This window comes from Spermophilus citellus, assembly GCF_964194105.1.
Source record: "Spermophilus citellus genome assembly, chromosome: 17".
In the NCBI taxonomy this organism is placed as follows: Eukaryota; Metazoa; Chordata; class Mammalia; order Rodentia; family Sciuridae; genus Spermophilus; species Spermophilus citellus.
In genome coordinates this window covers 6,461,021-6,533,109 of record NC_138199.1, presented here as the reverse complement: position 1 = coordinate 6,533,109, position 72,089 = coordinate 6,461,021, and the positions used below count along the sequence as shown (strand labels likewise).

The following is a 72,089-nucleotide window of genomic DNA, read 5'->3' as shown; positions in this document are numbered from 1 at the left end:
TTAACATGCAAAACAGACTAGAAGGCAAGGGTTGACTTTCAGTACTACTAGACCAGTGTTTCTTGAAGTTTGTTCTGTGACCTAGCATCAGAATTCCCCCTAAACTTCCTATCTGTGCTTGTTAGGTTTTTGGATTGCACTCCATATTCAAACAGTGACAGTTACTCTGAAGTGAAGTCCAGCAATCTACATTTTGAATAAGCTTTTAGAGTAATTTTTGAGAACCATTGATATGATGGTTCTATGAACTATGATACTAATTTTGTGTAGATTGAACTGGGAAATTCACTGAATTTTTCTAATTTCTAGATCAGAGAGGACCACCTTCCAGAATGTGATATGATTATAGCAATGCATTTAAGTCTGGTATAGCAACATTCCTGGGCATTTTCCATAATTCTGGGAAGTAATAGGTTGTTTGGGGGTGGGGGTCCTTTCAGTCTCAGTGTTAATAAGGGGCACATTTAGTGTGATGGAGGGATTTTTAGACTTGTAGTTTTATAAGTCTAAGTAGCATCTTGAGCCCCATCATGACTGCTTTCTTGCCCTTAGCCATGTCTTCCCAGGACTCCCCCCTCTGCCAAGAGAAGAACACAGATGAGGAAGAAGTGGCAGCTATGTGCCTCACAGCCAGATCACAGGTGAGTGTGAGTCTACTGGTGATAGAAGTCCCACCTTATTTCTCAGAGTACAGGTGTGCTCCCTTCTTTTTGATAAAAGTTTCTTTTTTTTTTTACTAGAGCCCATCCAGAGAACTGAGTTCTAATTCTGAGAGATTAATGAATTTGGTAGGAAGTATTTTGTACTTTTCCATAGTACCTCAATTCTCGACCTAGTTTTTATTGTCCCTCTACAGGCAGGTAAGCAACATTTCCCTTCTTTGGCCTACTTTGCTAATTTCTGTGCTTGGTAATGTAGGAAACTATTTTAAACATAATGTGATGAATGAATGCATGTGATTTGAGGAAAGAATGCATGTTACTATATGTAGGAGTTTAAGAAAACATCTTAAATTATGAAGTGATTAGAAGGCAATTAATACTCCATTAGTTCAAATGAGTGCTATAAAAGGGAAGCTTAGGAAGGGATAAAATTACCGTTAGAATCCAGCCCAGCCCTCCAAAGGGGCGAATGCTGGAGTATTATTTCTGCAACTTACTCTTATATCATTGCCACCCCTTCCCTGTGCAAGAGCAGCTATGGCAAATGTTAGAAATTTTTGAATTCATGTGGTGGTTGTACAGTGGATAATTATTATGTTTTTCTTTTAACTTTCATATGTTTTCAGACCTTTTTATTTAGAGACAGGGTCTCGCTAAGTTGCTCAGGGCCTTGCTAAGTTGCTGAGGCTGGCTTTGAACTTGCAATCCTCATGCCTCAGCCTTCCAAGTTGCTGAGATTGTAGGCTTGCACCATAGCGCCTGGCTTTTATTTCTTAGATCTCATATTATTACCATTTTGTAAACTTTAAACTTTGGAAAAACTGTAAACATAAGAAATGTTGCAAAGAATACTAGATATCTTGTCCAGATTCTCTAGAAGTTAACATTTTTACTTTGCATTATTTCTTTTTTCTAGAATTAGGACATTAACAATAGTATAATACCATACCCTGCTGACCTTCAAATTTTCCATCTGTCTCATTTTTCTGTTCTCAAAATTTCTACTTTTATCCTATAGTTCTTTTCATGTTCCTTAATTTGTTATTATTATTATTAACTTGCTTTGTATGCTTCTTTCATTTAATTACATAATTTTTAAATGAAATAAAAGTGTTTAAAGCTGTGAAATTTCCTCTAAGTACAGTTTTAGCCATTTGGCATTGGGTCTACATTATTTCATTATTATTTTTATATTCTGATGGTTTTTTATTATCATCTGTCATTTTTCTGTTCTGTTTGGGAATTTATTGAAATTAATTTTGTTAGTTTTTGCAAATGCTTCATGAATGTTTAAAAAGAAGGCATTTTCTGTACCATAACAGAAACTATAGAATATTATTTTTCAAGGCTTGTTTATATATGTTTGTTCCTGTAGCCTTGGACTGTTATTCCCATTCTCTATGACTTTACTTAAAGGGCATGTTCAATACTGGTATGTTTCTACCTCCTTATAATTTTGTATCTTTTTTCTTATAGAAACAAAATATGAATGGTATTTTACACATAAACCTCTGTGTGTTAAATCTTAATTAGTTTGTTGCAGTCACTTTCCAATTTAATACCTCATTTATTTTTTATTTAATTTAATACCTTTTACCTTGAATTAATTAAGTTTAATGGGGTTTGGTGCTCACTGCCAATGTTTTTGTTGCATATCTTCTGTTTGCAAATTCTACATTGCGATAAATCTTCTGAAAATTGATTCCTCAGATGTTTATTAAGGACTCACAGGGGAATTATGTAGACCTGTTTTCTTTTTTTCCTCTACCTATATTTTGTTTACTTTGCCAAACAAAATTGTTAACTCATTGGTAATATTTTACTCCCCAGAAAAAATGGAATCTCTCAAAGGAAAAACCATGATCTTATCTCATTTGATTCTTATGTTAAGATCTGCACAGTGTGCCTGGCACACATTTGATATTCAGTGACTTTACATAGAATATTCAGATTCTAAACACTGTTAGAATACTTGTCACTTCCCTTCTTGAATGTTATCTCAGGCCTTTGCTTCAGTTCCAGCTGAACATTGGTGTGTGTGTGTGTGTGTATGTGTGAGAGAGAGAAAAGCAGGATATCAAATGAAAGATGGTAAACACAAGTATGTTTTGTTTCTTAGGAGAAAGTGACATTCAAGGATGTGGCCATGGACTTCTCTCCAGAGGAGTGGGGGAAGCTGGATCCTAAACAAAGGGATATGATGCTGGAGAACTATAGGAACCTGGTCTCACTTTGTAAGAATCTTCATGACTCTGAAATCTGCTTATGTGGATATCATTATTTCATTGAAAATGAAATAGCTTCATTTTTGCCCTCATTTTCGAATTCAGAAGTCATAGAGTATCAGTTCTTTGGGGATTAGAGAAAAATCATGCATTCTACAACTGAACTATAACTCCAACTGAGAAAAATCTATTTCTGCTCCAGGATTTTGGTGAAATGTCTATGCCTGTTGTGTATCAGGACTCAAGTGACAGACAGCCTAATTCAAACCAGCTTTAAGTGGGAGAAATCTTGATTCAGAATCAAACATATCATCAGGAATTTTATTTATTTATTTATTTATTTTTAATCTGTTGACCTGACTTTTCCCTATATTAGCTTTATTCTTAGGATCTCTCTATATAGCAGAGATGGCCACTGGCAGTTAGAGAACTGAGCCAAAAAGAGAAAATGTACATGTTTGTGTGAGAGGTAGAAAGGACTAGTAGCCCTTCCCAAACCTCATAGAACAAATTCTCAGTGAAAGTATTTTCTAATAACTGAAAAAGGAGGAAAAGAAAAACATTAGTAGACAAAAACTCCAGTGACCACAGTCACAATTTTGTGGTGCCACTGAGGTCCTACTTTTTCCCCATCTTCTTTTCTAAGGTAAAAACTAATCTGCAAGATTGCTCTAAAATTTATTTATTTTTTTATTTGTTCTTTTTGGTTATACATGACAGTAAGTATTTTGGCAGATTATACATATATAGAGTAAAATTTCTTCATACAATAAGTAAATAAAGAGACAAACCCAGTTTCACTCTCTACCAGACCTAAACTCATACTGCATATATTTCTAACTCCATTTAGAGTCCCATCCTCCCTTATTCTGGATCGTCTTATAACATTTTGTCTTTGTAGATTATGGGGTTAGGATTATATTGCAGTATAAATTTTTATGCCTATCACAAATAGTTAAGTTCCATTTCTCCATTTATTTTTCCTTTTTTTTTCTTTCCTCTCTTTTAATTAATAGGGCTTCCAGTTTCCAAACCTGAGAATTACAATTTGGACAGTGGAAAAGAACCATTAAAGCTTGAGAGAAAAACTCCCAAATGCAGCTATTCAGGTGAGTCACATAGATGGGAATCTTCAGAAATATACAGCAAAATAGTAAATAAGTGGCACTTTTTAATGCTTAAGGAAGAATATTAGAAGTCTCTATTTGCCTTTTTTTAAGTATTTTATTTTAAATTCTAAAGCATCTTAAGTACACACAGAAGTCCAGAAAATAAAATAATATGTATTCATCACCAATATTAAATATACATGCTAATATTTTACTTCATTTACCTCTTTTTTTTTCTTTTTGGTAATATAAAATACATAAACTATCAATGCTATAAATGCTATGATTTTGACAAACCAAGATGCATTCATGTAACTACTGCCTATATCAAGAAAACAACATTACCAGTATCTCTAAAGCACCCCTGTGCCCTCTTTTAGTCACCTCCTTCCTCCCAGGGGTAACCTTATCCTAACTTAGGGTGTCATTGGTTAGTTTTGATGGTTCTTCTTATATCAGTGGACTCATATTGTACATATTCTTGTGTCTGACTTCCTTCACTGAACTGTTAACTTTGAGATAAATCCATGTTGTGGCCTATTGTAGTTCATTCATTCTCATTATCATTTAGTCTTTCATTATGTCGGTATCCAATTTATTTATTTGTTTATTATCTTAAAGATGGGCATTTTGATAGCTTCCAGTTTGGGGTTATGTGAATAGTGCTGTAATGTTCATTCTTTCACATGTCTTTTTATAAACAGATACAAGCATTTCTGTTGGATATATACATATAGGTAAAATTATTGAGTCATAGATTAGGTTCATGTTCATTTTTTATACATATTGCCAAAGTTTACAAAGTTAACATACCCATTATATTCCTACCAGAAGATGTGAGTTCTAGTTGCTCCACATACTTACCAACACATAATACTATTTGTCTTCATTTTAGCTATTCTTTTTTTTTTTTTTTTTTTTTTTGATACTAGGGATTGGACCAAGGGATGCTTAACCACTGAGCCACATCCCCAATCCATATTTAGAGACAGGATCTCACTGAGTTGCTAAGTGCCTCATTAAGTTGCTGAGGCTGGCTTTGAACTCAAGATCCTCCTATCTCAGCCTCCCAAGCTGCTGGGATTACAGACATGTGCCACCACACTTGACTCATTTTAGCCATTCTTGAATGTGTGTAATATCTTTTATTTTTTAAGAAGTAAAACATATTACAGATTCAGTTACAGTCCTTTCATTCTTTCTTTCTGTAGAATCAGTATATCTCAAAGTTGGTATGAATCATTCCAGAGTTTACATGTGTATATATATGTATACACTATATTTTATTGCTTACCCTATGTTAATGAATCATGTTTGTTTATTTTAACTAATATGGAGTATGTCCATAGTGTGAATAAAGTGAACAGTTCAATTTTACTTTTTTGCCATTAGTAACAGTTGCAGTCTTGTGTTTATTGATACATGTTCATCTTAAGGGTTGGGGTTAATGTAAATAACTGGAAAAATAATTACATGTTAGTTTTACTAGGAATTGTCTGATTCCACACCCACCCTAGCCTTCGGTTGATGTTATCAGACTTCATTTTTGACAGTCTGGTGGGGTCCAAAATGCTATTTTGTGTTTTTAAATTTTCATTTCTCTGAGTTGGAGCACTTTTTTTCTTATTGGGTATCCGGGTTTTTTCTTTTGTGAATTGCCTATTAATATCCTTTGTTTATTTTTTTAAAAATTGGACTGTTCAACATCTTTCTTTTTGAGTTATTTATTTTAGACTCTAATTCATGGCAGCAGGGGGAAAAATGGTTCTTCCAGTCTTGGATGTTTTATTTTATTAAGCATATTGAATTTTTAAATTTTAAGGACAGATTTATTGATTTTTTTTAATAGTTAAGTTTTTGGAAATTGCCTTCCTTAATCCAGTATTAGAAAGATAATCTGTTTTGTTCTAAAAAGTTCAAATTTTGTTTACAGATTTTTATTTTAGTATATGGTGTGAAATGGGGAGCTAATTTTATCTTTTTCCAAGCTTATAGTTCATAATCTAAGATAATTTATTGAATTATCTTTTATCAGAGATTTGAAATTATGTTATTCCCCTGTATACTTGCTTTTGTATCTGGATTTATTTCTAAGCTCTCTGGGTTACTCATCTATCTATGCTCCAACACTGTACCATTAAAAAATAATATAAAAATATTTTTAAAAAGATGATTTAGGAAGGATTTTTCCTAAAGAAAAAAAGTACATGTATACATATGTTATGCCTCATAAAGAAAATTCCCCAGAATACACATATAAACATATTGTATCTCATAAAATCCTTCCTGAATATTCTTTTTTAAAACTGTGTTCTTTTGAATAGTGGAGTTTTAAAAATCTTTCTCTGTGATTATGGATACATGTCTGTTTATCCTTGTAAGCCTTTCTATCTTTGTGACTTATCTACTTACCACTTCTTTTCTGGGGAGAAATATTGCTCTTAATGATCTTTGAGAATGCTTCATATATTCACCCTTTGATTAGTTGCACACATTTTTCCTTTCAGTTTTGCAATACTTTTTGATGAACAAATTTAATATTCTATATTTTTAATTTTCTGCCTTTTGAGTATTCCTTTTAAAGTCCTTTCTCATCCCATGACTACATAAATATTTGCCTGTGTTCTCTAGTATATTTGTTCTTTAAATCCTTAATTCACTTGGAATCATTTCTTGGCTTTTTTGGTGTGTCTTTGCCGCAGTCCGGCTGCAGCAAAATAACCAGGGGGTGACAAGGAACTTGTGTACATTGATACAGCAGGAGTGGGAGCCGTTTATTGTAGCACAGGAGGGGTATATATACATTCCACACAGCTTATCTTAATTAACATAAACTAGATACATCAGTCAACCAATGAGGAATCTCCACACTTAATGGCTCGCTGGCGTTACTTCACAAACCACTCCCTCTGCAAAATGCCAGGCGCCATCTTGACTTGTTTACAGACTCTAACATGTCTTCTTAGTTTTCTTTTTCTTTTTTTTTTTTTTTTTAACAATTTAATGTTTGGATTGCTCAAGATTTGATTTTAATCTCCCTTTCATTTTGTATTCCTGGAGCCATAAATTTGAGTGCTTAACATGGGCTAGGAGGTTATATAAGCAAAGGAAGCAAGGTCAGAATGGTAAATTAGAGGAACACATGCCTCAACAGAAAGAAGTGGCCATTACTCCATTAGCTCTAATTCAAGGACTGGCAAGCTTTTTATGTAAAAATTTAGGTCATAAATGATTAGGCCTTATGGGACAGACAGATGGTGTCTCTGTATCCACTCAGTTTGACATATGGTGCAAAAACAGCCTTATGTAAATGAATGGATATGACTAGGTTCCAATACAAATTTATTAAGAAAAATAAGCAGCAAACTATAGCTGTCAGCCCTTGTTTGAACTGGTTGTTGTCCTTCAGTATGCTTTCATTTTTTTTTCCCCCAGAGAAACCTAAAATTTGGTTCTATGTGACATACCCTTATTTTTTAGATGTTAGCAAATGATTTTTAAAAATTGTATAAACAGTGAAGGCCAAACACAATATGCCTGAGGTCAGATTTGGCTGACGGGTCATCAGTTTGCAGCTTCTACTTTCGCTTAGGGCGTCTGATCACTCTTTATCACCAATTGTCATCTATTCAGATAATTCCCACATTTGTATTTCTGTCTTCGATCTCTTTTCAGAACTTGTGTTCTGAACATCTGTGTGACTACTTCATGTCTCTGTTTACTTATGCCAAAGATTCCTCAATTCACAGTGTTCAAAACTGGATGTCTGAAATATGCCCAAATTCCTCTTTCCCAACAGGATCCTTTTCCAAGAATTGTCTTAATGATACTTATTGTCTACCAAATCATACATGCCAGAAATCTATGAAGTCTTTATATTTCCTTCTCCTTCCCTTATCCAGTTTACCATTATACTTACCTAATTATATGCTAAATATTTCTTCACTGTTAATATCCTTCCATTTTATTTTTGTTTGCCTAAATTACTATGACCATCTCCCTGATTCCACCTTTACTCCCATGTACTTCATTCTGTATCACAGTGAGAGAGTTTTCAAAATCAAATGGATCATGCCATCCCTTTGCTTAGAACATTTCAATAGCTTCTTGTTTGATATTTACTTGTAAAGATTATATTAAATTCTTTCTCCTTCTATCTGCATAAGGGCTAAGTGTATTTTTCCCCAGTGACTAGCACAGAGTCTAGCATGTAGTAGATACTCAGTAGTTATTTGTTGGATAAAATGGATAGACAGATGAGTAAATAAATGAATAAGTAGAATGTATTTGGGTATATGGAATAAGAAATCTAACTTAATTTTCTTCTAAGTTGTCATGGTACCTTTTGTTGAAAAAGAAATATTGTTTACTGACTGAAATATCACCTTTCTATTATCCTTAATTGTTCCATATACTGTAAGAATACAGTTTATTTCTGATCTTGCTCTTCTATTTCACTGATCTGTTTATTCTTTTGAATCACTGTTTAAATTATTCCATCATTTTAAAATGATTTACATTGGGTATAACAATTCCAATATATTTATTTTAGGTAAATATTTAGAAAGGTTCAGTACCTATATCTACCCTCTCTCCTCTGTTCTGATATTTCCCCTATAGATAACATTTTTATTAGTTTTTTATTTATCTTTCCTTGGTTTTGTTTTGTTTCTTCTGTCCATATTTTTTATTGGTGCATTATAGTTTACATAATGATGAGATTTGCTGTTACATATTCATATATGCACACAATGTAACATTATAATTTGGCCAGTGTTTCTCCCCAGCTTTGTAATTTTTATAAGCTGGTTAATACTAAATTTTCCTTACTATAAGTTACGGTGATATCTATTATCAGCCATTTCTTTTTCTTCTTTGTCGTCTTTTTTTCCCCCTGTTTTGAACATACAATTTATTTGTTTATTTTTAATATATGTATTTTAAAAAAATTTTAGGTGGACACAGTATCTTTATTTTACATTTATGTGGTGCTGAGGATTGAACCCAGTGCCTGTGCATGCCAGGTGAGCACTCTACCACTGAGCCACAATGCCGGCTGCTTGAGCATACAGTTTAATATTCTTAAATACTTCTGATGAGTGAATATCCTCAACTCACTTCTTACAGAAATTCTGACTTGGTTAAACAATGTATACCTAAATTGTGAGAAAAGTTTCTCCAGAATCAGATAATCCTTGAAATTCTGGGTCTGTCACTCATTAGATTTGTATTCCATCCAATCTTTCCTTGGTTTTTGAAAATACAACCAAATAATATACTTATATCTCATTCTCCTTTTCCTGACACAAAAACTGACAGCAAACTATACAACATTCTTTTACAACTTGCTTTTTTTAAAAAAATACTTAATATATGCTGGAGATCACATAGCAATATGATAAAAATCTTTCTCATTTTTTAAAAGTTGCATAGTACTCATTGTATCAGCTGTAGTTTATTCAGTCATTTCTCTGTATTAGGTATTGGAACTGTTAACAGTCTTTTACAGCCTTAATAAGTGTTGTAGTGAATAGCCTTGTTCATCTGTCACCTCATATCATTTATTTGGATTTTTTTGATGAGAAACTTTATAAAAGCATTGTTGGGAATATTAAAATGGTAATAGTACTGAATGTAAGTAGGATTAAAAGACCAGAAACCTAGAAATTGTAACTGTTTACTAAGATGATAACTACCAATATTTATTACAGCAATAGGAATTCTATATATTAAAAAAACTGGAAAGCACTTTTTACTGATCCTGTTCTGATCCAAGTGTAATCATTGCCTGATCATCCACTGATGTATTGCTTCATCTGCATCTCTCCTCCTACCTTTCTTGTCATCTTTCCTACCTTCTGATTCTCCTGGATAGGGTATACTTGTTTTCTCTGCATACACTGAGCATTTGTTTCCCTCTATTTGCTTCTCTTTTGTAAATCACCCCCCAAAATTCAAATCTATTCACTCCTTAAATGTGTGCTTTTCACCTTCATTAACTCTTAACCTATTACAGAATGGCTATTTTTTTGAGCACAGAAAATGAAGGAAATTTGCATTTCCAATGTCTTTCAGACGTGGAGACTTTACCTGAGAGCAAAGATTCATCTTCAGTTCAAGATTTTTCCAAAGATGAATCACACCCAATTGCAATAATAGATAGACTGGCAAGAAATAGTGTCTATGACTCCAACTTGGAAACAGCTCTTGAATGTGAAAACTGGTTAGAAAATCAGCAAGAAAACCAGGAGAAACACTTGAGAGAAATGTTTACCCACATGAATTCACTTCCTGAAGACGAAGATCGTGAGCGTGATATATATTGGAAAACCTTTGGTCAGAAGTCTGTTCTTATCACTCAAGACAGAGTTCCCAAAGGATCTTATGCCTTTCACTCACTTGGGAAAAGATTGAAACAGAAATCAAATTTAATGAAAAAACAGAGAACCTATAAAGAGAAAAAACCTCATAAATGTAATGACTGTGGTGAACTTTTCACTTACCATTCAGTGCTTATTCGACACCAGAGAGTCCATACTGGAGAGAAACCCTATACTTGTAATGATTGTGGGAAATCTTTTAGCCACAGAGCTAATTTAACTAAACACCAGAGAACTCATACTAGAATTCTCTTTGCATGTAGTGAATGCAAGAAAACCTTCACGGAAAGCTCATCCCTTGCAATACACCAGAGAATTCACATCGGAGAGAGACCTTATGAATGCAGTGAATGTGGGAAAGGTTTTAACCGAAGTACACATCTTGTGCAGCATCAGTTGATTCATACTGGAGTGAAACCTTATGAATGTAATGAATGTGATAAAGCTTTTATTCATTCATCAGCACTCATTAAACATCAAAGAACTCACACTGGAGAGAAGCCCTATAGATGCCTAGAATGTGGCAAAGCCTTTAGCCATTGTTCATCCCTTACTAAGCATCAGAGAGTTCATACAGGAGAGAAGCCATACGAGTGTAGTGAATGTGGGAAAACTTTTAGTCAGAGCACGCACCTTGTTCAGCATCAGAGAATTCATACTGGAGAAAAACCCTATGAGTGTCAAGAATGTGGGAAGACCTTTAGCCGGAGCTCAAATTTTGCTAAACATCAAAGAATTCATATTGGAAAGAAACCCTACAAATGTAGTGAATGTGGAAAAGCCTTCATTCATTCATCAGCTCTTATTCAACACCAAAGAACTCACACAGGAGAGAAACCCTTTAGATGTAATGAATGTGGGAAAAGCTTTAAGTGTAGTTCATCCCGCTTCAGACATCAAAGAACTCACATAGAAGAGAAACCCTGAAAAATTACTGAATGGGAAGAAATGTAAGTACATTTTATTGCTGCACTAATATCTGAGTGTTTAGGTGGACCCATAATGTGCAAAGGCCAATGCTATGTGCATCTAGTTTCACTTGCCTAATATATAATTTCACCCATAGATTCAGTTCCCCCTTTTCATGGTCATATGCCAGAGGCTTGTTGTACCCTCTCACTTTGAAAGAAAATTTTTATTTTGTAACTTAGGCTGAAATTTCATATCCTCGTCAGAAAGATGAGATTACTCTGAATCCAAAGAAGACTCCTACATATACATACATATTCTTTCTCCAGGGTACCATTTCTTTTATTTTAGCCATAGAAATTATGAAGGCCAAGAGTAGGAAGTTACTTAGGATTTACTTCCTCCCTCTTGAAGGCTGCTGTCTAATTTGCTGAACATAACTAAAATATATTTATAGCAAGTTCTAATTACATTTACATGGATTATGTTGTTCATAGATTTAAATACTTGTTTTCTTTCATTTGAGAGATTTTCCTGCATTTTCCAATTCCTTGAGAGTTACCCTGAAGCAGAGAGTGGGTCAGAATCTTAACTGTCATTGTTAATCAAGTCTATCTTTTTCTTAACCTTGTCATTGATTGAATCCTTGGTTTTCTGTAGTCAAAGTAGGGGAGGCTTCATTTCTGTATATTATTTAGCTTTCTGCAAATTGGGTTTTGTCACCTTTAGAAAAAGCCGTAGGATGTTGAGAATCTGAAAAGTTGATAAATTCAATGTGCTTTTTTTTTATTTAGGATTCCAGTCAAGAAGAGAACTGAAGCAACTGTGAGGCACCAGGGCATACTTTCCTGTTCGGTATGGAAAAAGCTTATGAAACAGCCCTCAAGTGAGTCATTTGAGGATTAACAGCTGCTCTTCATGAAGAAGCTACCACTTTTTTTTTTTCTGACCTGTACACTTACCCATATTCTTGGTATTGTTCTTATTCTCTGTATGTCAGTTGATCTTTGTCCCAGAGCTCTTACTTAAGAAAGTGGGCGAGGCATATTAGCATAAGTTACATGGGTGACCAAAGACCAGTGGCAAGATTGGAAACAAAAGCAGTAGTACAAATTAATATCTAGTAAAACACTATACATGTGTCAATTTTTGTTGTTACCCTATTTATATGTTATATGAAAACTATAGGGGGGAAAAAACATAATCACAGATTTCTTTCTTCTCTTCCAAATCTTTACCTTCCATTCCATACGTTTGCCCCCTCCACATTATTCCTCTCAGTAGGAATCATAAATTTTATGATTGAAGAAAATTAGGGGGTAGGGTGTAAAGAATTGATGATAATGGGGATCACTCTCATGAAGGCTGAATGGAGTATAAATCCAGCAGTGAGGGTGAAAGACCTCTTCAGGAAGAGATAATAGAAACATGGAAGGGAGCCAAAGTGGAAAGGCTTAAGAGTTCAGAGGTCAGGGTGGGAAAATAGCTTACTTAATAAAATATAGGAAAAGTATCTCAAGTCTTTCATCACCTTAATCAGTATGGTTTAGAGCAGGAAGTGGCAAGCTATGGTGTGGACTTTTGGACCAGGTCTGACCCATTGCTTTTTTCTGTGAATTTTGTTGGGACTCAGCCATACTCGTCAGTTATATGCTATCTTTGGCTGCTTTTCTATGCAACAGAGTTTGTGTCTTGGGGGCTGCTACAATCCAATTCCACATACTGGATAGCTTATAAACAGAAATTTCTCAATAATTTTGGAGACTGAGAATTCCAAGGCACCAGAGGATGCGGGTTTGGTGATGTGGTACTTCCTGGTTCACTGAGGGATCCTTCTCTGTGTCCTTAGCCCCTTAAAAGTGTACTGATTCCCTTCAAGAAGACTCCACTGTGATGACCTACTCACCTTCCAAAAGTCCTACTTTGTAATACCATGACATGGGTGATTAGATTTCAGTGTAAAAATTTGGGGGGGAGGCACATTCAGTCCTTAGCAGATTATATATTCCCCAAAGCCCTCCAAATTTACTATTAGGCTCATTATGGAAAATGTTAACTGGCCCCTGCACTAGAGAATCCATGTGAAGAGGTGGAATAGAGGGATTAAACCCAGAGAAATTAGGTAGAATGGAAAGTTATAATGATGGTGAACATATCCTTCCTTAGGGACTAGCCATTGTGGTTACCCTCCTAAGCTAGACTAGAAAGCAGAACAAGACAGATAAATACCCCCAGAGGGATGGCTCAGGAACTCTGTAGTCCTATCACTATTTTTAATGTTACAGAATATTGGGAGAGAGAAAAAATGGGGTGGGGGAAATATGAGAGATTGGAAATGATGCATGAAGACACTCCTAACCATTAGGTTGCAACTATACATTGTAGAGAGAGTTGCAGTTATTTAAGCTTTTTTAGTATGCCAAGAGCTTGAGTGAAAATAAATTCATTTTGGAGACCAAAATTTGACTAATGAAAGAAGACCAACATGGGCTTTTCAAAGTTGAGTATGATTTCTGCCACTCCCAGGTAGTAATTATGTGACCTTGAAAAAACTACTAAATCTGGGTTTCAGTTTCTTTATCTTTAAAGTGGGAATAAGTCATCCCTTCCTCACAAAATTGTCATGAAGTTTAAATGAAAATGCATATGGAGGATTTAGCACATCATCACTGTAGACAGCCCCCCATTCCTGCCCCCTCCCACCTGCCTGCTCATGAATACTCTGAGGTCGCATGCTGTCTTTCTCTCTATGTTTATATTTTTAAATTGTATTTTCATCAAGTGACTAAGCATCAATCAGTAGAAGTTACTTTAGTATCTACCCACTTTTTGTTTACCAATAAAGAACTGTGACTCTCCTGCTCTCTGACTTATCTTAAAGATGGAGCTTTCAATTTTTGCTTTTGCTTCCATTGGTGCTGTTCCTTGCAGTTTCTTTGAGACCTTGTGGAACCTGCCGCTTTTCCTGCTGAATATCACTTAAGCAGGAGCTATCTGATAGTTCCAGAGACTCAAGTTTACAACCTAATTGCACTTTAACTAGTGTTAAGGGATTTGCTCTTTTACTGGGAACTCTGGCCCTTTGTATTTTGTATTTGTCCTTTCTATACCTAATGTTCAACCTAATTACATGTTTATATTCCACATAAATCTTGGAAGTTTTAATGATCTGCATTTTAAATGTTTTGGTTACCTATAAATGATATTATCTGTTCTATTGTCAGTAAAGATGTTGTTTGTACATGTATTGTCAGAGACTTTGTAAATTGCTTTAAACTGTCCTAATTTAAGCACATTTTAAGATGAAAAGAAAAACCAACTGTAAAATATCTCCGTATCACTCAGGAAAACAATCACACTTCTGTTTATCTGGGCTTTATAACTTTTGGAGACATGTGATTGGGAATGAATGCCCTTGACAGCCCAAATGTCTCCAAGAAGATTACAGAGTAGAGGAAGAGAGTTTCTACCAAATAGTGCTGATTCCTTAGCCCAGGTGTAGCACCATTCACATAGCAGAGGTAAAGGGGGTAAAGGACAAGAAAGAGGTTTCATATCAAACGCACAGTTGGGCTGGGGGTTTGGCTCAGTGGTAGAGCACTTGTTAAGGCCTTTGTTTTAATCTCAGCACTTCCAAAAATAAAATAAAATAAAAAAGAACAGTTTAAACGAGGTAAAATATGATTAGAAATGTTTGGATACAAATATCAAACATCATTCCATCCATAGGTAATTAACTAATTATTTTAAGTCATAGTTTTCATTTTCTTGAGTGTAGTCTTACTTAAAAAAAAAAAAATCCTGGAACAGACCTGTTTTTTCTTTACCCTTATTTTCTTTATCCTTTCTTTACCCTAGTTCTTCTTTTAAGGCCACAACTAGGCTATCTTAGAGCCAAGAACCACATGAGCTGTCCCTCACCATAAGTTGGAATTGATGAGGAAGAATGATATCCCCCTCTGGTAATACATGTATGATGTTTATGGGTTTTTCTGAAGTTCAATTAATGCTTTGCAAAACTTAGATATTTTCACAGAAGTGTTCTTTATATTTTTAACCTCTGTTCATTAATAATCTTTCCTTAGGTTATGTTGACTATACATAAAATGTACATACCTTACTTCCCTCCCATCTTCACCAATTTGCCCATAAACACATTATCATGTCAGAAAAGTTCACAGGGCTGAAGAATCTAAAGGGTGAAACTAGAGATTCAGGCATTGCTAAGTCAAGAATTGTTTACCGCCATCTTTCCTAGGTTTCCTCTGCATTGGCTTTATTTTCAAATATGTCTACTGGCAATTCCAAGTTATTGTGCTTAATATTCACAATCCCAAAGAGAGTACCTTCTTTTCGTATAACTCCAGCAAAATTCCCAAGGGTACTTACCTCTGCTTGAACCACACTAATTTCTGAAACATCTGTGAAATGGGGTCTTCTTATTAACCTGGGTCCATGTAAAAAACTTGGAGCTAGGAAATGTATATTTATACTCTCACATACACAAAAATATGCTTACTTTGGCCATGTTATAAAGGTATAAAAGGCATATGTGGGGCTGTAAGTCATGAGTTTTTGTTAGCTCTGTTTATCTGCTAAATTGCTTATGTATACTAGAGAGATCTTTATTGTGTACATTCCAGTTAGTTACTTTGGTTAGCAAACTTGTGATGAATATGAGTGGTTGAAAGACCATGGGAAAAACAGTGGCAACCTACCTGTAGAAAAGATGTAACCTAGCAAGCCTGAGACAGCTGTTTAGAAAGGCCTGCTCATCAGGTTGACCATTGGCTGGCATCTGGGAACTTTGACTTTGGGATAGTTCCCATTATTCCCAGCACTGATAAGAATAACTGACGGTTCCAAAATTCTGTATTTAAACAATGTGACTTATGCCACATTTAAAAAGGTAAGGATGATATGTAGAGAGTAAGCCTTCTGTCTTACAGAGAGCTGTAATGGCGATGGTGTTTCCTGGCCCTCACTAGGGGAACATGAACCGTTTTAGAGAATTAAATTGAGTGGAAGTAGAACCCTCTGGCTTCCTCCTTTCTTCCTTCCAGCATGACAAAAGCAATATCTGAGATGGTGGCTGTTTCATCAGCTTGGGTTCTTGAGTGATTATAATGAGGAGAACATCCCTGCCATCACAATAAGCAGGTCACACAGGTAAGCATCAAGAATGGGTGTCCTAGTAAGAAGGCCAAAATGACTGGCAGTGGTTTCTAACTTCAGAGCTGGTTAAGTGGCAGGGTAAGTCTAGGAGATATTTCTCTGATCACACACTGGCTTTTGGGGGTGGGGGTATTATATCCTACTTCCCCTCTCTCTTGTATATTTCTTCTTAGTATTCCCACGTCAGGATATCAGGAAGTAGATATGGTCAAATAAACTTTTCCTCTTCCAATAGTGTTCTTGTCAGATTTTTTGGTCTCAGCGGCAAAAAAAGCTGACTATAACAGATACTCAACTTGTATTAAAAACAAAAGGACTGCATTCTTCAAAAATGTTACTGTCAAAGCTAGGCACAGCATGGTGGAAGGGTGCAGCAGAGCAAAGCTGCTCACCTCTTGGCAGCTGGGCAAAAGAGAAAGAACTGGGAGTAAGACACACCCTTCCAGGACATACCCAAGGGGACTTACTTCCTCCAACTATGCCCTACCTCCTCTAGTTTCCACCACCTCCCAGTAGTCTCCAGCTGTCAGTGGATTAATCCACTGATGAGGTCAAAATCTTTATGATCCAATCACTTTCCCAAAGGCCTCACTTCTGGTTTAGGGTCCAAACCTTTGAAACATGAGCCTTTGGGAGACCTTCCAGATTCAAGTTCTAACAATAATTGATTCATGTCATTTGAGTATAAAAAAGTAGTTATGTTTACAATTTTCTAACTCTAATCTTTTAGTCGAAAGTTGAGGTAGTTATACACACCCATCAATGAAATTGCTTTCACAGAAGAGTCCAATCAATGACCTAACTGAGAGGGACATCAGAGAGGTCATTTCTCCTTAATTGTATATAGAACATTAAATTTCTTAGAAATAAAACTGGAGTTTTTTTTCATTGTTTTCTGTGATCTTGTTATCAGAGAAGAATTTTTTTTCTGTTTCGGTATTTAATAGAGGACTATCATGGTATCAAGATAAGAAACACAGTTCTTAGGATCATAGCAATGTCCCTCCAAGGTGATGGGAAAACTAATAGATCTTCTGTGGAACTTGCAAGGGGTAAGAAAACTGTCTCTGTAAGTTCTCTATGTCTGATGCTTAAAGTTCATAGGCAGTCAACAAAGGAAGCCCATAGAACAGGCTAGAATTCCAAAAACATAAGCTGAAACTACATCAGAATGTACCGAAACCTGTGTTCATGGAGCCAAACATATTCTAGTAACCCAGGAATCAGAGAAGCAGAAGGAAAAATCTAGAGGAAGGCAGGGCAACTGCAGATCCAGCTGCTGCTTAGTGGTAATGAGCTGACTTAGAACATCAGCAACAATGTTTATGTGTGTGTATATGTATAGACTTGCTACAAAGTCCAATTTCTTCATTTTATTTTTAGTTTGAGATCTTTAATCTTCAGAAATCACCTAAGCTAACTATAGAGCAATATAATCACTGTTGATGTAAAAATTTATCAAAAGTATAGTTCAGGGCTGGGGATGTGGCTCAAGCGGTAGCGCGCTCGTCTGGCATGCGTGCGGCCCAGGTTCGATCCTCAGCACCACATACCAACAAAGATGTTGTGTCCGCCGAGAACTAAAAAATAAATATTAAAAATTCTCTCTCTCTCTCTCTCTCTCTCTCTCTCTCTCTCTCTCTCTCTCTCTCTCCCCTCTCTCACTCTCTCTTTAAAAAAAAAGTATAGTTCAAAACTTGGGGTGGGGTTCTATATATCTTAAGGTGATTGATTTCTGATGTAATAAATCATGCAGGAAACACAGTGTGCATAATTTCAAATTTAAAAAGTAATGGAAATGCTTTATATATTGATTGTATTGGTTACATATATGTTAAAACTGATCAAATTGCATAACTTCAAATATGCGCATTTTATTGTACTTCAATTTTACCTCAGTAAAGCTATGGAAAAAAGCATAACTCCAAACTTGTTTAATGCATATAAATGAGACTTTATATCCTATTTATTAATCTCCTCTATCTGTAGGAAAATATTGGAAACACACACATTGAGATACAGGCTTTTCTCCCAGACACAGATACACAGATAGCTTGCAGTTTCATATTATCAACCATAACAACAGGTGAATAAAAAGTAAACACACAAAAATTCACCTATTTTTTTTTTTTGGTGGAGGTGAAGCATGTTCTAGAAGCATGTTCTAGACTCATTCGAAATTATATTTAAACACACCCGCATTTCTGTCTTCCCCCATCCATCAGAGAATAAAATATATTCACCATCACCTACCCAACAGAGATTTGATATGAGCAACTGTCTAGAGCAGGGAAAAAACCTTAGGAAACAAGAATAGGAAGATGTAAAAATAATGTTATTGGAAGTCCATTATGGAAAAGTCTTAGAAATGTGAAGTCTTGTTAAAAAGGTAACAAGACAACAAGGGACATCATCTGATGAAGAGTTGAATTTCCTTCAAGAAACTTCAACTAAAAAGAGGCTTCAGATTGAAGTTTATCTTTATTGTACTACAGGCCCTGTAGGAAAGAGTCTGCATGTGAAACACACATGAAATCACATATCTGAAAAGTTACTTAAGATAGATTTAATTAATGTTAAAGAAACTTAAACCAGCACAAACACGCCATAAAGAACATTTATACTAGAGAGAAACTATGATGGCTAATTTTATGTGTCGAGTTGGCTGGGCCAAGAAGTGCCCAGATGTTTAATCAAACATCATCCTGGATATGTCTTCATATCTTATTTCTGGATAAGATTAATATTTAAATTGGTAGACCGAGTAAGGCAAATTGCCATCCCTAATGTGGATGGGTCCCATCCAATCAATTGAAGTCCTGAACTGAACAAGGCTAAATAAGAGATAACTCTTTCCTCATGATAGCTTGAGTCAGCACACCAGCCTTTTTCAGCCTCTGGACTCACTAAAACATAGCCCTTCTTGGGTCTACTCTGCCAGCTTTCAGACTATAACTCATACCATCATCTTTCCTGGTTCTTGGGCCTTCAGATTCAGATTGGAACTATATGATGACTCCCCTGGGTTACTGCCTACTGACTCAAGGTCTTAGGACTTGCCAGGTTCCACAACTGCATGTGCCAATTAAACACACACACACACACACACACACACACACACACACACTCTATTAGTTCTGGTTCTCTAGAGAGCCCTAATAATACAGAAACCCTATAGTTGACATATAAGTCTTACTATTTGTATAATAACAAAATATTTATAAAGGAAGAAAAAAGTCTTTGCAAATGTATAAATGTGAAAATTGTTCTGCTACTCTAGAACCCTACCCTGCAAGCATAAATGTTTGTAGGGAAAGCATCTCAGAATGCAGCACATTATTCACAATCTTATAGTAGGCACATCAATATGAAAGCAAGTTTCCTCTGACCCCAGAATATAAATAACACTTAGTGATACTATTGACTGGAATAAACATGCTACTGATGAAGCATGTCTGGCGGGGAAAGAGAAGGCAGTCATTTGGGACAAGTTCAATTTGAGATGTTTAGAGGTGCCTCAGGCCTGATACATAACCTTTTTGTATCATCTATAAAATGGAATAATAATAATATACATATACTAATGTGTATACACATATGTGTATGTATATGTAACATACATATATACACATATAGAGAGATGCATACACACATATACTTATATATATGTGTATATAATGTGTATATATATATATATATATACACACACACACACACACATATATGTTGTTGTGATAATTAAATGAATTATATATATATATATCAAAGGCTTAGAACTGTGCCTGGCCTGTATTAAATTGTATACGTGTTAATCATTATGGATACTTTTTTTTTTTTTTTGGTACCAGGGATTGAATCCAGGGGCACTTAACCACAGAGCTACATCCCCAGTCCTTTTTAATGTTTTAGTAGAGATAGGGTCTCGCTGAGTTGCTTAGGCTGTCACTAAGTTGCTGAGGCTGGCTTTGAACTCACAATCCTCCTGCCTCAGCCTCTGGAGTCATATTAATCATTATAGATCCAGGGCTCACGAATTTAATTTGAACTATACATAGCAATTTGGGAGTCATCACCATATAGGTTGCTATTAATGACATGGAAGTGAGTCAACAATCAAGGAACAGACTGAACAAAAGATACAGAATCCTTTACCATAAGAAGCTGACTCAGATGAAGATAGAAGAACATTTGGACCTTGGGCTGGTACAGAATTGGACTAATGAGAGGAAAACTTCCTAGGCTCAGGGAAGCATCTTCAAAATACCCAGAAGTTCTCAACCTCAAAGAGGTGGAAAATATTATACTGGACAGAACTGGGGCAAGGAGTAATAGTTGGCAGAAACATCAATGTAGGGAGTTCTATTGCACAGGTGCACAGGATGAGGGCAGGGTTTTTTTTCGTTCTACCATCTAAAGGAAACACAGTAAAAATCATGGCCACCTATATATCAGCACAGATTCTGGACTCACATGTTTCGATCAAGTTACAAAAGACCTGCTTGTCCTCCTGGTGAACTATTATTACCTTGTCCTTATCCATCACCTGCCCATATTTACAGACTTTTTACATTTGCTCTTGATGTGCTGTTTTCACTTCAGGACAAAGTCTGACTGTTTCCTCTTGTGTTCGCCATGCCCAATGGTATCTAATACAGCAGAGGAAGATAAAGCTTGAATCCCCTGGGGACTTTTCAATCCAGCAGCAAAGCCAAGTCAGGTTGCCTTATAAGCCTCGACCGCCAAGCAGGTGCAACTGACGTTGCTGCCCAGTTCAGCTGAAGCACTATACAGGGTCCAGGCGGTCTTCTTGTGCACCCTTTCTCCAGTGCTGGACATGGTTCCCCACTGCCCTTCCCCTCCTCTTTCTGCACCCAGATCCAGGTGGTGCCTGGTGTGTGGCCGTTGCTTGCTGTTGACACCCTTCTGCAATAGCAGTGGTGCTGAATGGCTGGTCTGGGAGTCCCTCTTAACTACCCCGAGGGGGGCTTGTGCCACCTCGCCAGAGTCCAAGGGAAGGAACCAGCTCTCTGGAGAGTCTGTGGGGATGGGGAGAGCAGTCCCCACATCCTGCATCCAGACCAGGGGCAGTAGAAGAGACCAATGAGTTTTACATCTCAAAAAGTGGGATACTTTGGGCTGTAGTTGTGGCTCAGTGGTAGAGCACTTGCCTATCATGTGTGAGGCACTGGGTTCAATCCTCAGCACCACATAAAAATAAATAAAATAAATGTATAAAAAGTACAATAACAGTGTTTTTAAAAAACTGGGATGTTCAATATACACCTCTTTCTGACCTTAAGTCATCTTTATTTTTTTCTTGCTCATATTAACGCAAAGACAGTTCAAGACATCACTTTCAAACCTTCACTCTGTCCCCTGACGTCATGGTAGAAGGATGGCATCATGATATGATGATGGGGATTTCTGGACTGGGCTGTGGTCATAAAGAGCACAGTAAAGGCATGATGTCTTGTACTTCATGCAACAGTTCTGGTTTAGAATCACAAGCAAAGTTTCTCTCTGATATGATCCCCGAGCTGCTGGTTCCAATCTTGGTCATCTTGCCTACAGAGACCACTGTTGGGAGTGGTAAATGAATCTTTGCTTTGAACTGACACCTGGAAAGAGGTGACACCGCTTCCGGGAATTTCTCAGTGGGAGGGTGCCAATTGAAAACTGCCCAGCTGATGGTGCTTGCCATAGAATTCTTTAGCTCACAGCTTTGAGTTCAGATGCCAGCTCCTGGGGATGGAGGATTCTGACCATAGCAAGATAACAACAATGTTTCATCAGTGCTGTGAGCTTCAAGCCTGCCGGCTTAGTAGAAACTTTGAACAATGGGCTTCCTGGGTGCCACAGGAAGCCCCAAGCATTGCAACAGTGAAATAGCTACAATTTTGTTTCTAGCCCTATAGCTTTCTAGTGCAAAAACAATGCCTCTCTAATCCTTTACTTCTTGACTATGAGGCCCTATATAAATAAACTTGCTGGACCAACCCTTTAGCCACTGTTTCTCCATCAGAGAGCAGTGATTCACCTGATCCCAGCTTTGCAATATCTCTGTGTGGTTTTTTTCTTAATCCCCCATCACCCCTCTCCAGTTTCTTGGGTTCAGCTGTGCAGGTCACGGTAGACCAGGACCTGTACATTACTACACCTGAAACATCCAGGGAAAAATTTTGACACAAGTGTCTTGAGTAACGGGGCATTTATGGGATAGAAACAAGTAGAATAGTTTGCTCTATTTAAAATCAGTTAATCAAAACCAAACCAGGCACTAGCAAGCTCAAGACAAAATCCACTGGGTCAAAATGCATATTTTAAAATTATTTGTATTATTTATAATAGTTATTATCAAGTTGTGACTATTACAAATATAAAATTTATGCTCCCACTAGCAATGTATGAGAATGCTAGCTTCTCTATCATGGGAACAATTGGTATTATGCTTTATCACTTTTAAAAATTAATTATTAGTAAATTTGACAGTTCATCTATTCCACTGGTGATTGCTGATATTATCTTCTCATGTTTTGGGTCATTACATTTCCTGTTGAGAATTGAATTTTTGTCCTCTTTTTTCTTTTTATTAATCATTAAATATTATGCAAGATACAGATAAATGTATCAATCATTTTTCAATTAAATCAACAAATAGTTTTAGACAAAGCTAAAATTTCTTTTGATCCACCCCTAATATCATTTCCTCTTCCTTCCACAGTGGTAACTACTTTGATCCACTCATAATATCATTTCCTCTTTCTTCCACAGCGGTAACTACTGTTGTCTCTGGGATATATACTCTCAGAACTTTCAAAACTACTTTTACATCCTGAACCCACTGATCAGTCTTCTCTCTGATCAGGCATGAGCCTCTTGATGTGTATTAGAAAGCACACAGCAACACCTATGCAGTTTTCTTGTCTAAAAAAATCTAACCTAAATCTATTCAAATATCTAGTTCCAATGACTAGTTTACAAGAAATACTGGAGGACAACTAGCTTAAGGAGAAAGCAATATCAACCAAATTGATTAGGGCATTCTATTGTACAAGTGACACTGTCTCCCCACCAAAACAATGCAAATGAGGAAAGGATAAGGGAATAGTTACAGAATAAGTGACGCTTAAGAGACATTAAAAACAAACAATCCTAAAGTGTGAACTTTGTTTGGATCCTAATTTGAATAAGCAGCAGCAAAATGATAGCTCTGAGACCATCAGGAAGAGTTAACTAGATATCAATGGTATTAATAATTATTGGGGTCTGGAGTTATGGCTCAGAGGTAGAGTGCCCTCTTAGTATGCGTGAGGCATTGGTTCGATTCTCAGCACCACATAAAAATAAAATAAAGATATTGTGTCCACCTATAACTAAAAAATAAATATTAAAAAAATAAAAACAATAATTATTGGGGCTGCGGTTATAGCTCAGTGGTAGAGTGCTTGCCTAGCATATGTGAGGCACTGGGTTCAATCCTCAGCACCCCATAAAAATAAATAAAAGGATAAAAAATACAATAACATTTGAACAATAATAATTATTAATTTTGTTAGATGTAATAATGGCACAATGATTATATTAACAATTTACAACCCATGATTTGCATGCTCAGGTGTTTACAGATGAAATGATACAATGTCTCACCAAATCAATAGAGATCAGGGAGTAGATGAAACAAGATTGGCAAAATGTCATTGTTGAAACTGGATGATGGGTACATGTAGGATCATTATTCAGTCAACTCAGGTATAATTAAAACTTGATATAATAAAAAGTTTTAAACTTTTTCATATATTTATACTTAATATTTCCAAAACCCATATAATCTTGTATGATACATATTTTTACAGCAGGTGTTATAGCATGTCTTATTTGCAACTTATTTGTTTTTCATTGTTTTGGGATCTATCCATATTGAGGTACAGACTTAGTTTATCTCTTATCGTGGTGTTTCATTGTATGACTATACCACCCTTGTATTTATCCATTCTCCTGTTGTTAGACTTTAAGATTGTTGCCTTATTTTTTCTCTATTACAAACAAGACTGCAACAAATACAGTATAATGCTTCTTTAAAGATATTTCCATAGAAGTAGAAATGCAAAGTTATAGAATACACTTATGTTTGATTTTAATAGATTTTCCAAATTTCTGCAACCAATTTGTACAATGAGTAGCTATTTACCTATTCCCCTTGCCAGAACTGATGTTACCAAACATTGCAATCTTTTTCATTGGGGATATCTTGTTTTAATTTGGATATATTTTATTACAAATGATATTTCGGATATCGTGTATTCAGATCAGCTAATTATATGTCTTATTATGAACTAAAATGGCACTTATTAAAAGTAGCTCTGATACCTACTTCTCAGTAAAAAAAAAAAAAAAAAAAAAAAAAGAGAGCTAGCTAAAGAAATTCATTATTGGCCAAGCACAGACAAAAAGAAATTGATTGGCAATGCTAATATCAGATATTGTAGAACTAAATATAATGTACTAAATTAAAAGACCCTTCTTATTAGAAAATATAATCTATAATGAAGGTATAGTCTTTGATACACTGAATAATTTTAAGATATAAAGCAAAATCATTTTACTACAAAGAAAACAGAAAAGCATTGTTGCTATGGGAGATTCATTCTTTTCTATCAGTCTATGACCAAAGTTAAATTTTAAAAATAGAAATACAGGGGCTGGGGATGTGGCTCAAGCGGTAGCGCGCTCGCCTGGCATGCGTGCGGCCCGGGTTCGATCCTCAGCACCACATACCAACAAAGATGTTGTGTCCACCGAGAACTAAAAAATAAATATTAAAAATTCGTTCTCTCTCTCTCTCTCTCTCTCACTCTCTCTCTCCTCTCTCACTCTCTCTTCAAAAAAAAAATAGAAATACAGAAGCTTTAAAATATATTTAATAAGACCAAACCCACCAGTAAAAATATTTATCTTTTTTGTTTTAGTTGTTCAAAACATTACAAAGCTCTTGACATATCATATTTCATACATTTGATTCAAGTGGATTATGAACTCCCATTTTTACCCCTTATACAGATTGCAGAATCACATCAGTTACACATCCACGTTTTTACATACTGCCATACAAATATTTATCTTGAATTTATAAAAATGAAGAAAATATAACTTTTTGAACGTTCACAGAACATACACAAAATTTGTTGCATATTTAACCCAAAGAAAACTTTTGTAAATTCCAGAGCTTAGAAACTGAATGGACACATAGTCTTACAAAATGGTTCAAACAAATCTAATTCAAATTGCAGATAGTTATAATGCTAACTTTCCCTTATTGTGACAAGTACTTAACATAAATAAACTTAATAAGAGAAAAGGTTTATTTTGGCTCATTGTGAAACTTTCAGACTATGACCAATTGGCCCAATAGCTTTGAGCCTATGGCGGAACAGTCAATCATGGTGGGAGTAAGACACAATAAATTGTTGACCTAATGCCTGGGAATAGAAAAGGAGAGGAAAGAAATTGATATCTCACAAGCCCCTTCAAGAGCATACCTCCAATGACCTAAACCCCCCAACAAGGCCCCACCTCGTAAAAGTTCCTCTCCCTTCCAGTAGTGTGAAGTTGAGGACCAGGTTTTTATTTTTATTTTTTTTTTTGTGTGTGTGTTTATTGGTTGTTCACAACATTACAAAGCTCTTGACATATCATATTTCATACATTAGATTGAAGTGGGTTATGAACTCCCAATTTTACCCCAAATGCAGATTGCAGAATCACGTCGGTTACACATCCACAATTTTACATAATGCCCTATTAGTAACTGTTGTATTCTGCTACCTTTCCTATCCCCTACTATCCCCCCTCCCCTTCCCTCACATCTTCTCTCTCTACCCCATCTACTGTAATTCATTTCTCTCCTTGTTTATTTTCCCATTCCCCTCACAACCTCTTATATGTAATTTTGTATAGCAATGAGGGTCTCCCTTCATTTCCATGCAATTTCCCTTTTCTCTCTCTTTCCCTCCCATCTCATGTCTCTGTTTAAAGTTAATCTTTTCTTCCTGCTCTTCCTCCCTACTCTGTTCATAGTTGCTCTCATTATATCAAAGAAGACATTTGGTATTTGTTTTTTAGGGATTGGCTAGCTTCAATAAGCATAATCTGCTCTAGTGCCATCCATTTCCCTGCAAATTCCATGATTTTGTCATTTTTTAGTGCTGTGTAATATTCCATGGTGTATAAATGCCACATTTTTTTTATCCATTCATCTATTGAAGGGTTGGTTCCACAGTCTAGCTATTGTGAATTGTGCTGCTATGAACATCGATGTGGCAGTATCCCTGTAGCATGCTCTTTTAAGGTCTTCAGGGAATAGTCCGAGAAGGGCAAAAGCAGGGTCAAATGGTGGTTCCATTCCCATCTTTCCCAGGAATCTCCAAACTGCTTTCCAAATTGGTCGCACAAATTTGCAGTCCCACCAGCAATGTACAAGTGTACCCTTTTCTCCACATCCTCGCCAGCACTTGGTGTTGTTTGACTTCTTAATGGCTGCCAATCTTACTGGAGTGAGATGGTATCTTAGGGTGGTTTTGATTTGCATTTCTCTGATTGCTAGAGATGGTGAGCATTTTTTCATGTACTTGTTGATTGATTGTATATCCCCCTCTGAGAAGTCTGTTCAGATCCTTGGCCCATTTGTTGATTGGGTTATTTGTTATCTTATTGTCTAATTTTTTGAGTTCTTTGTATACTCTGGATATTAGGGCTCTATCTGAAGTGTGAGGAGTAAAAATTTGTTCCCAGGATGTAGGCTCCCTATTTACCTCTCTTATTGTTTCTCTTGCTGAGAAAAAACTTTTTAGTTTAAGTAAGTCCCATTTGTTGATTCTTGTTATTAACTCTTGTGCTATGGGTGTCCTATTAAGGAATTTGGAGCCAGACCCCACAATATGTAGATCTGAGCCAACTTTTTCTCTTCTATCAGATGCAGAGTCTCTGATTTGGTATCAAGCTCCTTGATCCATTTTGAGTTAACTTTTGTGCATGGCGAGAGAAAGGGATTCAGTTTCATTTTGTTGCATATGGATTTCCAGTTTTCCCAACACCATTTGTTGAAGATGCTATCCTTCCTCCATTGCATGCTCTTAGCCCCTTTATCAAATATAAGATAGTTGTAACTTTGTGGATTAGTCTCTGTGTCCTCTATTCTGTACCATTGGTCCACCTGCCTGTTTTGGTACCAGTACCATGCTGTTTTTGTCACTATTGCTCTGTAATATAGTTTGAAATCTGGTATCACTATACCGCCTGATTCACACTTCCTGCTTAGAATTGCTTTTGCTATTCTGGGTCTTTTATTTTTCCATATGAATTTCATGATTGCTTTATCTATTTCTACAAGAAATGCCATTGGGATTTTGATTGGCATTGCATTAAACCTATAGAGAACTTTTGGTAATATCGCCATTTTGATAATGTTAGTTCTGCCTATCCATGAACAGGGTATATTTTTCCATCTTCTAAGATCTTCTTCTACTTCTCTCTTTAGGGTTTTGTAGTTTTCATTGTATAAATCTTTCACCTCTTTTGTTAGGTTGATTCCCAAGTATTTTATTTATTTTTTTTTTGAGGATATTGTGAATGGAGTGTTTTTCCTCATTTCCGTTTCAGAAGTTTTGTCGCTGATATACAGAAATGCCTTTGATTTATGCGTGTTGATTTTATATCCTGCCACTTTGCTGAATTCATTTATTAGTTCTAGTAGTTTCTTTGTAGATCCTTTTGGGTCTTCTAGGTATAGAATCATGTCATCCGCAAATAGTGATAATTTAAGTTCTTCTTTTCCTATTTTTATGCCTTTAATTTCTTTTGTCTGTCTAATTGCTCTGGCTAGTATTTCAAGGACTAAATTAAATAGAAGTGGTGAGAGAGGGCATCCTTGTCTTGTTCCAGATTTTAGAGGGAATGCCTTCAACTTTTGTCCATTCAGAATGATGCTAGCCTGAGGCTTAGCATAGATAGCTTTTACAATGGAGGACCAGGTTTTTAATATAATCACTGTCCATTATTACATCTAACAAAATTAATAATTATTATTTTTTAAATGTTTTTGTATTTTTTAATACCTTTATTTATTTTCATGTGGTGCTGAGGAAAAACCCAGAGCCTCACACATGCTAGGCAAGCACTCTACCTCTGAGCTAGAAACATTTCAGATCTGAATTATAGAAATTATTATGCTATATAAACTGCTCAAGAGAACAGAATAAGATAAAGTGGTGTTTTTTTTTGTGTGTGTGTGTGTGGAGAAACTAAAATTTTATACATTTTTTTATAAATTGATTCTTCATATGTATTCAAGAAAGAAAAGAAATTTATTTCTCCAGGAGAGTATAGGGGCAAAAAGTATGAAAGATATGATCTCCTTCATGTAGTGAATTGTAGACTGATGGAGTGGTGAGAGCATGGACATTGGAATTCGATCTTGTCCCACATCCTGTCACCACAATTCATTCAGTGTATTACTATGAGATTTAATCTCTGTCAGCCTCAGGTTTCTTATCCTGAAAATGTGTAAAAAGTATAGCTTCTGCGTGAGGTTGAGACACAGAGTAAATGTGATGGTAGATTAAATCTTAATATAGTTCCCTTGAACAAGGAAGGCAGATTCAATAAGTATTTCTCTCTCTCTCTCTCTCTCTCTCTCTCTCTCTCTCTCTCTCTCTCTCTCTCTACCTATGTTATGACTTCCAGAACAAATTTCTGTTTTGTGGGTATTATGGACCTCTGGTAAAACAGGGAAATAATCAAACCCAAACCCCTTTCTGCAAAGACCAAGGATGCCCTTATCAGTGATCACGGGAGGAAATGCAGTTACTCTTGTGACCCTTCAAAGGTGAGGCCTGGGGAGCTGATGTCAAGCTCATGTGAACTGGTATATTAGGATTTCAAGCTCAAATTGTCCATGATTTTTCAAGATAGGCCTGATTTTTACATCTTTTATCTTCAGGTAAAGTCTTCTCAGTACTCTATCCTTTCAAAGAATAGAATCCCACAGGAAGAGATGGTGGCTGCTGTACATTTGTTAGTTTTGTCTGAGACAGGCTGTACCTTTCTGTTTCTAAACAGCAGTTTGGGTTTTCTTTAGATAATACAGTAGTTTATAGAGTGAAACTCTTGTTCTTCCCTTTGGTCCCACTCCACAGAAACAACCATTGTTAGCAAGATTGATTCGTAACCTTTAAAAGTTTGTGTGCACGTGTACGTATGCGTGTGTGTGTGTGTGTGATTGTGAATACATGCACCATTATTTATTTTACATATTGCATCATACAGTTATTTCATAATTTCTTCTTCTTTTTCTTCTATTAGGCACAGGGTCTTTGATCCACTTTGAGTTAATTTTTGTGCAGGGTGAGAGATAAGAGGTTTAATTTCATTTTGCTACATATGGATTTCTAGTTTTCCCAGCACCATTTGTTGACTAGACTATCTTTTTGCCAATGTATATTTTTGGCACCTTTGTCTAGTAAGAGATAATCATATTTATGTGGGTTTGTCTTTGTGTCTTCTATTTTGTACCATTGGTCTACATGTCTGTTTTGGTGCCAATATTATGATGTTTTTGTTACTGTTGCTCTGTAGTATAGATTAAGATCTGGTGTAGTGATGTCTCCTGCTTCACTCTTCTTGCTAAGAATTGCTTTGGCTATTCTAGGTCTCTCTCTCTCTCTCTCTCTCTCTCTCTCTCTCTCTCTCTCTCTATCTTCCCATTTATTTATTTTATATCATTTTTATTTTTAATTTTAATTTGTTATATATGACAACAGAATGCATTACAATTCATATTACACAAATAGAGCACAATTTTTCATATTTCTGGTTATACACTCCACTTTGTCTTTATACATGTACTTAGGGCAATGATGATCTAGGTCTCTTATTTCTACAAATAAATTTCATGATTGCTTTTTCTAATTCTGTGAAGAATGTCATTGGATTTTAATAGGAATTGCATTAAATCTGTCTAGCAGTTTTGGTAGTATGGCCATTTTGACTATGTTAATTCTGCCATTCCAAGAGCATGGAAAACCTTTCCATTTCTATAGCCTTCTTCAATTTCTTTCTTTAGTGTTCTCTAATTTTCATTGTAGAGCTCTTTCACCTCTTTTGAGATTGATTCCCAAGTATTTGTTTTTGAGGCTATTGTGAATGGGGTATTTTTCCTAATTTCTTTTGCAGTGGCTTCATCACTTATGTATAGAAATGCATTTGATTAATGGGTATTGATTTTGTATACTGCTACTTTTCTGATTTCAATTATTAGTTCTAGAAGTTTTCTGGTGGAATTTTTGGATTTTCTAACTATAGAATCATGTTGTCAGCAAATAGTGATAGTTTGAGTTCTTCTTTTCCTATTTGTATCCCTTTAATTTCTTTCATCTGTCTGATTACTCTGGCTAGAGTTTCAAGGTCTATGTTCAATAGAAGTGGTGAAAGAGGGCATCCCTCTCTTGTTCTAGTTTTCAGAGGGAATGCTTTCTATTTTTCTCCATTTAGAATGTTAGCCTTGGGCTTAGCGTGGATGGCTTTTACAACATTGAACTATGTTTCTACTACCTCTGGTTTTTCTATGGGCATATCTGCCAGATATGCCCATCTATATAATTTTTGTGTAAACCATATTTTTACTCTTTCATTTTTTAGTTTCTTTCCTGATGTTCAATGTTTCCCTTTTTTAAAAAATCACGTATTTTCCATTTCAAGAACTTCAACTAACCATGCTTTTAGGGTAGTTCTGCTGATAACAAAATTGTGTTAGTTGTCCTTCAACAGAGAATGTCTTGACCTCCTTGTCATTTCTGAAGAACATTTTCACTTGATTCTGAGTTGTCAGTAATTTTCTTCAGCATTTGTAAAATGTTATTCCACTTACTTCTGACCTCCATGGTTTCTCATGAAAACCCCGCTGCCATTTGAATTTCTTTTCTGTTACTTGTATGGTGATGTTTCAATCTTGCTGCTTTCAGAACATTTTCTTTTTTTTCCAATTATCTTTTTTTTGTCTTTAGTTTTCAGGAGTTAATTTTCTTTCTTAGCCTGGATATCTTTGTGTTTTCCCCCCTGGGCATCTTCTTAATTCTTGAATCTGTAGATTCATCTTTTTTTGCCAAATTTTGCAACATCTTGTGTATTATGATACCATAGATCTTAATTATTTCTTGTATTTTAGTATTCTTCTTTTGACATCAGAGAAAGGGTAAGAAGGTCTCCAACTGGTTATTGCTGTTATGGGTGGAAGTCCACATTTTACACCCAACCTCTGTTTAGACATATCTGAGGAGTGAGAGATTCTTGTTAGTGGTGGGCAGGGGTTGCATTTCAGGCTGTCCACTAGACCACCATTGATAGCATATTGGTTGGGAGGGAAGGAGAACCTTATTACCGTTTCCTGGATGGCCTCAACTGACAGTGTGTGGGGAGGTTAAATACTACCAAGTGTGAAAGAAAATCCTAGCTCCCCACACTACCTTGTCTGTATTCACCCTTGCAGGAGTAATGAGGGCAATTATTAAGGTTAAGTGAGGTTGGAAGTCTGGGTTCCCCACCCAGTCTTTGCTAATGAGAATGTAGTGGGACCACAGTTATTGTTTTGGTTGTGAGGTGTCCCCCAAAGGCTCACGTGGTGTAAATTCTTCCCAGTTTCACTGCAAGAAGGTTCAGAGCAGAAATGATTGGGTTGTAAGAGTCTTAACCCATCCAGTGAATTAATCCCCTGATAGGGATTAACTGAGTGGTAACTGAAGTGGTAAGGAATGGCTAGAGGAGGTGGGAATTGGGGCTTGGCTTTGGGTTATATATTTATATTTGGCAAGTGGAGATATTCTCTCTCTCTCTCTCTCTCTCTCTCTCTCTCTCTCTCTCTCTCTCTCTCTCTCTCTCGTTTCTGATCGCCATGTGAGCTGCTTCCCTCTTTCAAATTCTTCCACCATGATATTGTGCCTCCCCTTGCCCCCCCCCCAAGGAGTGGAGCCAGCCTTCTCTGAAATAAGACCTCTGAAACTGTGAGCCCTCAAATAAAATTTTCCTCCTCTGTAATTGTGCTGGTTGGGTCCTTTAATGACAGTGGCAAAAACAACCACTGACTAAAACCACCACCATTTTTGTCTGTGATATTTGGTTGCAGCAGAGTGGGTATTGTCTTAAAGGTTTTCTATCATGTGAGATTGCCCTTTTCTCAGTCCTTTCACTAGAGAAAGCAGGTCTTTCTTTCTTCCTTCCTTCTTTTTCTTTCTTTATTCTTTTTTTTTTTCTTTGCCAGAACCCATTGACAATTCAGGTTGCCAGTTTTTTCAGGATCAGGCCAGGAGATATAATGAAAACACAAACAAAAAAAACCAGGAAACTCACCATGTTTTTCCTGTGCTTACAAGATCCCTAGTTGGACTGCCTTCTGTTCAACTTATCTTTGTTTCACAGAGTTTTTAGCTTTACTAAGTGGAAGGTGTACGGGAACGGTGTGTGTTTACTCCATCTATTCCACTTCAAGGTCACCTTTATTTATGAAAAATATTTTGATGGATATACATTTCCAGGCTGACAGTTTTCTTTCAGTGCTTTAAATGTGTTTTTCACTGTCTCCTGATAGAATTTTTTTTAACAAGGAATATCTTTGTTCATTTTTCCATCTTTTTCCTCTGTTTTTTTTGTGCTGTTTTTATTAGTATGTCTTTCATTTCACTAATCTTTTCTTTTGCAATATCTCAACTGCTTTAAATTCAGTCTAATTTAAGTTTTGATGTTGTACTTGTGATGTCCAGAAGTTCAATTTTCCACTTGCATTTCTCCTTTGATAATTTCTATAAAGGTATCCACAGGATCCTTTTTTCTTTGAACTCATGCAGAATCCAGTTTTTTGTTTGTTTGTTTGTTTTTTGCAATGTTCAGTTTTACTGAGATTCACATTTCCCTGAAGATCCTCATCTGGAAGGGCTGACCATGCTTAGGCATTGTACACAAAGCAGCAGAAAGAGGTCTTATGGAATCCAATACACACAGGAGTAGGAATGGGTTAGAGAGGAAATAGTCCCATTATTGAGGAAGCTGCTGTGGTGTCCTTAAGGATTCTGTTTGACCATCCATGGAGAATATGGTTTTGGACATTGAAGTCATGGAATTGTGGCCAGGGAAATCATGACTTATTATTACTATCATTATTATTTAGATGAACTGAAAAAGGAAACTATGATTCAAAGACCCCAAATGATTGTTGTTGTTTTTTTAATGTATCAGTTATTTAGTTAGGTTCTTGGTAAGAAATTAGAACACCAGTTTGTGAGGATAAAACGGAGCCCTGGGGCTGAGGGATAGCTTTGATTTAGGGTAAAATTTGTGAAGCCACAGCTTTCTGATCAAACTTGCACTGCTCTATGATCTGTATTTCTCTTTCTCTGTGTTGAAGATTTCACCTTCCTGATGTCTGGACTTCCTCAACTGCTTCTTCTTGAAATAAGCATCCGTGAGGTGTTTGGGGATTTTCACATTGCTGATATCAATCTTTGCGGAGGGAGTGGTGACAAATATCTGGTGTGTTCCACGCAGAGGAACTTGATTCAGGGAGAGAGGTCCTGTCACAAGTAGCAAGCCACTGCTCAGCTGCTTCAGAAAAACCACTCTCTGTGGCGTCCAGTGAGGATGATCAGGATGGTCCCAGGAGTGATGCTGGCTCGCAGCTTTCTCACATGCTGACTGAAAGGTTTCTTGCCGTGGCTAAACAGCTTTCGCAGCACATCTTCAGCCGGGTAGTATCTAGGCATTTTGCGAAGCTTAACCACCCTGGTACCTCCACCACCTCACCTGGTACCACCACCTCACCTGGTACCACCACCTCACCTGGTACCACCACCTGGTACCTCACCACCGACTGGTTTTGCAAAAGTAGCAAGAAACTTCTCCTTCTTCTTCTCAACCTTGGATTTAGCACCTGAGTATTCCCTCTTGTACATGTCCTCAAAGACCCAAAATTATAATGACGGCATTATCGATTTTTTTTTTTTTCTGGTCAAGAACTTGAATGGAAAAAGAGCAAAAGCTTGGACACAAATCTATCAACTCTACAGGCGCCTGAGGTTTTGAACTAAGTTTATAGGATGCCTTGTTCTATGGCCAGGGTGCTGTCATCAGTCTGTGTTAGTATTGCCTAGTACTAGCACTTATTACACTCATGGTCTCTCAACATATGTGTTCTCAACCTGATCGAGTTTTTTTTTGTTTGTTTGTTTGTTTTTTTTTTAGGTCACCCAAAGCATCAGTAAACAAATCCTTCATAAATTCCTAAACGCAGACGAAGGGGCCGAGAGGGTACCGGGCATTGCTCCGGCGCTGAGGATTCTGGGCACTGTAGTTCCAGCGTCCCGGCTGCGCAGGCGCACTGGCCTGCCTGGAGGCCGACCCAGTCGAGCGGGCGCCATTGCTGGACGCGTTCCCACCCTGCTCTGCGAGCGCCCTCAGTTGTGCTCATTGCGGCCGCCAGGTACTCACTGCCCGGGGCGTCAGGCCCCGACTGCCCCCGCCCCTCCCCTGGCGCTTGGGTCCCCGCAGCGTCCGGGGCGTGGCCGCTTCCTCCCCGGCCCCAGACTGGGGCCCTCCCACCTCGCGGAGAGACGTTCGGGGCTGGGCCTCCTGCCCGGGGGTGGGCCTGGTCTCCACCCGGCCCTATCGTAGGGCTGTCCGCACGACCTATGGTCTCTTCGCGGGTCCGACTCGGGGAACGTTCCCCGCGGACTTGGCAGGGCCTCGCCACAAGGGGTTATGATCCCCGGCGCAGGGCTCGCGCTGCGGTTCCACGAGGATGACCGGCCCCTGCCCGCGCCAAACGGTCTTCCCAGGCCCGCATCTTTGCTTCTGTGGGGAGCGGGACCCCGGAATGGCCGAGAAGTTAAGGAAAGAGGACGAGACGGGTCAGAGGACGTCCGGCCTGGCTTCCGAACTGCCCGAGAGGGAGCAGGGTTTCACATTGGTGACCTGGGCTAGGCTCGCCAGTTAACCGTGGTAGCTTTTCTTTGCGGACGTCTGTTTTTGGGAAATGCTGGAATAGTCGGGGACGCTGAAGTTCTCAGCAAGAACGTGGACACTTCATTATTATTGTTATTAAAAGAAAAAAAAAATACCTACACTGGCTTAGGAATCACAGCAAGGGAAGTTTCTCCTAAAGTCTCTTGATAATTCTGCAGTGCTCCGAAAGACAGCGCTTGGGTGCAGTCAAAACAACTAGGAAAAAGAAAATGTGAGGGAACTGATGACTCTGGGGAAATAATAGGTCTAGATAGCTTCCGCATGATGTCAAAAGTACAAACATGTAACGTGGTTATCTTCAAATAACTGGCTCATTGACTTGCTTATGTCACATTGCTAAGTCAGCCAAATCAAGGTTAAAACCTGGGGTATGGACAGCTACCTTGGGATTTTATTCCATATTTAAATCCCACTTAAATATAGATATGTTATATTGTCTACTTGGAAAGTATAGAAAAATAGGTAAATATTGAGGCCCCACGTATCAGAGGTCTCTGGTCTCTCTGTTTTGTTTATTGTGTTTTTTTTTGTTATGCATATGTTTGCATGATTAAGATAAAGCTGAATATATTCAATCATAAATATCATTTATTCTGATTACAAAAGATGTCTATTTTACAGTTTGGATAAATATACTTTACTAGCATAATCTATGTGGCATATGGCAGAGGAGTTGATAAATCTTTACCAATTTAAAAATAAATAATGGCTCAGGTTATTCTTGGTAAAACCACTACCGAAATTGAAAACATGTTACTCTTTGTAGGTCTGCTTTAGTGTTTAGAGAAAAAATAATTTATGTTGATTATTTGTCTTAGCTCACTTTTTTCTTTGCAGCCTTGTAAAACTGGGCCTCTTCACTTGGAGGTCAGTGAATAGGTTTGTGGGGAACAGTCAATTTTCATGTTCCCTGAAATACCATGCAACATCATATATGCATGTGCATTATTCTGAGACAAGGTCAAATTCTCAAATGGGTCTGTAACCCCTTCTTCAGAAGTTAAGTTGTACCAGTGTTATGTAGTATAATAAGAAACACCTGGGTTGAGGCAGAAACTCAGCCCAGGTAACTACTGCAACACCACACCTTGCCTGTGCTCTAGAGTAAAACATATTGGCCTTGCCTCTTGGTAAAACACATTTTGCTTGGATTTTGAAGTGTGTAAAGAATTTTTAATTTGAGGTTTAGAAATTGGCCTCAAGATAATATTTCTTAAGGTAAGAACCTGAGGTACTTGTTAAAAGTGTAGATTTCTGTGCCTATCACATGAAGTAGAGATCCTTATTTGTATCTTGGATGGAACCAAGGAATTTCCTTTTATTTGGGGTTGGGGTACTCAACCACTAAGCCACATCCCCAACTCGATTTTGTATTTTATTTAGAGACAGGGTCTCAGTGAGTTGCTAAGTGCCTCACTTTTGTGAAGTCTGGCTTTGAACTCAAGATCCTCCTGACTCAGCCTCCCGAGTTGCTGGGATTACAGGCATGCGCCACTATGCCAGGCAAGATTTCCTTCTTAATAAGCATCATAAGATTTATCACCCTCTTTATTCTATGTGGGAGTCTTCTGGGAGAAGATTGATAATATTAACTTTCCAAAGGGATCAAAAACCTTAAATCTAGAGAATATTGGTATAATGGAATATCATTTTGTTGGTAGCCTTGAGACTTCACTATGGGAATCCCCCAGATGACTTTTTTTTTTTTTTTTAACCCTGGGCTTATCTCCACACTGCGGTGTTTTTCTTCCGTCAACTTCTTAATTTTTTCTTCATATCAAAAATTTTATTGTGCCTCGTGAAACCCAATATCATGAAGCAGACTACTGTACATTCCTAAGATGTTCAAATATTTTCTGTTTAACTAAACTCTGCTCCTTGATATTTCCCTGATAAATTTAGACTTTTCTTTTATGGATTTCACTATGTTAGAAATTAATTCAGCAGCTTTAACAGAGTCCATATAGTAGTGGTTCCAACAAGAAAGATAGCTTATTTCTCATTACAATAATCTGAATTGATAGTTGGCAAGTAGTGATGAAGTGAGTAGGAGTAGGCAACTCTGATTTTTAGATCATCTAGTAACCCAGGTTCCTTTTTGCTCCAGATTGTCCAGGGAGCATTGTCCTTTCTGTGATAGAAGCTGGTTCATTCTTTTAGTGTCACCAGTGGATAAGGGAAAGTAAGAAGTGGAAGGCAAGCAGCTCCCTTTTAAAGATGTGACATGAAAGTTGAATGCATCTTTTATTCAGATCCCTTTTGCCATAATTTATTGACATCCACACCTGGCTCAAGGGAGGCTGGGAAATGTCTTTAGCTGGGTAGCTTGTTGCTGCCTAAGAGTTCAAGTTTTTGCCAGGTCGAAAGGTGGACTGGATGTTGCCACGCAACTAGCCATCTTTGCCGCATTATCTGTATTGGCTTCTTAAGGTTCTTGCCCTTTCTGTTTTAAGAAATTTTTGAAAAGAAATTGCTCTTTGGAAAATTTTATTTTTACTGGTAAACAATTTAAAGTGCTTGCTATAACTACTTTTCCATTTCTATTTTTGGTTTATTGACTTTGTTTTTTGACTTCCTTTGACCAACCAGTGACATATATTTTATTACTTAGAGAATTAGCTACTGGCTTTTTCAGATGTTTGTTTTCTTATTCATTAGTTTCTTCTTTTAATATTTCTTCCTCTTTATTTATTGCTTATTTGTTATTGTTCTTCTTTAGTTGGATGCTTACTCTGTTCATTCTTTTTAAAAATTTTATTGGAAATATTTAGGGCCATGAATTGAATCTCTTTATAAGTTTGGCAGATATCTGGCATATTTCATCTTTAATACCCTCATTTTGCTAACTCACCAGCAATGACATTTTTTCTTTTTTTCTACTAAGGTGCTACTTTTAATTTCCAAGTGACAAGTTTTTTCACGTCAGACTTTCATTTACATTTGTAATTCTACTGTACCATGGTTAGAGAATGTATTATATTGAGTTTCTTCTAAAAGTGGGAAAGCAGAATCAGTGCCAGGCACACCTAAATAAGGCCTCTGCCCCGTTATTTCTCCACAGTGTAAAATCTTTACTAGGCAAAAATTTTTCCCAGTATAAAAGTACTATTGCTTAATGCTTTGTATATTGAATTACATTTTCTCTTCCATTATCATTATTCCTGTTTCCTTTTCATTTGAGTTTGCCTGATATAGAAAGGGCAGATAAAATTTATTTGAATATGAGATGGAGAGGGGCAAGTCGAAGTTTTTAATATTTAAATTTTGAAGTTATACTACTCTCTTTACATGACTCTGAGGTCTCTGCAAATTTTAGCAAATTGACTCTTCCAGAAAAGGTCAGAAAAAGAGATTCTTAAAATATTTCATTGTTAAAATGAGTAAGTGATTGTGGCAAAGAATGATTGCACTGTTTTTTGTGACTTTACAGTGCAAGTTGATTTAGTAGAAAAATGTGGGTTTGGGAATTAAATCAATTTGGAGTCATGTATCTATATGACCTTGCATATGTAGTTTGTATTTTCTAGGCCTCAGTTTCCTCATCTATGAAATATATATATATATATATATATATATATATATATATATATATATTTATATATAAATATATATATATATATATATATATATCACACTCACACATACATGCATATGTATATATATTTTGTATATATATACACACACACGTACACACACACACACACGCGCTATGGGTTTGATGTGAAGATTTAAAGTTCCTTGTACAATATTTGGTCTGCTAGCTATGACTGCACTCAATAGTATTAAGATCTCAAGATCTTTGTCCTTTGTGGATTGTGGGGGTTGCTCTCCTATGCCCTTAAGGTTATCGTGCTCACTGTGTTAGAATTCCAAGTCAGTGAATCTGAAATACCCAAGGCAGACTTGGTTTTCATAGCTTATTTCTCTTCCTCAGATGTCTTTGTGGCACTCTCCTCTTTCAAGAGAGGGGGACTGAGAAGCAGAGATTATGGCTGCTGTGGTTTTTGCAGTTGGACCTTTGGTAAGTCATTCTCCTCCATTTCTGATTGCTCTGTTGTTTTCAGAGCTTGTCTAAGTTTTCTAAATCACATACTTTTATTACTTACTCATGCTCTTTATAGGAAGAGAACCAAACTGTATGACCCATTAAAATTGGGTCAATCTTAGCAAAAGTTATAATCTTTAAAAGGATTCATTATACTTATTGAACCAAATTTAAGGACATTGGGCCTTTCCAAAAATATTTGGGCTACGTTTAGATATGATAACTAGTCTTGGCAGTTCACTTTTGAGGTTAAATCTGTACTGTTCCCAGAAAATTTCAGGTATTTATGGAGTAGTATAATGGAATATTTTTCAATTGGGGAAATTTTGGGAAACAAAATATGTGGACACACACACTTGAGTCATGTGTCCACTCTCAGTGATCTCCCACTTTCAACCCATAAAGAAGTAGTCAACCAGAGAAAAGGTATGTAAGACACAGTGGTTGGTTGCAAAGAGTTCATAGTCTCACTGAGGGTATAGCATTAAAAAAAAATGGTTATGTAATTTGGGTGAATGATTGTTGTGTAGCAATATGATAAAAGACGAGTGTTATATAAGTAAAGAAATGAAGTATTAGTGTTATCTAAATTGGTCGTGGAAACTTATGAGGATAATTAGATTTAAGCTTGTACCGAATTACAAGTATTTATATTAAATAGTTGTAAAGTATTCATGAGGATTCAGGTGAGAAGGGTATTTAAGGGCAAGACTCTGATGCAAAGAACAGTAGGTGAAATAGTGATTCAAGTTGAAAAGTTGAAAAAGATAGGGCCAGAAATGAGATATTTAAGCTGAGTTTTTAAATGTGTCCCTGAAGATATTTAAGTGTGTGTGTGTGTGTGTGTGTGTGTGTGTGTGTGTGTTCTTAAGTGTGTTTAGGTTGGGTATTAATATGATAAAAACTAGTTGAGCAATGACTTTCTGAAGTAAGAGATTCAGAAGAAAGGTAGTACAACAAATATAATTTATTATAGTAATGGTTGTTTATTCTTTCTAGTCAGACTATATAACATGTAAACAATACTTAAAAGATGCCTTTGGAAATATAAATTAAAACAAAATGTTTCACTTGATCAGTAGGTCCAATTGTATTTGTGTAGTAATAGATTATGGCCTGATCATACCCATCCAAGGTTGAAATTCACATCATCACAGCTTTTTAAAAGCTGAATGTTTATGGATTTTTTGATAAGAAGTTGAGAGAGGGTAACTATGATAGCTTTTTTCCCAATAAAACTTAAGCAGATATTTTTATTACCCATAATTTTTAAAAATGACACAAAACTTTAAAATAATAAATCTAAATAGGTACTACTAGAAGATATAGTAAACTTTAATTTTATTTATAGAAATCACTTCCTTGTTGGAATACAGTTTCTAAAGTTTAGAAGAAGACAATATTATGAGAGTTCCCTGGAATATTTCCTGAGTATTCCTGAGATGTGCCCCCTTAGACACTGTACTGATATTTCAGTTGTAGAAAACAGATGGTGTTGATAGGTTTTGGATATTTTCTTGAGCAAGATAGATATATTCTGAAAAATTGCTCTCATCCTCATATGAAAAAAGAGAGGTATGCAGTAGGTAGGTGAAGGCCTTTATTTTAAGTTTGTTTTTGTTTTTGATGGGTTCTTTTTCAATCCCCTACTTTTAAAAAAACATGGAGTTTTATCTTTCTGGTTTGCATATTTGTCATTGCCTCAAAGAAGATGAAGGAGGATAATGATTGAATATTACTACAGGACCTTAGTTTCAGCCCTATTTAAAACAGTAAAATAGGTTGTTCCATACACACCACATCCACAGTGGACTGGGGGTACCTGCTGAGGCTCTGTTCTAGGTCATAGGCAGCCTTTCGCTGAGTGATCTTTCCTGTGTTCCTTCAGAGTTCTGAAGTTACCCAGCCAGATGGAGATCTTCACCTTCTGACAGAAGAAGCAGAGCTGGTAAAGGTAATGGCAGCATCATTTGTAAGGGGTATAAAGAGAAAGTACATTTTACTCCCCCTAATTCTTGACAATCCCAGCTCCTTATAAGTTCATAGTAAATATTTGATAGGTGTTTTAGCCCTAGGGGTGATAGCATCAATGTGATAAATTTCCTTTCTTTGAAGTAGTAGCAGTTTTAAATTTGACACATGGTCACATCATAATTGCTCATGATAAATTATTCCACCATTACATTGTCTGATTTTTTTCTTTTCTAGTAAGACCCAATGTAATGAAAAATATCAAGAATATATTAGCATCAGTGGCAGTAGTCTTACAATGAGTTTAAATTGGTTTAGATTTTTTTTCATATTTGTTAGGCTTACTTAATAATTTGTGAGTATATTAACTACCTGATTTTTTCCAGAAAAAGTCAAAATAAGATTTATTATTAAAAAAATTATCCAACACTTAGAAATAAGGCAAAGTATGGCCTTTTAGTGTCCTATGAGTCCATTGTCTAACAAGCTTAAGGGTCACCTGAGGCAGCAGGAAAAGGTTGCTTTACTTGACTTACTATTTACTATTAATATTCAAACCCTCAAAGTTGTATGTAATCTTGTAGAATATTGAAACTTTCCAAATAATTTCTACCTAGGAGAAAATGTAATCACCAAAGTTATAGTTTTATTGCCCCGTAGGACATTAACTATTTTTTGTATAATTTTATAATCTTTATCACTCTCTTTTTCACTGTGTACATACATCTGTTTCTTTTAAACTAGTTTTGTAAACAATTTAACTTCATCTTTGATATGTGTTCACTATGCTTTTAGGATAATTATATTCTTGCTTTTGAAATTTTTACTTTGAAAGTTGGTTTTATCCCAAAAATGTTTCATTTTTCTTTTTATTTCTATGATAAGATACATACTGAGACTCAATCTTATTGTATTTCTGAAATATAACACTGAGCCAATGGATCTTAAACTTGTCCTTTAGCATATAACAGTTTATACTTCAAAAATTGCAGGTAAGATATTCATAGTTTTAGACTTTGGATCTTGAACCTTAGGAAAACACCATCCTTTTTGATATGGTGAACAATTTGTATGTTTTATTTTTCTTCTTCTGATAGAGGGGACTCCTGGCAGATCAGTTTTGTCTGATTAATTCTGAATTCTTTTTGTAAGTACTGAACCTTGCTTTGTTTAATTTTAAATGAAACCAATATTGTGATGATATCATCAAGTCATCAACCTATTTTTGTTTTACTGGTTTTTATTGGCATTTATTTTGTTTTGTTTATAGAATTGCTATTTTTGACATTTTTAAAATACTTTTTTCCTAGTATAGTTTTTCAAAAGGAGAAATTTCAGTGCTAAACATTTTTTATCTGATAGGTACATGTTTTTTTTTCAAACATCTAACAAACTGTTTAAGACTGATGAGGGAGTTATATTCACACGATTATTATAATCAGATCAAAAGGAAAGAGTCATGATATTTTCTGACGCTCATATAAGATTGAGGTGCGTAAGATAGAAACCAGTGAAATCATAGATAGTTTAATAGTAAAACCAGTACAATCATAGATAGTTTAATAGTGCCTGTATATAGGTTGATATTTTAGGTTAGTAATTTAATTCCCAAACAACAACCAACTAGAGAAGCATAACTTCAAGATGAAGAGAAGATAATAAGAACCTTTAAAATCAAATGAGCTTTATGATTTTATAGTGACATAAGAATTAATATAATTAACCCTATTCAATTGAAGGCCAAACTTTTCAGTATTATTGGCTCATTGCAATGAGAGATACTTCATACCAAATGAAGGAGGACATAGGGTTATTACTTCTTTTTGAGGGAGAGTGGAGTTCAGCAGAAATTTTAATGAAATCAATGATTTGATAGGTGCAAATCAAAGTGGGCTTTGTATAAAGACTGAAAAGTGGAACTGGGGTTCTCTCTCCTCCGAAAGTACAAAGTTAAGATAAATGTAAAATGTGTTCAGTATCCCATGGTGTGAGCTCTTTATCTGGGTTGGAAATCAAAACTGCATCAAAGTCACTTTCATTTTTTTCTGACATGATTTCAAACTGTAAATTTTCTGACAGTCTACATTATAAAAGTTTCTTAGTAAAAAGCAGTAGTTATTCAAAGAAGGGGCCATTTGACACTTTACATCTAGAGTGACTATGCGAGAAATATTTCTGCTTAACTTTGCTTCTGGTTTTCTCTGTGTCTCTTATTCTAACTTGACAAATGGGAAGGCAGAATTTTATTTTACTTTCTCAGCCTGAGATGATTTTTACTTTCTCAAAATTTATCAGGAAGAAATCTTTACGTCAACCTAACTTAATGCAGTTTTCTCAGAATCTTTAGGATAAAGAACATCATAAGGCTTATGATTTTCAGTTTCTATCGTATACATCAGTGTTTCGGCTGAACTAAGAATCAGCAGTTTGTGGGTATTGTGAATTTGGTTTCCAATTTTATTTTTCTAAGGTAAGAATAGAGTTGACTTGGGATAGTGTAGTTGAAGTAAATATGTGTCCTTCTACCTGCATTAGAATTTGTTGCAATGAAAATAAAATTTTAATTTTAGCAGTAACCTAAATTACCCCAAAATATTCTTCAATCTTTTTTCCCCCTTTTCCAGGGAAAAAACATCAGAAGGTAAAAAAAAAATGATCATGAGAAACCAGAGGGTTGTATTGTGTGAAGGATGAAAAAAATACTGATTATAGAATGTGGAAATGTGAATGAAGCCTTGAAACATAGTAAGATTTCCAGAACGTTGAGGGAGTTTTCATGTTGGTGAAAGTGGATTCATGTATTTGTCCTTTTTTCAGAAACTGAATTTTAGTTGTCAAACTGAAGAAACTCTTTAATTATTGCTGAGTATTATATGTGTTCTTTATTATATACATATTATAGACATCATATTGGGTGAAAAATGGTATGTTATTATATCTTATGATATCTTATTTCCCTAATGACTAAGGATTTTCAGGATCTTTTCATGTACTTACTGGCCATTGGAGAAATGTGCCCTTTGCACATTTTTTCCTTGAGTGTCTTTTTATTTTTGAATTGTAAGAGTTCTTTATATATTTCAGATACAAATCCCTTACCAGATAAAAGGTTTCTAAACATTCTCTCTCTTTATATGGATTTCCTTTTCAAGTTCTTGATCATATCCTTTGAAGTACAAAGTGTTTAATTTTGATGAAGTCTAATTAACCTAGCATTTTCTTTTGTACTTTGGTTTTCATATATAAGAATTCATTACCAAATTGAAGGTCATGAAGATTTTATCATCTTTCCTTCTAAGAGTTTTTTACTTTTAGTTCTTTCCCTTAGTTCTGTGGTCCATTTTCAGTTAATTTTGATACATGGTCTGGGGTAGGATTAAATTTCATTTTTGTATATAAATATCCAGTTGACTCAGCAATGTATGCTGAAAAGACCATTCTTTCCCTCATTGAACTCTTAATATCCTTGTTGAAAATCAACTGATCATAAATATAAGGATTTATTCCTGGACTATCAATTCTATTTCATTGATGTAAATGTATATTGGTATAATATACATTTTTATATTGATATAAATGTATATTATACCAATATATGTTTATACCAGTATAATATGATATAATATTATATAATATGATATAAATAGTATATTATCATTAATTTTTTTTTTAGTTGTAGATGGATACAATATCTTTATTTATTTTATGTGGTGCTGAGAATTGAACCTAGTGCCTCATGCATTCAAGGCAAGCGTTCAACAACTGAGCTACAACCCCAGCCCAAATATTATCGTTATAATAACTAGCATTGGCATCATATCAAGCCTTTATGTCATCAAATATCCAACTGGTATTTGTTTCCCCAAGTTGAGTCAAATAGTATAGTTGGTTAATATGTCTCTTGGGTTACTTTAATGTAGGGATTTCATCCTCTCCTTTTTTCCCTTTGTAATCACAAACCAAGTCATTTTTACTTTAGAGTTACATTGTCATATAGAGAAGCCACTAGACACAGGTGAATCTTGACCACTATAAATGTGACTAGTCAAAATTGAAATGTGCTATAAATTTAGAATGCATACCCATATTTCAATGATGAAATAATATAAAGTACATTATTAATTTTAATATGATTGCATGTTAAAATTATAGCATTTGTATTTATTGAGTACAGTAAATATATTATAAAAACTCATTTCACCATTTTTTTTTATTTTGAACGTGGCTACTAGAAAATTAAGAATCACATTTATGGCTTACATTATATTTCTATTGAACAGTATTGATTTAGAATTTCAGACAGTATAGATTTTACTGATTGCATCCCATCTGATTATTTACTGAAAATCTATTTTTTGGTTTTGTTTTATAGTTCTTTTTCTCCTCAGAGTATATCTTAACAGAAATATGCAAACAAATTACTATGTTTTAAAGTCACTCAAAGTAATTCTCTCATAAATGGGTATGCTACCAACTGTTTGCATTTTACTTTTAACTTTTAGGGACTGTTTTTTAAATTTTTGTTTTAAAATAATATAAAGCATTTACATGGATCAAAATTCAAATATACAAAATAAGAAACATTCAAAAGGGCCTATTTTTCCCTTTAATTAGACTTTATTTTTTTAAAAAGTAATGTTAGGATTATAGCAAAATTGAGCAGAAGGTATGTAGAATTCCTCTATATCCCTGTCTCCCTCCACATAGCTCCCTTGTCTCTTTTTTTATTATTAGTTGTTCAAAACATTACAAAGCTCTTGACATATCATATTTCATACATTTGATTCAAGTGGATTATGAACTCCCATTTTTACCCGTATACAGATTGCAGAATCCCATCGGTTACACATCCACGTTTTTACATACTGCCATACTAGTGTATGTTGTATTCTGCTGCCCTTGCTCCCTTGTCTCTTCTACTATCAATATCCTGCACCAGAGTTGTACCTTTGTTAAAAATTGATTAACCTACATTGACACATCATTATCACCTAAATTTCTTTGGGGTTCACCCCAAAATTCATTCTATGTATTTTGACAAGTATGTAATGTAATGTACCTACGGTTAGAGTATCATAGAGAATAGTCCTTTGTGCTGTACATATTCATCTGACTCCCTCCTGAAGCCCTGGCAATCACTGACCTTTTTATCATCTCCATAGTTTTGCCTTTTCAAGAATGTCAAATAGTTGTAATTGTACATTATTTAGCCTTTCAGAGTAGCCTCTTTCACTTAATAATATGCATTTAAAGTTGTTTCTATTCCTTGATTTGATAGCTCATTTTTTTTAGTATTGAATAATATTCCATTGTCCAGATGTACCAATTTATTCATCCATTCACATACTGAAGAACATCTTGGTGGCTTCCAGATTTTGATAATGATGAATAAAGTTCCTATAAATGTCCATGTGGAGATTTTTGCTTGGATATTAAGTTTTCAGTTCATTTGGGTATATACTAAGAACTGGGACTGCTGGATTGTGTGGGAAGAATATACTTAATTTTGTAAGAGACTTTTAAATTGTGTTGCAATGCCATTTTGCAGTTCTGCCAGCAATGAGTGAGAGTGTCTGTTGCTCCACAGCCTAGCCAGCATTTGGTGGTGTCAGGGGTCTGGGTTCTGGCACCTAATACATTCATAGTGGTATTTCAGTGTAGTTTTAATTTGCAGTTCTGTAATGACATATGATGTGGAGCATCTTTTCATATATGTACTTGCAATCCATTTATCTTCTTTGGTTAAGCGGCTACTCAGGTATTCTGTCCATTTTTTTGACAGGGTTGTTCATTTTCTTATTGTTGAGTTTTAAAAGAGTTCTTTGTATATTTTAAATGTCAGTCCAAAGGCCTATCTTCTTTTTCAGTCTACTTTGCTGTTTCCTCCTTACTAATACTCACCCCATTTTATATGCAATTATCTGAATTATAAAATATATCTTTTATTAAGTAATATTCTATGGATTGGAATTGGAAGAAAGTTGACATAAAATAGGTTTGGAGGGAGAAGAGATGATTTGGATGCAAACTACCAGAATTACTAAATATTTTAAAGGTTTTCTAGGGAAGAAGGAAACCATATTGTTCAATTCCAGGTATTAAGGTAGGATCAATATTTAGTTAGAGTTTATAAAAAGCTAGACTTGAAGTGGTCTGAAAAATCCTGCTATCAGGTAAGACACCAAAGCTGGAATAGGCTTCCTCTTCTGGTTTTAGGTTCTTGTCATGTATTCTGGAAAGGTTGAAGAGGTTGACCTATATAATCATTTGGTGATTCTGACTGTGAGAGTTCTTCCCCAGTTTCATACTTACTGTCTGCTTAACAAGTCTAATTCTGTGATCCCTGGGTAATTGCTTTGTATTTATTTTAGGAATCAGTGACGTTTAAGGATGTGGCAATAGACTTCACATTGGAGGAATGGAGGTTGATGGACACTACACAGAGGAATCTGCACAAAGATGTGATGCTAGAGAATTATAGAAATCTGGTCTCGCTGGGTAAGGCTAACTTCTATGTTGATCTCTTTGCCTATTTGACCAGGTTTTCCAGAAATATTGAGCCTCTAAAGTTTTTACTGAATGTGGCTTAGAGTTTAGGTGTCAAAAATCTCTTCATCTCAGGGGCACATTGTTGTAATTCATGCTGTTCCTCACTTTTAACTAAATGGTATGCTCATTGTAGATAAAGAAATGTTTGTTTCTTTGGAATCTTGGAGATTGTTGACAGTCCTACAGATATAGGATCAAAGTTTTTCCTGATCATTGCCATAAATTGGAATTGTTATCATTGCCTCTAGAAAGGAAGGAACAAATGCGTTCATTTTCTTTCTAAACTTAGATTATTCTCATGATCTGTTATCCCACGAACCTAGATCATAGTGTTGAGCTCTCCTTGAGGTCGACGTAATTCTCTAGAATAAACTATATGACAGAACATTCTACTATGAGAGGTTTATTCTATAACTGCTATCCACTATGGCAGGTACTAGCCACTTATGTTTTTGTTTAATTAGAGCTTTGTGGTTATACATAGTAGTTGAGTTCATTCCAACAAACTCATACATGCATGGAAATTGATTTCAGTTTATGATCCCCACATTTTTCTCCTCCTTTCCTGCTTCCCCTCCCCCTCCCTTTTTCCTTCCTCTAATCTACTAAATTTCCTTTCACTTATCTATTTTAATTTGTATTTGATTGGTTTCTTTTGTAATCTTATCCTTCCCTCCTCTTTTCTTTATTTTACTCTAGCTTCCGTATATAAGTTTGGCTAATTTCACTTAGCATGATATTCTCCATTTCCATTTATTTACCAACAAATGCCATAATTTCATTCCTTTAAATGGCTGAGTAGAACTTCAGTGTGTGTGTGTGTGTGTGTGTGTGTGTGTGTGTGTGTTGTGTGTATGTGTGTTTATCACAGTTTCTTAATCCATTCATCAGTTGATGGACATCTGGGTTGATTTCTTAATTTAGCTACTGTGAATTGTGCTACTATAAACATTGATGTGGCTGAGCTGCCATAGCATACTGATTTTAGATCTTTTGGGAAAATATCCAGAAGTGGGATAGCTAGATCATATGGTGGTTCCATCCCTAGTTTTGAGGAATCTCCAAACTGCTTTCTAGGGTGGTTGTACTAGTTTGAAATCCCACCAACAATGTACAAATGTTCCTTTTTTCCCACAACCTTACCAGCATTTATTGTTGTTTTTATTCTTGATCATTGCCATTATGACTGGAGTGAGATAAAATCTTAGAGTAGTTTTGATTTGCATTTCCCTGATTGCGGGAGATGCTGAACATTTTTTCATGTATTTATTGGCCTTTTGTGTTACTTCTGTTGAGATGTTTGTGTTTAATTCTTTTGCCAATTTGTTGATTGGGCTATTTGGTTTTTTGATGTTAAGATTCTTGAGTTCTTTGTATATTCTGGATATTAATCCCTATCAAAGGTAACTTGCCAAGATTTTCTCCCATTCTGTAAGCTTCTTTCACATTCTTAATTGTTTCCTTAGCCGTGCAGAAGAAGCTTTTTAGTTTAATGGCAATCCTACTTATTGATTGTTGGTTTTACTTCTTGTGTGCTTATGGTTTTTGAACACTGAAATTTGGCTGGTCCATCTAAAGAACTGAATTTATTTTTTCATTTATTTTAATTTCAGTTCAAATTTAAATAGCCACAAATGACTAATCAGCAATATTAGTACAGTTCTAAAACTTCTTATAGTGGTCCTTACAGAGATTGAGACAAAAATTGGTAATAATTCTTAATTGTAGCTTCAGTTAAATCCTATTCATTTTTCTCTGAACAGGGCTTGCAGTTTCCAAACCAGACATGATCACTCATCTGGAGAATGGGAAAGGACCATGGGCAGTGGTGAGAGAAATTTCAAGAACTCCATATCCAGGTAAGTTAATCAGAACCAAGAAACTGGGATTTATTTCAAATAATAGATCATAGGGAGAAGTTCCACAGAACATAGGAAATATTTTGGGTGATATTTCTTCAAAGCTGCCTCAAAGGAAAAGATCCCATGTCCCATTCCTCTCTCTGTCCATCCATCTCTGTTTCCCACTGTTTTCTCTTCCCCTCTCTCTGTCCTCTCCCTTTGGTTCATCGTACCATCCTACTTTGCTTTCTTGGGGACATACTTTTCACAAATATTCCTTTATTCTTTTTTATTCAAACATTCACAACATAACCCTTTATGTTCTATCCTTTCCAGATAACTTTTTGTTTTTCTGATTTGTTTTATCATAATATGACATTTAGTTTTCATTTTTTCCTAAAAATGCTTCCTTAAGGCTCACCACTGATTTCTTTTAAAATAAACCTATTTACTTGTAATTTAACATTGTTCAACTGCAAGGCTACTGAACCTATTCGAAGACTATCTTCCTTTTTTCCAGGTTCTTAACTCCTTAAGAATATGAACAAGGAACCAGTTGAGAATCAAAATATAGAATTCATTTATTTAATCAGTGTTTATGATACATCTATATGGTGTGAACTAGGTTAAATACTAGGACAATAGCAGTGAATAAGATGTAATAGGTCCCTACCCTTATGACAATTGAATTTCAACAAATAAAAACAAGTTAATTAGTGGTTGGAGTACCTGTTAGCTACAAGATAAATGAGGAGATATGGGATAGTAACCCGGACAGGGATGAGGGTGCCTGCTTTGGATAGGGTGGTCAGGGGAGGCCTCTGAGGATGTGGTATTTAACATGAGACCTGAAGGGTAAGAAGAAGCTAGCCAGGGGAAGAGAAGAGAATCATTCCAGGAAAAAAAAAATCAGCAGTGCAGAGGACCTAATATGGAAAAGAACATATTATGTTCTGGAAATCAAAAGGAAGTCTCTGAGACTGTAGCATAAGTGAAGGGGGACTGCTACAAAATGAGATTAGAGGTAGGGTCAGGAGGCAGTCTGCAGGGCGTGGCAGATAATGGTAAGGAGTTTGGATGTTAACCTAAGGGAGCTGAGTGCAAAAGTATGAAAAGAGTTTTTAAAATATTTGCTTTTTAGATGTCTATGGACACAATAACTTTTATTTTATTTTTAATTGGTGCTGAAGATTGAACCCAGTGCCTGAGGCATGCTAGGTGAGCACTGTACTGCTGATCCACAATTCCAGTGCCTTGAAAAGATTTTAATTAAGAATTTTTAAGAAACTAATGCTGTTAATGAAGATTTAACTTAAGGTCATAAAGCCGCCAGGAAGTTAAGAGGTTGTAACAACAGTCTAGACAAGAGAAGACAGTAGTACCTTTATTACAGTGATGGCAGTGGACACGGAAAAAATTAAATGGAAATTAGTTTGAGTATTCATTTTATTATAACTCACATATATACTACATATATTCTGTATTAAATAATACTATTTATATTTAAATTAGTCAGTAAAAGAAAGTGGAGATAGATGAGTATCTAAAGGAGATTATTTTTTTCCTTATGAAGAGGGAGAGAACAGTGATGCAACAGTTAGAGGGAAATATAGAATGAAGAACAGCATTTTTGTTGTATTTTTTGGGATGGAAGTTTCCACAAAATGGTTCAGTGTTCATAGAAATGCCTCAATAACTGAAGGACTGAAGGGTTTGAGAAGGTTTAAGTGGATAAAGTCTAGACTGAAAAGGAGGGATTGTCAAGGAGATCAACTCCTGTCTTGTAACACTGAGAAAGATGGAGAAGATGGGCACAGATGTTGGTCAGCTGGTGGTGGGAAGGTTAAAGCATTCTGTTATTAGGGCTTCCATACTCTCTATAATATGAGGCAAGGTTAAGAGCTTATAGTAAAGAAAGCAAGAGTTTTATTTTTTATGGAATATAGAATTCACAGAATTCATCTGAGCCTGAGAAAGGTATTTAATTACAACTTTTATTAATCTTTAATACTTACCAGAACTATTCCTATTCCCTATTTCTTTTGTTTCAGTTTAGAAAATTATGTTTATCTAGAAATTGGTCCATTTAATCTAAAGTTTTAATTTCTTGGTGTTAATCTCTGATTATCTTTTAAACATCTATATAGATCTGAAGTAACATCCCCCTTTTTATTCCTGATAATAATTTTTGGGTGTTCTTCTATCTTTAATCTTTATCAGTCTTTCCAGGGTTTATTAGTCTTATGTGGCTTTAAAAAAACCGTTCTTTTTTTCCTTCTTCTGTGTTTGATCTCTGTTTCATTACTTTCTGTTCTTTGTTATTTCATTACTTTTACCTCCTTAAGGTTTAATTTATGGATTTTTGCTAATTCTTGAATGGGATACTTACATCATTGATTCTAGCCTTTCTTTTTTTCTAATGATGTATTTAGGTTTATAAGGACTATATGACACATTTTTATATATAACATCTTCATATTATTGAGTTCAAAGTATTTGGTGATTTCTGTTGTGATATCTTTGACCCTTGGGTTATTTTTAATTGTTTTTTTAATTTATGCTGAGGATTTTTTAAAGATAATCTTTGTTATCTTTAATTCTACTATGGTCAGAGGATATCCTCTCTTATGATTTGAACCTGTAAAAACAAGTTGTAAGATGACTTCCTAAAGAATTATTAAAATGAATTTTTGACAAACCATTAGAAATGTTCTTAGAACCCATAATAAATTTGTGAATGTTATCCTTGGTTAAATAATAATTTTCACTGTTTGAAACATCAGTAACTATAAATACTAATTTTGACTAATTTTTTTTCAACTTTTGGTAAATTAGTATCTTCTTCCATTAAGTTCTATTAAAAGGTATGTACTAAGACTTAAATAAACACTTTGCCAGGGAAATTTGAGAGAAAACCCTCACAATAAAAACAACAATGAGAACAAATAAAATGGGTGGTTGGGGAGAGATGTGTGATTTTTGGAGTAAATGAGAAGTAAGGAAAGAGAATGGTCTTTAAAGAAATTGGCTCTAAAGGGAAGGAAGAAAGGGAGAAGTATTTGAGAGACTTAGAATCTAAGGAAGGTTTTGAGTGATTTTTTAATAGGAAAAAAATGTCAGTGAACTTGTGAGTCTTTGATTCTTTGTACAACTACCCTCCCTTAACCATACCTTCATTTTCCTAGAAAACAAGGTCAATTGGAAAGCAGTTAAAACCATATATTAATTATAAGCCCCTTTCACTTTTATTATCATGTTTGGTGAATTTTCCATAAGCTTAAGCAATAGGAAGTTACTTGTTTCTTCTCTTTTTCCCCCTGGACATGGAAATCAAACCTGCAGTCAAGAATGCTATACTTACAGAGGATATTTTTGAAGAAGATTTATTACAGGAAACTGTTATAGAGAAACTCACAGAGAATGGTCTGTGGGATTCCACAAAGGGAGGATTATGGAAATGGAATGACAAAATATTGAAATTGCAAAATAGTGAGAAGAGTCATCTGAGTCAAAGAAGAGTAACACACAAGAAAATTTCCACTGATCAAAGAGGCTTTAGATTTGGGTCTGTTCTTTTTCTAGAACCAGGAATTATCACAGAAGAGCCCCATGGCAAATGCAAAATACATGAAGAAAACTTCACAGAGAATTTAGATTTGATTACAGATACTCATTTGGGAAAGATAATTTGCAAGGATATGAAAGGCAACAAAACTATAAACCAGACTTCAGAATTTAGTTTAGGGGAAAAATCCAGTAATAAAGAAAAACCATATAAATGTAGTACATGTGAAAAGGCCTTTCGTTATAGATCATTACTCATTCAGCATCAGAGAACTCACACTAAAGAAAAACCTTATGAATGTAATGAATGTGGGAAAGCATTCAGCCAGCCTTCATATCTTAGTCAACATAAAAAAATTCACACTGGAGAAAAACCCTATAAATGTAATGAATGTGGAAAAGCTTTCATTGCTTCATCTTCACTTATGGTACATCAAAGAATTCATACTAAGGAGAAACCTTATCAATGCAATGTCTGTGGAAAATCCTTTAGCCAGTGTGCCCGCCTTAATCAGCATCAGAGAATTCAAACTGGAGAGAAGCCCTATAAATGCAGTGAATGTGGGAAAGCATTTAGTGACAAATCAAAACTTGCAAGACATCAGGAAACTCATAATGGTGAAAAACCCTACAAATGTAATGATTGTGGGAAAGCTTTTAGGAATAAGTCATATCTTAGTGTACACCAGAAGACCCATACTGAAGAGAAACCTTACAAATGCAATGAGTGTGGGAAATCTTTTAAAAATACCACAATTTTTAATGTTCATCAGCGAATTCATACTGGAGAGAAACCCTTTAGATGTAATGAATGTGGGAAAGCCTATAGAAGTAATTCAAGCCTTATTGTACATATCAGAACTCATACAGGGGAAAAACCCTATGAATGTAATGAATGTGGGAAAGCATTTAACCGCATAGCAAATTTCACAGAACATCAGAGAATTCATACAGGAGAAAAACCCTATAAATGTAATGAATGTGGAAAAGCATTTATTAATTATTCATGCCTTACTGTACATCACCGGATGCATACAGGAGAGAAACCTTATAAGTGTGATGAATGTGGAAAGGCCTTCATGCGTTCTTCATCTTTAATTATACATCAGCGTATTCATACTGAAGAGAAACCTTATCTATGTAATGAATGTGGGGAATCTTTCAGAATAAAATCACACTTAACTGTACATCAGAGGATCCATACTGGGGAGAAACCATATAAATGTACTGACTGTGACAGAGCATTCACCAAAATGGTAAATCTCAAGGAGCATCAGAAAATTCATACAGGAGTGAAACCCTATAAATGTTATGATTGTGGAAAGTCCTTCAGGACAAAATCATACCTTATTGTGCATCAAAGGACACATACCGGAGAAAAACCATATAAATGTAATGAATGTGAGAAAGCTTTCACTAATACATCACAGCTTACTGTGCATCAAAGAAGGCACACTGGAGAGAAACCCTATAAATGTAATGAATGTGGGAAGGTTTTCACAAGTAACTCAGGCTTTAACACTCATCAGCGAACACATACTGGAGAGAAACCATTCAAATGCAATGATTGTGGAAAAGCATTTAGCCAGATGGTGCATGTCACAGAGCATCAGAAAATCCATAGTGGAGAAAAGCCCTATAAGTGTGATGTCTGTGGAAAAGCCTTCAGGAGAGGTTCATACCTCACAGTGCACTGGAGAACACATACTGGTGAAAAGCCCTATACTTGTAAGGAATGTGGTAAAGGTTGTATTACTCTATCACAGCTAACTCTACATCAGAGAATTCATACTGGGGAAAGGCCTTATAAATGTGAAGAATGTGGAAAAGCCTTCAGAACTAACTCAGATTTCACTGTACATCTGAGAATGCATACTGGAGAAAAACCCTATAAATGTAACGAATGTGGAAAAGCCTTCAGGAGTAGTTCAAGCCTTACTGTACATCAAAGAATTCATCAGAGAGAAACTCAGTCAATTTAGAGAACAATAAATTGTTGATCCAGATGTCAGCTCCATAATAAGAATCTTATAAACTATATTTTATGAATGTAGAAAAATCTTCAATAGAAATTCATGGAAAATATACTCTGAAGAGACACTCTAAACATAATGAATGTGGAAAAAGCATTTAGTCATATTAAATCTTAGAAATTAAAAGAAATTCACACTAGAAAAAAACAGTGGACAAATGAAAACCTTCATGCAGATTTCATACTTTTTTTGTATCTATTTGACTATTTTATGGGTTTGTCTGCTTTTATTATAACATAGAGGTGCTTTTTATATGCTTTTGATATTAATTCCTTGCCATGGGTGTACAAATGTTTTTCTCAATTTACAAACTATACTTTTCTACATAGGAAAGATTCAGCATTTTAAATTTTATAGTAAAATATATCTTTTTAAGTTCTCAATTTACTTTTTTAATTAAAAGAGGTATCCTTAATTCCTGCTTTGTACATAATCTTCTAAATTTGTTTCCAGGATTTTGACATTTTTTTTAACTTAACAATTAATCTAGATGAATTAAACATCTGGATTGAAATACTTAGAAGAGCAATTCCAAAAGGCCATTAACCTATAGAAAAATTTAATCCTAACTAGCACTCAGGGAGATGCATATTTAAGCCACATTGGGATGAAACTTCCACTTCATGGATTTGACAAAATTTAACCTTTTCTTACCTAGTGGGGTTATATTTCCACTAGTTATACAGCAAAATATATTTTATTGAAAATTCCCTTTGACTCAGCATTCTCACTTTTGGGACTCTGACTCAGAGACGAATGCAGCTACAGTGCATAAGAACACAAATAAAGATGTTTGTTGAAGTATTGTTTTAGAAGGTGAAAAAGAAGCCCCAACTAGAAGCATACTGCCAATTAATAGGGAGATCATTGGATATATGTGACATATATATATATATATATATATATATATATATATATATAAACAGTATGAGAATAATTTTTAAAATGTGTTATATGAACTGACTTCAAGATTTTTTCATAATATTTAGTTTAAATAATTGCTTTGCAACAGATGTATATATAGAAGACTTAATTTACATTGAAGTAATGTCTACATGTATTGTATAATGATGTGTGTGATTATATGTGCATAAAGAATAAAAACCAGATTGTCAATATTGGTAACCTTGAAAGGAGGGAGAAAAGGAGAAGCGGGAATAGGGACATGGAGAAAAAAATAGAAAAATGTAAATGTAGCATGTATGATATAAAACTATCTGTGTAACATGACATATTTATGTGACCACCAGAAAGTGAATGAAGAGATGGTTTCCAAAAAGTTAGTGAGAATTGCTCTAGAGTTGGTAGACTATCAGGTGTCATTTGTTTGCAATTTTTTATTTGATTTTCTATAATTTTCTTTGCAATGAGCATGTAATATTGATATAAAAAGGAAAACCCTTTTTTCTTGTGAAATTGATTAATTGGACTCTTAAATATGTGCCAGGAACTACTTTAGTTGTGGGGGAAACCTGTGGGAGAGGGGGGCTTAAGGATCTGAGGGTGTGGGAGTGGTCTCTGAAGTCAAATACATTCTGAAGAACTTAGTCAGCACCTCATTCCTCCCACCCTCTCAGTTTCATTTTGAGGTTGTAATTAAAAGTCCAGATGAAAAGTATGTCTCAAGAACATCTGAAACTTGTTTCTAGATTGTGCATCTGAAGACCACAACCTCAGAAAGTAGTTCTACAGAAAGTAGTTTCACTTTCAATGTGGCACCAAACGAAAGGTCACAATGGCAAAAGGAGTATGTTGGAAGGTGGGCCTGTGTGCAATCTCAAAACTTTGCATGATGGAGGAAACAGCCACAAGCTTCCAAGTCCATGAATGAGTGCTTGGAAGTTCTGTGAATAGTAGGAAACGTCTGTAGTCAAAATGAGAACCCAAAGGCTGTTCCCCTAATACCAAAAGCTCTTAACAAAACATGAACCGTTATATCCAGAAAGATCAGGACATTATGAACTACACTTCATTAGTAGTAAAGATCAAATACCTCCTTCCACAGTGGATAAGTATGCATTTAATTTGGAAAAGGCTTATTTAATAAGTGATATCACTGTCTCCCTTTATAAATGAATAATTTAATTTTGTGTTTAAAAGTGCCCTTTTGGATTGAGCTTTAATATTGAAATCTATTAACATTTACTAAGAGGCTTACCTCTTTTAAGTATAGTTAATGTACTTGGATATAGCCAGTTTCTCATTGAGAAACCCTGAAATAACTACTTGTAATTCCCTCTGTTAGGCAGTTGATGCCACCTGATGCTAACTCAGTTGGTTTGTTCCTTTCTGCCTTCTAATCCTCACCAAACCTAAGCCCTGCCTTCCAACCCTGACTTGGGGCAAAGCCTTTCATCAAGAGAAGCATAGTTAACACATTAAAATGACATAAGGACTGAAGAGTGTCCTTTGAGTAAGGGGATAGGGATGATATAGTCATTTCCATGACTTAGCAGTTTTAGTGGAGTGGTAAGCAGCCAAAGCTAATGTGCTAGTTCCTTTCCCTTCCCATAATGAAATGCCTGAGAGAACTTACAAAAAGAAAAGTTTTTTTTTTTTTTTTTTTTTTTTTTTTTTTTTTTTTTTTGTCTCATAGATTTGGAGGTTCTAGTCTATGATTGATGGGCCCTGCTGCTTTGGGCCTGGGACCAGGGAGCATAGCATTAAGTGGAGCAAACTTGTTTGTATCATGAGCTAGGAGAAGGAGGGGAAGAGGCCCTGGTCCTGTAGGCCCTTTCAAGGGCATTCCTTTACTGATCTACGGATCTCCCACCAAGACCCCAGTAGCAACATCCTGGGTACCAAACCTTTAACATATTGCCCTATGGGGGATATTCAAGACCCAAACTATGACATCCTGGTTCTAGTGTATACTAGTATCTCATTATAGGTCTAATTTACATATCTTCAGTCACTAATAATGTTGAGCCTTTTAGGCTCTTATTGGTTTTATGAACGGCCTCTTTAACCCAAGGAACTATGACTTCCTTTTCATTTGTAGGATACTTTATGCTGGATGCAAGGTATCTTTTAGATATTTGTGTTACAAATAGCATCTCCCCACACAGCTTGCTTTTCACTCTCTTAATGATATTCTTTGAAAGAATAGAAGTTTTTATTTTGATTAAGAGTAATTTTTCTTTTTTTTAATTGTAAGTGCTCTTTTATGCCCAATTTGAGTAATCTTCTACATTTTCTTCCACATATCTACTATTTTACTTTTCACTTTAATGTTTGTGATCCATCATAAATAATTTTTATGTACATGTGAGTTGAGAACAAATTGACATTTTTATATATAAATATAAAATTTGTTTAACATCATTTTCATTGAAAACACATCTTTCCTTCTTCACTTGAATTGTAGTGGAACATGTATGATAAACCATCATATATGTGACGGTCTTCTAAGCTATCCTGTTCCAGTGTTTTATTTTGTTTAGCATTGTACCTATATCAATTCTTAATGAAAACTGGTAGTATATGTTTTCTGATTTTTTCTTCTTGTTCAAAATCATGACTACTATTCTAGGTCATTGGTATTTTCATAATCAATTTATGAATTATTTTTAAACAAATCATCCCACCAACAAGAACCTCGGAATTTAATTGGTATTGTATAAGTAGCAATATTGACACTTTCATCTTTTGGGCATGCTTAAATTTCATTTATTGTAGATATTTTACTATCATTAATTTTTTTTGTTATGTAGAATGTTTTTATTTCAGTTTCAGAAGTTTTGCTATATTTTCAGTTGTAGATTTTTTGGGTCAGTTGCAATTGATGTTTTTGATATTTTAAATGCTATTTTTAAAATTTCATTTTTGATTGTTGCTGCAATATACATAACAAATATATTCTGTATGTATGTGTATATATGTACATGTTTTTAAAAAGGCAGCCATATAACCAGTTACCTTGCTAAATTAATTTCTTAATTATAATAGTTTGTTCACTCTTTTGGACTTTCTATGTTTCAGTTTTTACATTATCACAGATAGCATATGTGTACATAGAAGAAAAAAGCTTAATCCTTTATAATCTTTATACTATTTTTTTGTTGTACTGGCTAGTATCTAGGATCTCCAGAAGTAGAAAGAGTAGATAGACATCTTTGCCTTTTTCTCCAAATCTAAAGAAAAACTAAATATTTTTTCATCAGTGTGATATGAGGTAAATTTTAGATAATGTCTATTACATTAAGGAAGCGTCTTTAAATCCTAGTTTTCTGAGGCTTATTATCATGGACAGATGTTGAATTTCATTAAATGCTGTTTTGTAACTCTGGGAATGATTCTTCTCTTCTGTTAATGTGATTGAATTACATGAATTTGATTTTTTTTATTCCCTTAAATTGTGGTGAGATGCACATAACATTAAAATTTGATACCGTAACCATTATTTTATATACAATTCACTAGTGTTAATGATATCCAAATTGTTGGGTATCCATTACTACCATCCATGCCCAGAACTCTTTTCATCTTGCAAAACCAAAACTCACCACCCATTAAACAACAATTCACCATTCTCTACTCCACTTCCCAGCCCCTGGAAACCACCATTGTACTATCTGTCTTTACAAATATGAATACTTTTGTTTCCTAATATAAGGAGAATCATACAGTGTTTGCCTTTTTGTGATTAGGCTTATTTCACTTAGTATAATATCCTTAAAATTTGTCTATATGAATTTATTTTTTTTGTGCTATTGGGATTAAACCCAGGGACACTCTAACATTAAGCTATAACTCCAACCCTTTTTGAAGATAAGTTTTCTTGACATAGCTGAGGCTGGCCTCAAAGTTTGAATCCTTCTGCCTTAGTCACCCAAGTGGCTGGGATTAACAGATATACACTACCGTGACCAGTTATGTGGACTTCTTTTGGGATTAGTAAAGCAACTTCACATTCTTGAATTAGATTCCATTCAGGCATTATGTGTTATCTTTTTTATATAATTTTAAATAAGATTTGTCAAATTTTATGCTTTTTTTGTACCTTTATTTTATTTATTTTTATGTGGTGCTGGGGATCGAATCCAGGGCCGTGCACAGGCTAGGTGAACGCTCAACCATTGAGCCACAACCCTAACCCCAAATTTTGTACTTTTATATAGGGTTTTGTGTCTGTCCATGTTGTCTTATATGTTTCCTTTTTTGGTTTTAAAAAGTTTTAAATTTAACTGAGGCATAAAATTTGTACAACTCTGTGGGGTACCATGGGATGTTTCAGTACTGTTTCCTATCATGTAATAGCTTTACCAGATTTTGTTTCAGATTATAATGGACTCATAAAATGAATTTAGATTTATTTCATTTTTTATGTTTTCTTTCTTGTTTTGTTTGGTTTTGGTTCTCTGTAAAAGATTATGTAAGATTAATATTATTGGTATTATAGTTGACATAAATGAGCTAGGAGTTTTCTTTGTGAAAATATTTAAGTTATAAATCTAACTATTTTTACTATATAGACTATTGAAATATTCTATTCCTATGTAAGTTTTTTTGCCAGTTTGTAATTTGTCCATATTTTATCAAATAATATAATTTGGGGCTTTAAATAGTTTATGATATTTTCTTATTAAAGTTTTAGTATCTGTATGATTCAAAGTAATATTCCCCTTTTCAGTCCTCATATTGGTAATATTTGTGTACTTTCTTTTTGTGTGTTTAGGTTTTATAGGCATTTAATATTTTATTAATCTTTTCAAATCATCTCAGAACTATTTACATACAGTTAGCTTTTTTCATTAATTTATGTTCTTTCATTTCATACTATTTAGATATGATTCATTGTTCTGTTTGTAGCTTCTTGGGATGAAAGTGTAGATAATTGATTTCAACATTTCTTTTTTGCTCAGATTTATGTTTAACATTGTATATATCTTCACAAGTACATATTTAGCTGAGCTCAGTTGTTCTTATCACCTTTATTGAGACATACACGATAAGTTGTACGCATCTTAACTTCACATTTTGGTGGTTTGGGAAAATTTATACACCTGTATAAACAAAACCAAAACAATGAACATTTTATTACCCACAAATATTTCCAATCTTTCCTCAGATAATTCTGCCACTTGTGTCTCCAAGAAACCATAGACCTGACTCTTGCCAATATAGATTAGGATTTTTTTCCCCTAGGCTTTCACATAAATGGAATTATACAGGTTTTATTTTTCTGATTCTACCTTTTCATTCACCAGTTTTGAGATTAATTCTTGCAGTATATGTCAGTATTTCATTCTCTTTTATTGCTAAGTAACATCCCATCACATTAATGCACCACAATTTATTCACCCATTGGTAGAAATTTCAGTTGTTTTCAGTTTGGGGCTATTATGAATAAATCTGATATGAACATTCATGTACAAATTTTTGTGTAGATGTTTTCATTTATATTGCATAAATTTCTAGGTTTTGAACTGCTGGGTCATAGAGTAAATGGTATGTATAACTTTTATAAGACACTGCCAACTTGTGTAAGTGTCTATACCATTTTGCAAACCAGCAGCAAAATATAAATTTTCCAATCACTCCTATCCTTGACCACTTATGGTGTCATCATCTTGGAATTTTTAGCTTTCCTAATTTGTATAGTAGTGCTTCACAGTGGCTTCAATTTGCATTTCCCTGATGATGGCTTTCAATATTTTTCATGTAATTGATGGTCATTTATCTCTCTTTTGTTAAGTACGTGTTTAAATCTTTTGCTCACTTCAAGACATAGGTGATTAGGGTCTACATCCCTGCAACCTTCGGTTGCACCTCACAGCTTCAGCACACCATCAAGGAAAGAAGCCGCTACCTTTCACAGCAAAGAGACTGATCCCCGCAGCCTGGGGTGGGTGGTAGAAGTCATGCTTGGTGTTCTGTAGTGCCAGTAGAACAGCAGAAGGATCCCATTTCTCTGAAGAGAGTTTGAGGTAGCAGTAGTGGACTGGATGGGTTAAGAGGTTCAGTTGTACAACTAGGAAGCCTACATAAGAAAAAATAAAAGGCAAATACATAGGAACCCGTTCCTCCATTGTCTGAGTATGTTCCTCCACCAAATCCAAACCCTTGATGATCTAGTGACTGCTAATCTATTTGATGACAACTATAACACTCTTTCCTACACCACAACCTTCATCACATCTGTGTCTCAGCCCTGGTTATCCTGCCTTTGGAAGCTAAATGGCATTCAGAATGTCACCTCATGTTGCCCCCAAGAATTTCTTCCCCATATTGTGATCCTTACTTAGGAGTCAGCCACATCCATTTCCCCAGAATCCTATGGGCATGGGTTTTAATCCATTTCATGCTGTAAACTTTTGGTCACACAATAATTCAAGTTTGCAAAATCCATTTTATGATAATGTACTAAGAATGTTAACATGCCTAATTGATATTTAGACAAAATCCTCTGAAAGCCTCAGATTCCTCCCCAGAATGCTAGCCAAGTATCTAATTCTGATTTGGCATCTAATTTTATTCCTGGGAATAATTCAAAATTTACTTCTCCATTAGAGTGTAATCATTCTTTGTTCTATCCCCAAATACTTTTGGTCAGGCAAAAGCACCACCTCCCAAAACAAGACTTTAGTCAAGGAGGAGCCCAAATCACCAATCAAAATTCGCTTATTCATCCCACTCACTTGAATATGGAGGATATAGTGACTTAGAGTAATATTGAATTTAAAAATGTTAAAACAATTCAGTAAATCAAGAAAACAGCCATTTGAGTAGCACTTAAGCTACAAATAACAGCCTTGTAAATGGGACCCAGAACAAGCCAGGACACCTAGAGGAGCAGTAGATGCTTGTACCACCAAAAACTGCAATAAGTGCTGTCTTCATCTAAACTGTCATGAGCATTCATCTTCAACCCACTGTATCCTTGTGGAATTTGTACAAACGAAGTGGCTGATGATCAGGATGCCATCTTATGTGAGGCCTCTCCTCAAAAATGGTTTCATCAAACCTGTACTGGAGTAACTGAAAGAATGTATGGCCTACTATCTGCAGAAGCAATCTGGGGCTGTGCTACCTGTATGTAAGATGAAGATGTCCAGTTAATGCCCACTAGAGAAACACTTGGTCCACCTGCAGTGGGCAATGATGCTTAGTCACAGGCATTAATAACTAAAGTAATTTTTTCTGTCTGTGTATTATAGAGGTTCAGTGATACAGGATTTAATGTTTTATATTTTTTGAATGCACACACAAAAACATTACCTTTCAGTTTTTATTAATATATTATTTCCTTACTAGTGCAACTTTTGTTTTCATTGCTTTCTAAGTCAAAATAATGTGTGTGGAGAAATAAAGGAAAAAATGAATGGGGTCGTTAGTATTGTTGTTGTAAATATTCTTAATATAGTCTAGATAGAAATCCTCTAACATATATTTATGTTGTAAATACTCTCTCTGTCTTTAGCTTTCCTTTTAATTTTCTTAGTGGCATTTCTAAAGAGCAGACTTTTTAATTTTTTATAGATATCAATTTATCACTTCTTTTTTACAGGTCATATCCTTAGGGGCCTAGGTAAGAAGTATTTACCTACGTTTTTTAATTTATAATTTATTCTAAAAATTTTATAGTTTTAAAATTTATTTGTAGGCTTACAATCCATTTTGAGCTATTTTTTCTTTTCTGCTTATAGATTTTGATATATTTTTTCATTCAGTTAAAAATATTTTCTAAACTCCACTGCCACAGTTTTATCAGATCTTTGCTTATTTAGAAGTATGTTGGTTAATTTCAAAACATTTGTGGGATTTCTTATTTACCAATTATAAATTGAAATCTAGTTTAATTCCAGTGTATTGTTTCAATCATTAGAAATTTGTTTAGGCTTAACTTATGGCCCACCCTCTTGTTGATTTTGGTTAATGCTCTACAATCCTTTGATAATAATGTGGAAATAAGAATTTTCACTCAAAAATTCAGCATTTAGATGTAATGTTCTGTAAATATTACATTAAGTTGATTAATAGTGTTCTTCTAATCTATATTCTTATGTATTTTATTTTTTACTTTTAGATACACATGTCAGTACTGTATATTTTGACGTATACATACATGAAAATAACATATTCTAATTAGGATCCTGTTCTTGTGGTTGTACATGATGTGGAGTTAACACTGGTCAATGTTCATATAGAAGGACAGGAAAGTTAAGCCTGATTCATTCCACTCCTTTCCTATTCCCACTGCCCCACTCCCTCACCTTCATTCCCTACCTCTCCCTTTTCTTCATTCCCCTTTGTCTAATCCATTGAATTTCTCTTCTACCCTCCCCACCCTCTCTTGATGTGGGTTAGCATCCACATATCAGAGAGAACATTCGTACTTTGTTTGAGATTGGCTTATTTTATTTAGGATGATATTCTTCAGTTCCATCCATTTCATTGTCAGTTGAGTTGCTATAAACATTAATGTGGCTGCACCACTGTGATATGCTGATTTTAAGTCTTCCTTTAGGTATAAGCCAGGGTGTGGGATAACTGGATCAAATGGTGGTTTCATTCCAAGTGTTCTGAGGAAACTCCATACTGCTTACCAGCAATATATGAGTGAAACTTTTCCCCCACATCCTTGCCAACATTTATTACTACTTATATTCTCAATAATTGCCATTCTGACTGGAATGAGATAGAATCTCAGTATAATTTTAATCTGTATTTCTCTAATTGCTAGAGATGTTGAACATTTTTTTCAGATATTTTTTGACAATTCATATTTCTTCTTCTCTGAAGTGCTGATTCAGTTTCTTTGCCCATTTATTGATTGCTGTGTATATGTGTGTGGGGGGGGGAATGGGTGTGTGTATGTATATGTGTATATATATGTATATGTTTCGGGTGTTAAGTTTTTTGAGTTCTTTGTATATCCTGGAGATTAATGTTCCATCTGAGGTGCATGTGGTAAAGATTTTCTCCCATTCTGTAGGCTCCCTGTTCACATTCTTGTTTCCTTTGCTGTGAAGAAGCTTTTTAGTTTGATACCATCCCACTTATTGGTTCTTGATATTCAGTTTTATCGTTTTATCCTTGCTCTAAAACCTGGTTATTCTGGAATCTCAATAGAAACTCCAAGGTCTTTACTGGCCCCAATGGCTTGGCAGGGTTTGTGACAGCTGTAATTTGTTTTTGCAGTATTGAATTGATGATGAAACCTATGCTTTATCTTTTTCTTTTCTTTCTTTTCTTTTTCCTTCCTTCCTTCCTTCCTTCCTTCCTTCCTTCCTTCCTTCCTTCCTTCCTTCCTTCCTTCCTTCCTTTTTTAAATGGAGTTTCTCTTATTTTTACCATAAGCAACTTAGGAGTCAAAGAGGTAAGGGAATTTTTTTATACAAATTTTTTAGGATTATCTAAATGTACTTGAATGTTTATGAAAGTATTATTCATAACATCCCCAAGTGGAAACAATCCAAATGCCTGTCAACTAGAGAAAGATTCAATAAAATGTGCTATTTCCTACAATTGAATATTATTCAGAAAAAAAAGGAGATGAAGTGCTGGTGCATATGACAGTGTGAATTAATCTTGAAAAAGCATTAAGCAAAACTATAGGGAAGTAGTTGAATAAGCTATACCATGGAGTACTATGTAGATGTGAAAAAACTGAGCTGATATGAAGTGATTTCCAGGACAAGCTGGCAAACAAAACCAGCAAAACTGTGCCAACTATGCAGAACGTATTTATGTAGAATGCAGAACATTCTATATTTATGCTAAGTTACAAAGTTACTTCTTAAGTGTGTCCTCAGTGGTTTTTACCACTTTCATAATTTTGGTGGGACCAGGAACTCATGGGAGCACCAGGGTTCTCTTAATCCTCGCTTCTTGGAGCTGACCGGCCTTGTGCGTTTCAAAGTGACTTTCCATGTCAAGCCATCTGGCTTCATCCAGAGTGGGATGAAGCCCCAGGTCCCTAGGTCCCTAGCACTCCGCAGCACACGAACCGGGCATCTTCACACAGTAGAGGTCTAGCCCGCTCTGCCTGCTTGACCTTGGCCCCCCAGCCTGAAACCCGTCAGAGCCACTGCACCCTTGGCCAGCATGGGCCCTGGCACCCGGGCATCCAGCTGCGCTCTGTGGCCTCTCCTCGGTTCTGCACAACCCAACTTTCCACCGCATCCCTTCACACCCTTTCTTATTGAGTTAACATTTATAGAAAAAGCAAAGAAATTGCATGAGGAAGCTACTAAGAAGCACAGGAGGAAAGATCCTATATTAAAAGATTGAAATTCTCTTGTTCTGGTGACTTTGTGGCTTTGTAACGAACTGAGTCCAGATCAGAAGGTTGTGTGTTCAAATCATGTCGAAGTCATAGTTACCCATTTTCCCAAATGGTGAACTAGGAGATTTGAACATGGAAGCTTTTACAAGAGCAAAGCAGTATCATTTTCAAATATGAAAAGAATGATTTAATTAGCATATGGGTATGGATTTTCACCCTGATCACCTCCATCTAAAATTCTGACTCTGTGACCCCACCCACTTCCCCATGCATCTTGCTAAGTCACCAAAAGAGCAGTTTTTGAAAGCAAATCAAAACCACCAATAGGAAAATAGGAAAAGGGAAAAAGTAGTTCACAGGAGACAAAATAAATATTTTTAAATATATCAAAGAAGCAATTTCTTTTCACAACAGAAAACCAAGTACAATGAAATTTTATTTGTTTGTTCATTTATTTATTTATTTTTCAGTGCCAGGAATCCAGCCCAGGACTTTGCACATGATAGACTAGGGCTCTGTCACTGAACCCCACTTCAACCCCTCAATGACTTGTTTTTAACCTAAAGTTGGCATGATCAAAAAAGTCCACACTAAATTGCACTGCTCACACTTTGTTTTTAAATATTTTTAGATGTTTATGAACCTTTATTTTATCTATTTATTATATGCGGTGCTGAGAATTGAACCCAGTGCCTCACACATGCCAGGCAAGCCCTCTGCCACTGAGCCACAACCCCACCTCTGCTCACACTCTTAAAGCTATAAAGGAGAACAGAAACATAAGACTACGAATAGAGGAATCAAAATAATGATAAAAGCATAGTTTTGATTTAGCCAGTTTAGAAAAGTTCTCTAGTGTATTTCTCAGTATGGCTTCTGTTTCTTTTGTTGTAGAGTTCTTGCAGGAATGACACCCTTGTATGTGATGCATATTTATCACTAAACAGATGGACAATTGTGTTTCTCCCTACTATGCATCCGTAACCTCCTTTCACATAGTTTCTTCTGTTACATCTTTTCTCTGCATTGAAGGGCCTCTTCTCAGTTTGTCCACTGTCTGGGAGTATGTTTTTTGCAACTTCAGTTCTGTTATAATTTGATCACTCTAATTTTAGTTTCCTTATGATGTTTCTGCATCTTATTATCTCTCTTAGTTTCTCCATAAGGAAATTAAAAAATACTTTATTTTTTAGAACATTTTTGGTTTTATGGCAAAACTGAGCAGAAGACAGAGATTTTCCACACACCTCCTACTCTACACAAATACAATCTCCCCAATTATCAACACCTCCCCCAAAATTTGATGTATACATTACAATTGATAGTTTACACTAAGACTCAATCTTAGTATTATATATAATATGGTTTTGCACAAAGTATTATATATTATATGGGTTTAGACAAATGTAAAATAAACATATATCCACAATTAGAGTATCCTACAGAATAGTTTCACTAACCAATTCAAATAATACTCTCTGACCTGTCAGACCTTGGGTCTTGAGTAAATGTATTCATTCATCAGAATTTGGCAACTACTGTTTGAGATAGAATTGGAACTAAGACATAGACTCTGCTCTGAGGTCACTGTCTGGTGAGGGACACCAAGGGTTATAATATAATGTGGAGTGATAAATTGTTGTGTGCAGGTGACTAAAATCATTATCTTCTCTCTCCCTCAAATGCTTCTCACCAATTTCATTCAGATCTGATGTTCTTTTAGGATATAAAGAGTTTTAGTGAAATTTACCCAGGGAAAAGAAAACTTAGTACTTTGGGGATAGTAGACAGTGTGTGCCAGATCTCAACCAAGCTAACCATGGGATCTGCAATTTGACAAAGCTGGCTGAGCCCTCTTGCTGATGACCTGTAGTGGGACCTCATCATTTCAGTTACATTCTATCTGTGGAGCACATCACTTCCCATCAAGATTCCCATCACAAAAGGAACAATATGACTAAAGAGATCCATGGTACATCACATCTAACTGTCACAAGATGTTCTACATGAATGCTTGTACATGATGGAAGGAGGAGGGAGGGGAATCCAAACAGAGATGTGGGGTGGATCCATCATTTTTCACGCCTTCATGTGTCCAGATATACCTCTTCCAGCTAGTGGATGGCCTTATGTTTGTTTCTTGTAGGGAGTTGTCAGCTTCCAAATCCTAATGAAGAATAAAAGCAAGTGAATGTTTATTAGACAAATTATCATTATTAAACATGTTTTGTAGAGGGCAAAACTTGCAAATATCTGCAATGGTGTCATGGAGGCAAGCAGTCATGCACTGCCTGCTGGTGGCCACATGAGAAAATGGCATGAGAGCTATGGCGCTCAGTGATTGTCAGCCAAGACTTAGACTTTTTCAGAGGCCTGCTATTACATCATATCCAGATTCTGTAATATCAATGCTTTGGTGGTTTCATCTGGAGAAAAACAGTTTTTATCATTTCACATTATAAATAAGAGGGGCCTTTTCCCAAGTGCAGTGCTGTAAGGAGTATTCTTGGGCACCATAATCAGGATCTGGATTGCAGGGCAGAAAGTAGACATGAGGTCTCTGTCTCACATGAACAGCAAGGCCTGGGTGACAAAGTGTGGAGAATACCTGGTCTACACAACAGGTATTTATGGCTGGTATAAAGAACAGTACACCACATCAGAACATTTTGATGGAATTCTTGTGATTGTATATATTATAATCATTTTAGAGAATTTGAAAATTATCACCCCACACATCTCTAGATGTTCAACTAAATTTAGACGGTTTTACAAAAATTGGATCATCTGATATTTTCAGTTTCTTTGATAATCCATTATGAGCATTTTTCCATGCCCTTCAGTTTTTGATAATATAATTTAAGCTGAACTCAGTAGTTCATACTTGTTCTCACAGCCACTTGGGAGACTGAAGTAGGAGGATTCAAAGTTCAAGGCCAGCCTCAGCAACCTAGCATGGCCCTACATAACTTAGCAATGACCCTTTCTCATAATTAAAAAATGAAAAGGGCTGGGGATGTGGCTCTGTAATTAGGTTCCCTGAGTTTAATTACCAGTACCAAAAGAAAAAAAAAAGAAAACAGAATTTAAATTTGCTTATTCCTTAATATATCTTGTGCACAAATCACATGCTTCTATGCTTCCTGCTGCCATCTCCCTGCAGTATTCAAATCTTGTTTACTATGAAAATGGAGCTCAATTTCTGTCATCTCCAGGCAACTTCCCAATCTAGGATAATCCCTCAGACTTCCAGAGAACACTCTCTGTATTCTTTCCTTTATTAGATTGTAGGATCCTCACATCATATTTATATTCATCTTTAGACCTCAGGACACTGCAGGATGAGCCCTCTGCTCTTAGTACAGATGAATTCTTCCCTGTTCCCTACTTATCCACAAATGTCCAGGCTCTTTTTCTGTGGTCACACACCTGCACCATGCTGCCCAGCTTCCTTGTGTTATGTGTGGGCACATGACTAGTCTGGCCAATGGAAGAGAAGTGGGACTGAGAGGAGCCACCTGTAGAGCAGGCCCATACATTCCCCTCATGTGAGTTTCTCCAAGTTCCTTCCCTCCTGCTGAGGGATGCAGACTGGGGCTGAGATCCAGGGTGGGGATTGGTGAAGGCATGAGATGGAAGAACTCTGGGCTCATGAATGCCTAAGGGAACAGAGCTGCCCCCCAACCTGAGTACCAACCAGTAATGACAAGTAGACACAAAGTACAACATGAGGCCACTGAAATGATATAAGTTGTGGGGTGATTTGGCATGATGTAATGAAGACGTATGCTTTAAAACTTGATCATAGGACTAACTTACATAGGCATCTCCCTGGCACACCAAAAATACAGAAGGAATTTGACCCTATCAGTTTTACCTTTGGACTCTGCTGTTCTTGCCCCCAAACCTGTGATCACTCAAAATATTTTTAAGTCTGTACTCAATACAATGAAAGCAGGATTATGCCAATATTTTAACTTTTTTGAGGAAATATTTTTGAGAACAGACTTCAATAACACATTTTTAATTCTATGGCTTTAAAATAATTAGCGGGGCACCATGGGACACACCTAAATCCCAGCAACTCAGGAGGCTAAGGCAGAAAAATTGCAAGTTTGAAGCAAGAATTGCAATAGTGAGGCACTGCCTCATAAATAAAAAATAAAGAGCTTAGGATATGGTTCAATGGTGAAGCACTCCTGACTTCAATACCAACAACCAAAAATTTTAAAAATAAAACAGTATAAAAATATATCACACGATATACCAATTTCATTTATCTACACTTATTTTTAGTTTAATGAAAGTATTTTTATCAGTTATATTTGACATAAATGACTTGATATCTTGTCCACATTACAATATACTTAATATAGATTCTAACCCTTAAAGATTAACTTAGCAATCACTATTTATGCCTTTTCAAGTGTCCTGGTTCAAACACTGCATAGCAAAATATTTTCAAAGTATTTTTCCATCAATTCTTTTTAAAGGATTAGTGTTACCATGTGAAAGCTACATCATGAATGGTTTTAGTCAGTGTGATGTATCTTCATTAGTGATATTGACAATGGGAGTTGAAGTGTCCTGGTGTCAAAGCATTTTACTTCCTTCATCACAGAGACTTTTTTTTGAGAGAGAAAAAAAAAATTATATATATATATATATTTTTTTTTTGTAGATGGACACAACACAGTGCCTTTATTTTTTTTATGTGGTGCTGAGAATCAAATCTGGGTCCAGCCTGTGCTAAGCGAGCGCTCTACTGCTGAGCCACAATCCCAGCCCAAACAGAGACTTAATTTTGAGCAATTCTAGGAGCTGCTGTGTCTGTGAAGGCCTCCACCACCCTCTGCTTCCCCACCTTATATAAGTATAGGAGGGGATTTTCTCCCAGCTCCTTTTGGGGCATAGCAGATGAAAGACCACACAGAGGCTCAAGCCATTCTTCCAGGGAACTAAACACAGGCTTCCCAACAAACATCCTGGGATACAGCCCAGACTTTGCCCCTCTCTCTAGGAATGAAGAATCATCAAGAAAAGAGAGGGCATGGCAGTGGGCATGGAATCAAGAGATCCCCAAATAATCTTTCCAGTTTCATTTGCTTTGAGTTACTGGCTTTTAGTTCACTTTAAAAATCACTACTTTTGGATGTCTAGCAGCTGAGCAATGTTAATAATCTCTGATGTGTGAATTTGGTCACTTTTTGGGGATGTGAAGGCCACCTTTGTCAAAACCATCGACTCTTTTTTTTTTTATTGGTTGTTCAAAACATTACAAAGCTCATGACATATCATCTTCCATACATTTGATTCAAGTGGGTTATGAACTCCCCT

At 35.6% G+C, this 72,089-nt stretch overlaps 2 protein-coding genes and 2 pseudogenes across 14 annotated transcripts in view; 3 read left to right on the top strand and 1 right to left on the bottom strand.

The window, feature by feature from the left end:
* ZNF286A (zinc finger protein 286A) overlaps nt 1–16,346 on the top strand; it is a 17,570-nt gene extending 1,224 nt beyond the window's left edge. For 2 of the 7 annotated variants that reach the window (XM_081270359.1, XM_081270358.1), the window contains exons 3-8: nt 553–641; nt 741–788; nt 2,782–2,896; nt 3,904–3,996; nt 10,072–11,326; nt 12,080–16,345. In XM_081270359.1, coding sequence (XP_081126485.1) covers nt 553–641; nt 741–788; nt 2,782–2,896; nt 3,904–3,996; nt 10,072–11,303 — 1,577 coding nt within the window. In that variant the 3' untranslated portion in view covers nt 11,304–11,326; nt 12,080–16,345. Of the gene's footprint in view, nt 1–550; nt 861–2,781; nt 2,897–3,903; nt 3,997–10,071; nt 11,327–12,079 lie in introns of those variants that run through there. The other 5 variants (XM_081270361.1, XM_081270364.1, XM_081270362.1 and 2 more) reach the window with 5 other exon arrangements.
* Nucleotides 16,347–33,741: 17,395 nt separating this feature from the next.
* LOC308635513 (large ribosomal subunit protein eL6-like) lies at nt 33,742–34,450 on the bottom strand (annotated as a pseudogene). Its single transcript has 2 exons — nt 34,338–34,450; nt 33,742–34,280 (listed from the first exon to the last, which is right to left on the bottom strand). The product of its transcript is annotated as a large ribosomal subunit protein eL6-like (transcript).
* Nucleotides 34,451–34,890: 440 nt separating this feature from the next.
* ZNF624 (zinc finger protein 624) lies at nt 34,891–63,111 on the top strand. 5 transcript variants are annotated; one of them, XM_081269971.1, is made up of 6 exons: nt 34,891–34,977; nt 39,454–39,540; nt 41,453–41,518; nt 47,907–48,033; nt 49,848–49,943; nt 53,268–63,111. In XM_081269971.1, exons 2-6 carry the CDS (start codon nt 39,508–39,510, stop codon nt 55,469–55,471), a joined length of 2,526 nt encoding a protein of 841 aa, XP_081126097.1. In that variant the 5' UTR covers nt 34,891–34,977; nt 39,454–39,507; the 3' UTR covers nt 55,472–63,111. The 5 variants fall into 5 exon arrangements, with proteins under 5 accessions (XP_081126097.1, XP_081126099.1, XP_081126096.1 ...); XM_081269973.1 differs by lacking the exon at nt 34,891–34,977 and adding an exon at nt 34,987–35,492; XM_081269970.1 differs by lacking the exon at nt 34,891–34,977 and adding an exon at nt 34,987–35,495.
* LOC308635512 (pygopus homolog 1-like) lies at nt 57,258–63,519 on the top strand (annotated as a pseudogene). Its single transcript has 2 exons — nt 57,258–57,281; nt 62,538–63,519. The product of its transcript is annotated as a pygopus homolog 1-like (transcript).
* The last annotated feature ends 8,570 nt before the right edge of the window (nt 63,520–72,089 follow it).

Excerpts from the sequence above, each read along its gene's own strand:
- ZNF624 (XM_081269971.1), top strand. The coding sequence starts at position 39,508 with ATGGCTGCTGTGGTTTTTGCAGTTGGACCTTTG. Across the intron at positions 39,541-41,452 it reads TTTTTGCAGTTGGACCTTTG|AGTTCTGAAGTTACCCAGCC; the intron begins GTAAGTCATTCT and ends GTGTTCCTTCAG. Across the intron at positions 48,034-49,847 it reads TAGAAATCTGGTCTCGCTGG|GGCTTGCAGTTTCCAAACCA; the intron begins GTAAGGCTAACT and ends TTCTCTGAACAG.